We start from the raw sequence: 72,089 nt of genomic DNA, 5'->3' as shown, positions 1-72,089 counted from the left end.
TTGACATTGAACTCGTTAACGATGATGAACTTGACTATTATGAGCGAGAGTTTCGGAAGGGAAAGGAGGAAAGTGGTGACGTGGGACCAACGTCCGAAGATGGGAAGTGTGTATCTTTCAACGGACAACCACGGGGCATTCTACCTTTGGGGAAGATACCACGTGACATTGCATGGGATCCCGGAGGTCGTATGATATGTCTTCCTTATGATCGCTTGAGCTTTAAGGAAACGGATAAAGAGTACGTTGTGACGCCTCTAGGAAGGAATGAGATTCCTAGCATGTGCACATTAGGAATGAGCCGAGCCTCCCACTTGGTAAATTCGGAACTTGTTATTTTGTTCTTGATTGAGATGCATGTGTTGGGATATATGTTGTGTTTGTTGAGGGAACGACAACCCTATGAGGAGTCAATGAGGAGTGATTTGATGGTGAAGAGAGTGAGCTTCAAAGAGTATTTGGTGAATGGGAATGGCCGTCCGGGTGAGGTAGAGAGAATGGAAGAGATTCAAGAATGGCGGGATAGTGGCCAAGTTAGTGGAGAGGCGACTCGAGAAGCCGCGAGATTGTTAACCCAAGACAAAGGAGGGATCAATACAAGTGCTCTTGGGATCACTACGAAGTGGGTTGACAAGTGTCGTCGGGACATCCCATTTGATGTCGGCTGTGAGCGGAATAAAGTTGTGATCAATGTCCATGTTCGTGAAGTGGAGAAAGAGGAGATTCGAGGTTGGTCGGTTAGACATGTCGTGGGAGTGTGGAGGAGCTTCCAAGACATTGGGACAGATTGGTTTGATCAACTTCGTCGAGATATTCTGTTTGATGTCGGTCGGATATGGAGGCGAGTCTTATGGGGGATGTGCACCGGGAACAATACACGAGTTGAGGTGTGGGGAGAGTCCATAAAGATAAGGGGAAGCCGACAATATATGGAGTGGCTAATACCTACCGAGCACAATTCTTATTCTATAGTTGAGTTGGGGGCGAACTCTTTTGAAGAAGAGGAGAATGATGAGGACATCTTGTCCCTGGATGCGGGGCGTGAGAGAGGACACGCGGAGCGTGAATCCGGAGCCGAGAGAGAGGAAGAAACCACGCGAGAAGGGGGTCACTTGGGCAGTCCACGCGGGACGTGTTGTCTAGTACGCGGGGCGTGGATCAAACCTTCGGAGAGAACCAGTTCCAAGAGCTCATGTACGATGGGCATGCCTCCTAATACGCAGGGCGTGCCTCCTCATACGCGGGGCGTGTCTCCTCAGGCGCGGGGCGTACAAGACCACTCTTGGAGCATTCAAACTCAGAGACGCTTTCACGCGGGGCATAGTATGTGACACGCGGGGCGTGTTTCAGTGGAAGAATACTTCCTCCCCAAGTTCTCCATACTTGGGACCACTACCTATTTACAACTCTACCACTCCTTATTTACAAGCATGCCACCCCTTTACCATTAACCCTACTTTACCCTTTTATATTTGTATTGTAATTAGTAGATAGTTTACCCTTTTTGTAATTTGGCAATTAGGTTTTTGAGATGCTATAAATTCATCTCTTTCTCTTTGTAATAGGTTAACTTTTATGAAATCAAATATATATCTTCTTCCTTGTGAAGTTTGTTAAGGTTTTCACCTTCAACAATGGGGATTTCACTATTCCTATGGATTTAGTCCATGAATTAGGATCCACTCCTTCTAGTTTAGCTAGATAAGTTGTTAGCCTTTGTGAGTTTACGGTTTAAAACTCTCAATGGATTCCGCGCTGCATCACATAATTACATAAATGTCTTCATTTAGCTACATTAAGGATATGCTCATATTATTCAGACATAAATTGCATAAATAAGCATTTTGAATTCCATCAAATAATTTTTTACTGACAAGGGGAAGGCCAATGTTGTACCACGATCATACAATTTAGGAGTAAGGGGTGAAAGCTTTGCGATTGCGGGAGGAACCACCATTTAATTTCCAAATCATTTCCCATTTGCTCCATCCTCTGCACTTCACCAAACCTGTAGTTCTCATTCTCTGTTCCACGAAAAATCACAACAAATCAATACAGAAGGTTTTCAATCTAAATCAAACTAAAAGAAAACCCAAGATTATCATTTTTTTAATAGAAATTTGTCTCGGCCTAAATCAAACTTGAAAATGCTTACAAAGACATCAAAAACTAAAATTAGTAGTGAAGTTAGAAAACCTAATAAAAAACAAAGGAATCTGAAATAGAGAAAGATAAATAGAATCGATCAATCCACAATTCGATTTCTAGGAAACTAGAGGTCCACAACTAAGAAAGCAGAAAATTAAGAGAACGTACCTGGAACTGATGATGAAGGAACGGAGTGCGACAACAATAGAGGATAAAGCGAGAAGAACGAGCAGGTCATCAAATTAGATTTTCAGTTTTCTTCCCAAAGTTATAGATCTGGAATATATAGAAAGACTGAAAATTTCGCATATGGGAGTGCTGATGAAAGTAGTAACATTTGCATAAAGATTCACCATGTCCGGCGGTTACAATGGCAAAGAAGGTCGCCAGTCCAAAGGAGAACGGAGAGAGGCCAAACGACAACGGCAACGACAAGAAGAGAATGTTGAAACACATTTCCACATGATTTTGATTTGACAAAATTATTTAAGTAAATCACCATGATAAAAATATTCTAACACAATTAAATTTAAGTGCTTTGATTGTGCTAATGAGTTTGTTATAAGAACAGGAATTAAGTATCTATAAGAGAAAGTCAAGACAAAGTCAACAGATGCAAATCACACAGCCGGAGCTGAGTAAAATGCAACTCAGCTTGGAGAAATAAAATGTCTTCTTCAAAAAAGCTTGAAGGCGCAGCCGCTGTGTCAAGCTGAGTGGTCGTCAGGTCAGCATCAATGATCGTCAACTTGCAAGACAAAGTCTGTCCATTTCCTGAAGTATTCAGAAGTCACAGAAATCTGTCTGGAAGACTTTTCGAAAATGAGCATGGACCATCTGACATTAACAAGAAGACAAACCTAGCGTCTGACGAAGACAGAAGACATGATTGGCCTGCAGCACTGAGTGATGACCAAGTGATGATGAAAGATGAACGTTTCCCCACAATGGCTATGTCAGGATTCAAATTATTGGCACTTCAAACATCACTATAAAAGGCCACTTCATTATTGGAAATACACACAAGACAGACAAGCAAAATCTTCATCAAGTCAATTCATTTGCAAAATCCAAAATAGAAGCTGTCTGAAAAGAAAAAGCAAGCTCTTACCCCAAACTCCTATTTTTGTGTAAAAGTCTAGAGTGATTTATTCATCTAAAGTGTTCTTTGTTGTATTAAGAACAATTTCTTATCATTTGTAAAAGGTTGGAAAAGAGAGGCTGAGTACTCGGTTATAGTACTCAGTGGTAGAGAAAAGCTGAGTACCCGGTTATAGTGCTCAGTGGTAGAGATAGGATTGAGTAGATGAATAGAGGACGGTACTCTTGCATACTCAGTTGCTATTGTAAATGGTTTGTGCTCTACCTTTAAAGAGCTCAGTAGAGGATTCAAAAAGCTCGAAAGGATTTCCGGGGACTGGACGTAGGCGGAGAGGCCGAACTAGGATAAGTCTGCTGAGTAACTTCTAACTCTTTATCTCTTGATATATATGTATGTATTGCTTGCTAAATAATACTCAGTAAAACAACTTGTATACGTTGAGTTGAGTAGTCTGAGTGCTGAGTTAGAAACTGACTTAAGTGTTACTTCCTAACTCACAGTTGAAACAGCTCTAGTCAACTGTTGTCTAAAGCTGTCTCACACCATTCTCAGTGGTGCTGACCTAAAAACTGAGTTGAAATCTTAAACTCCAAAATAAGTCATCATTAAGTATTAAAAAGTTGAAATAGTTCCTAACCCCCCCTTGGAACTAATTCTATCACGTTACACGGGACCAACAAGTGGTATCAGAGCCTAACAGCTCACTAATCAAGATAAAACTATCTTTAGCTGATCCCTGTAATGGCTGAGAACAACACTCATTTCCTTCCAGGAAATCAAATGACTCAGATACTCCCTGAGGGATTATCTATCTCAAGGCCTCCACTGTTCTGCGGAGCTAACTATACCTTCTGGAAGAATATGATGAAAAACTTCATTCAGGCAACAAATATGAGTGCATGGATGGCTATAGTCCAAGGCCCTTTTGTTCCCTATGAAATCATTGACGGTGTAAAAACTGTCAAAAACAAGGCTAAATGGTCAGAGGATGACCTCAAGAAATTACAAAATAATGCTTCGGCTATAAACATGCTTCACTGTGCTTTAGATGCTGCAGAATACAATAAGATTTCAGGTTGTGAGTCAGTACAAGAAATCTGGAAGAAGCTGGAAGTGACATACGAAGGAACCAGCAAGGTTAAAGAGTCCAAAGTGAATCAACACATGCGCCTGCACGAGCTGTTCGAGATGATTGATGATGAAGGAATCTCAGATATGAATGCAAGATTCACAAACATTATCAACGAGCTTAAGAGACTCGGCAAGAATTTCACTGAGGAAGAACATGTGAAGAAAATCCTGAGGAGTCTCCCCAAAAGCTGGCAAGCAAAGAAAACAACTGTTGAAGAAGCTGAGGACCTGACCACCTATAAGTATGATGAAATCATTGGATGTAACGACCCGGTCCGGAGTGGGTGGCGCCAGGGTGAGAAGGGCTGAGCAAGGAGTGGCCCTAAGGGATGGCGATGGGGGCAGGAATGAGCTGAATCCCACATCGGAAATGGAGAGGGAGTGATTGGGGCTTATTAGTGAGATGTGAATCCAATACATGCAGACGCGTTTTAAAGCCGTGAGGCCCAATGTGTTGGAATTGGGCCAGAGCGGACAATGTCTACATGGTATTGGATCAGGGTGTTATAATTGGTATCAGAGTCGACTCTCCACGTACGATGTGTGGTTCGGGGACGAACCAGGCGGAAGCTGGTGGGCCTGTAATGACCCGGTCCGGAGTGGGTGGCACCGGGGTAAGAAGGCCTGAGCAAGGAGCGGTCCTAAGGGATGGCGATGGGGGCAGGAATGAACTGAATCCCACATCGAAAATGGAGAGGGAGTGATTGGGGCTTATTAGTGAGATGTGAATCCAATACATGCAGACGCGTTTTAAAGCCGTGAGGCCCAATGTGTTGGAATTGGGCCAGAGCGGACAATATCTACATGGTATTAGATCAGGGTGTTACATTGGATCTCTGCTGACCCATGAGATTTCAATGAAGAATTTTGAAGTGAAAGAAAAGTCAGAAAACAAAAAGCAAAAGTCTCTTGTCATGAAAGCTGACTCAACTGACACTGACTCATCAGATTATGAGGAAATGGCCATATTCACCAGAAAAATGAAAAACCTGTTTAGAAGAAATGAAAAATACAGCAAAAGTCCATTTAAAATGAGTGAAAAATATAAAGCTGAGTCAAGTGATAGCAGGCACAAGAAAGACAGCTCAAAGCCCGTTACTTGTTTTGAATGTCATCAAACTGGGCACATCAAGTCCAGCTGTCCTACCTTGAAGAAAGACAAGAAGGGTAGTAGAAAGGCAATGGTGGCAACGTGGAGTGATAGTGATGAGTCAACCTCGTCCGAAGCTGATGCCACTGAGTCAGCAAACATCTGTTTCATGGCTGACGAGTCTGCTGACCTCTGCCACTTTGAGCAAGTTCACCACTCAGGTCCATCTGACCTTGAGGAACACTCAACCGAGGTAATATCCCTACCTTTGCTCAGAAATGAAATGATTAATGCCCTGAGTGATCTCTATACACTTGTCAAAAAGTGTAACAAGAAAATATGAGCACTCAGCAGGCGATGTGATGAAATTGAGGAAGTCAAACTCAGTGACCTTCGACATCTTCTCCAGGACAATACCAGGCAAGATGAAAATTTAAAAATCATGCATAGGTTTGTCTCTGAAGTCCAATCACATTCTAAGAAACTGAGGAAGGACATCACATCCATATAGAACCAACTGAGTACATCAGCTAAGAAAAGGTTCTATTCAAATGCTGAGTACGCAGGTACTAGTCAGCGAAAATGGAATACTCAGTAAAAAGGTCAATGTGACTTCTGTGGAAAGAAAGGACACACCAAAAAGGTGTGTTGGCACGCTCAGTACCAACGTGCTGACCAAAAATGGAAATATCCCCAAAGGAAAGTTTTTTGTGACTTCTGTGGGAAAGATGGCCACACTTCCAATGTGTGTCGCCATAAAATTAAGAATGATGTATCATATGCTGACCCTAACAAACAAGGACCCAAAAAGACTTGGGTACCCAAAGATAACTAGTTATATTGCAGGTTGTCCTGAGGTGTGCTGAGAAGTCAAAGTTATGGTACATTGACAGCGCATGCTCAAGGCATATGACTGGTGATGAAACTCAGTTCATCACACTTGTGCATAAAAGAGGTGGAAATGTAAGTTTTCGAGACAACAAAAAGGGTAAGATAGTAGGGTCCGGAACTGTTGGTGGTAATCCTACTATTGAGTCAGTCTCCCTAGTCAGAGGACTTGAATATAACCTACTGAGTGTAGCTCAGCTGTGTGACAGTGGTAGAAAGGTTGTATTCGATGCCACTGAGTATAAAATACTCGAGTGTAAAACAAATGAGTTGATTTTAACTGCACCTCGTGTTGACAACGTTTTCATGCTGAACTTAGAAAAGAAGTTTTCAAAGAATATATGATTAGTGTCAAAGGAAGACAATTCCTGGCTATGGCATAGGAGACTTGGTCATGTAAGCATGGACCTCCTTGCCAAATTAGCAAGAAATCAATTAGTTGAGGGATTGCCCAAACTCAAGTTTGAGAAGAATCAATTATGCAATGCTTGTCAGCAAGGAAAACAAACTAAGAAATCTTTTCAAAGTAAAAATGTAGTCTCAACCAAGCGCCCATTAGAGTTACTACACTTGGATCTTTTCGGACCAGTCCAGCCGCTAAGCTTGTGTGGTAAGAAATTTTCCTTGGTCATTGTAGATGACTTTTCTCGGTACACTTGGGTCATCCTGCTGAGTATCAAGGATGAAGCTTTTGAGATGTTCTTAACATTGATTGGAAAACTTGAAAATGATAAAGACCTAAAGTTATCTCACATCCGAAGTGATAATGGTGGAGAATTCAAAAATCAACAATTTGATGAATTCTGTGAAGCCAGCGGCATTGACCACAATTTTTATGCTCCTAGAACTCTTCAACAAAATGGGGTAGTTGAGAGGAAGAACAAAACCTTGGCTGAAATAGCCAGGAAAATGCCGAGTGAGAATAGGCTTCCAAAGTATTTCTAGGGTAAAGCTGTCAACACAGCATGCTATATACTCAATAGGGCTTTAGTCAGACCTATACTTAAGAAAACCCCCTATGAACTTTGGAAAGGATGAAAACCCAACATTGGATATTTTCGTGCCTTTGGTTGCAAATATTTTATTCTAAATACTAAGGACAACCTTGCTAAGTTTGATTCAAAAGCTGATGAAGCTATCTTCTTAGGCTACTCAACAAATAGCAAAGCATATAGAGTTTTCGATAAACGAACTCAGGTCTTAGAAGAGTCTGTACATGTTGAGTTCGAAGAAACTGGCCCTGTAGGAAAGGTAACGAAATCAACTGAGGATGACCAATGCTCAGCATCTGCTGACCAAAATAAAGCTGCTGAGTCACTACCTCAAGGGCTGACCAAAGGTAAAAGCGAACCTCAAATCATTTTTACTGACCAACTTAAACCTGCAGAGATTGTTGAAACACCCACTCCTGAAGACACTACATTGCCAAAAGAAATCAAGGTTCCAAGAGGATACTCTGAAAGTAGAATTCTTGATGCCGCTGAGAACACCCTAATGACCAGAAATCAACTCAGGAGATATCTCAGCAACATAGCTTTCATGTCAGTTCTTGAACCAAGAAACTTCTTAGAAGCTGAGAACGATGAGTTCTGGATAAATGCAATGCAAGAGGAGCTTGATCAATTCAAAAGAAATGAAGTATCGGATTTGGTTCCCAATCCAAGAAGTCAGAAAGTCATAGGAATTAGATGGGTATTTCGAAATAAGCTAGATGAACAAGGAAATGTAGTCAGGAACAAAGCCAGACTTATAGCTCAAGGTTATAGTCAGCAGGAAGGTACTGACTATGGTGAGACTTTTGCCCCTGTGGCTAGATTAGAAGCTATAAGGATATTGTGTGCATATGCTAGCTTTATGAACTTTAAACCGTTTCAAATGGATGTCAAAAGTGCGTTTCTTAATGGAGTTATAAATGAAGAGGTTTATGTTAGTCAGCCTCCAGGGTTTGAGGATCCCAAGTTCCCAAACCATGTTTATAAACTCAAAAAGTCTTTGTATGGTCTGAAGCAAGCACCACGTGCTTGGTATGAAAGGCTGACCAGTTTCTTGCTGACTAGGAACTATGTCAGAGGAAAAGCTGACACAACCTTATTCATTAAGAGAAATGGTAAAGATACCCTGCTGGCACAAATATATGTTGATGATATTATTTTTGGTGCTACTAATGAGTCTATGTGCAAGGAATTTAGTAAGCAGATGCAAACTGAGTTTGAAATGTCAATGATGGGAGAACTCAGCTTCTTCCTTGGACTTCAAATCAAACAAGGCAAAAATGGTATTTTTATCAGCCAGACCAATTATGCCAAGGAGATATTAAAGAAATTTGAAATGGAAAATTGTAAGCCAACATCTACCCCAATGGGTACTGACACTGTACTCCGTGCTGACGAAAAAGGTAAGTCAGTAGACAGCAAGTTGTACCGAGGTATGATTGGCTCTCTACTCTATTTAACGGCAAGTAGGCCAGATATTCAGTACTCAGTATGCTACTGTGCAAGATATCAATCTAACCATAAGGAATCTCATTACATAGCTGTAAAAAGAATCCTTAGATATTTGCAAAGCTCAGTGAATGCATGTTTATGGTATCCTAACACGAATGATTTCACACTCATTGGATACACTGACGCTGACTATAGATGAGACAAGCTTGAGAGGAAAAGCACCTCAGGAGGATGTCACTTTCTTGGAAGCTGTCTCGTGTCTTGGTTCAGTAAGAAACAGTCATCAGTAGCCCTGTCAACAATTGAAGCTTAGTACATTGCTGCTGGAAGCTGTGTTGCCCAAGTGCTATGGATCAAGCAACAACTGGAAGATTATGGAGTTCAGACCAAAATGATTGAAGTCAAATGTGACAACAAAAGTTCCATTGACCTATCAAATAATCCAATCCAGCACAGCAGGATGAAGCATGTCAGCATTAGGCATCACTTCATCAGAGATCATGTACTCAAGGGTGAGATTAAGCTGACCTATGTTCTAACAGATGAACAGCTTGCAGATATCTTCACAAAGCCACTGGCTCGTGAACAGTTTAGCATATTGAGGGAAGCCATCGGTATGTTTAATCCTCTTCAATAATTTTTCCAAGTATGATAAATGATGAGTGATTATAACATACTGAGTAATTATCGCATATGCTGACTAAACATCTGTGCTGAGTAAATCACTATATGCTGAATTGCTAAGTACATTAAGTGATTATTAAATGCTGAGTTACTATACATGCTGAGTAAGTACTACACGCTGAGTCAATATGCATACTGAGTGATTCACTATGCAAATATGTAACTTTATTCTTGCATTCAGAACTTCAAATATTGAGTACCTCGGATACTGAGTAAAACAACTTGCGTAATAAATGCTTGCACGCGTATTCAAGTAGCTAACTAGGATGACGTAAGCGTAATCATTAGGAAAACCATGCGCCGAATGTGTTATTAATGTCAGAATTAAATGACTCCGAGTGCTTCAAATTCCCACCGTTATCCTGACTTATCAGATCAACACGCACCGCCTATAAATAGTGAATGATTTCTCACTATTCACCCTTACGCTTGATAATTTCGCACTTGACCTCTCTCTCTCAAATCCCTAATCTTTTGCATTTCTCAAGAACTCCTCAAGAACACCATGTCGAACGATTCCCAGAACAACTCCAATGACCAATACGCGGACAACAGATCTGATATTAATCCCCCTTCTCCAGCTGAGCAGGAGTATCAAGAAACTTCTTCCTCAGAGTCTCAGAAACAAACCCATGGTCAGCATGACCAACCCATGGGTGAGGTCAGCATCCTCGGAGAAAACTCACGAACTGAGCACTCAACTCCTTCGAAAACAAAGAAGCAGAAGAAGAACAAGAAATCTAGGGAAAGAACGTTCATTGCTGCCTTCAGCGGTGTTGAGAAACTCAACGTCTTCCACTTATGATAGTTCTCTAAGAGCTTCGTTGAAGCTGAAGAACCCTTCTGCGACTGGATCTCAAAGAACGGATGGACTACCCTTTTTTCACTCCCTGGAACGACCTACCCAAGGCTAGTAACCGAGTTTTATACTAACCTGACTATGGCTAAAGATGACGCTGACTATATGGTAACTTACATTAAAGAGAAGCAGATTACCATTACTCCCTCATATCTCTCTATACTGCTGGATCTCAAAGAAGAAGGAGCCGAACTGAGGAGAACAAATGACTACAAGTACGTTGAGTACAAGGCTGAGTTCTGTAAACCCAAGGATCACGTGGGAGAAGTTTCTAGCACATGTTTGGGTCAGCCTCAAAGACAATCACACTACATCCTGACCAACTACCTTTTCCCAAAGGTCAACGCCACCTCCTCCGCATCTAACTTCGAGCAATGCTTCATCTGGCATATGCTCAACTACCAACCACTCAACATGCATGTCTTTCTCATTGGGGCTTTCCAACAAAGAACCAGGATCCTCAGGATGGGCTCTCTCATCACCAAAATTCTTCAGGATCACAAGATCAGCTTCAAGGGGGAAGCAAGTGTAGTTGGCACTGAGATCACCTCGGGAATCCTGGTCGGCTTGGCACACAGCCTTATTTTCAAGAGCAAGTCCAAGAAAGGAAAGGAAGCCATGGAAGAGGAAGAACAAGCTGAGTTGCCCGTTAAAGGAAAGAAGAGAAAAGCTGACCCTGCTCCTAAAGCTAAACCTGCCATTCTGACAGCTAAAAGGATCAAGGTGGTGCTGACCAAACCTCCTCAAGCTGAGCCAGCCAAGAAAAAGGCTGAACGCGTTGAGACAAAGAAGAAAATAGCTGAGCCTGAAGAAGACAGTGAAAGTGAACCTGAGCAACCCCTAAAGAGGAAGAAATCCTCTGAGATGACACTATGCAACTCCACTTGACTTCATCGTTTCAAAGGATTCTCACTTCCTGCGAGCTTAGGGGATCGATCTGGAAAAGACTCCTCGTGGTCAGGAGGAAGAACAAATTTTTACTGAGGAACAGCCTGAAGCTGACAGAATGAAATCTGCTGAACCCAGTAACACAGCTGCTGCTGAGCATGCTTATGAACTAGAAGCTGAGTCTCCAGTGAAGAACAAGGTTATTGAGGACCTGTATACGGACTTTGGCCTCAACTCCTCTCCTGAGTCCCCTGAACAACCAACTACTGACTTCTCACCCAACTCAAAAAATCCCAAAGACAACAGTGGAAAGAGGTTCAAAAGGAAGTCCAAAAAGCCTTAGCTGATCGACATCTTGGATGACTCTCTGCTCAGGGACCCAATTACTGACTTGACTAGGTTGCAGTTCAATTTCTTCACCAACATAACTGAACCCACTCAAAGTCAGGATAAAGAAAATCAAGCCTCTGTTCCTAAGGCTCAGGAACATACCGAAACTACTTCTGCCGACACTGCTGCTCCACCTTCTACTGAGCAAGTGCTCAAAGTTCCTGCTGCTTAACTCAACGAGCAAGCAACGGAAAACACTCCTGCTAAAGACAAACTTGAGTTACCCTTAAATCCCAACTCAACTCCAGGTTGACACAAAGCAGGTGAATAATGTTGCTGAACAAATCCTTTTGATTCCAACTGAGCAGCAAGTACACCAGTCAGCTCCTGCTGCTGGCCTCAATAATAAGAATGCCGGTCCTGACCAAGCTGGCACTTCTACTTCTGGACAGCATCCAAATCCTTCAACACCTTCTGTCAACCAGAAAATGGCCCCTGAGACTTCACAGATCAATGCTGATAATGATCCCTACAACTTCCTGGATGCCTCTGAGTCAGGCCGTAGAATCATTTACTCAGCTCATGTGCTCATTCAAGAAATCAATCAGTCTCAAGCCGCTGCTGCTGGGTCCACTCCTGCTGAGTCAACTCAACTCTCCTCCATCACGCAACTTTTGACCGAACTCAAAGGTCTCAAGGAGCTGATGAATGTCATGACCTCCTTGGTCTTTCAACAGCCCAAGAAAGAATTCATGGTCAAGTTGGCGGATCTTCAGCTTATGATGGTTCACCATATGGACTCAATTGAGGGCAAAATTAATGCTCTATCTGCCGTGAACTCATCAATCGCCACTTCTGCTGAAGTAGCTCAGGGCTTCACTCAACTGACCACTGAGCTTACAAAAGCTCGAGACCTTGTTTCCTCTTCCTCTTAATGCACGATTGAACAAGTAGCTGAGGGTGTGCGCCTACTCAGCCTAACCAGAGAAGAGATGGAAACTGACCAAGTCAAGACCAACGACATCCTGCATTGCACCAGAACGACCCTTGAGCACGTACGTCATCTGAACGCTCAGTGTCATATCTACGATGCTTCCATGCTCAAGATGTTTCATCAGTCGTATGCACGAATGGCCGACTCAATCACCTGGATGGGGAAGTCACTTGAGTTCATACTCAGTGTCATCAGCGCCCATATGAAAATTCCCTCATCCAGCATGGTCGGTGGTCTCGCAGTCTTTAACGGTCTTAAAGAAAGTATGAGTCACATGCAACATTATTCGAACATATTGACTCGTGCTGTTCAAAAAGGGCAGTTTTATGCTTCTGCCCCTCAGCCTGGTGATGCTGGAAAAACGGGGGAGAAAGATAAGCACCCAGCTGACGGAACTCAAACTCAGCAGAAGCCTCCTGGCTCAACTTCTGCTAACCCGGGCAACCAAACTTAGCAACAAAGAACAGCCAAGCCTAGCCAGCAGACCAAACCCAAAGCTAACCAAGTTCAAGTTGACATCAAGAGATAGAACTAGAAATAGAATCTACTTGTAACTTGTGTTTTTTAGAAGGTTGTAATTGGCATGTCTATTTGATTGAGCTGAGTATTTATAAAAGCATCATTCCACACATTGTCTTTCATATAATGCTTTATATGCTGTGTTGATCTATGCGCTGACCTTTCTCATATAACTACTCATTGAACATAATAAACTAATACTTGTGAACAAATAAAATTATTTAAGTACTTGGCCACTGAGTAAAACTACTCAGCCCCAAAATTAGTATACTCAGCTGATCTTAACTCTAATACCTGAACTTAAGGTAGTTAACCTTCGAAATTGAGTAAAGACAACATGCACCAAGTACTGACCAAGCTGACCTTAGACTTACTTGATCAAATCTTAAAAAGTTTAGAGTAAAACTAAGTCAGTAGCGACAAAATGTTCCAAGTACTGACCTACTTCTGAAGCTAACCTTAGACTCATTTCGATTAAATCTTAAAAGGTTTAGAATTGAACTAAGTCAGTGGATTCCAACCTTAGACTCACTCGATTAAATCTTAAAAGGTTTAGAGTTGAGCTAAGTCAGTGGATTCAATCCTTACGGGGGAGTATTTTCAGAAGTTTATAAAAGGTCAACTATCATGGGGGAGCTCAACACTGAGTTCCTTGTTGAATATTTTTGCCAACATCAAAATGGGAAAGTTTGTTGAAACACCTTTCCACATGATTTTGATTTGACAAAATTATTTAAGTAAATCACCATGATAAAAATATTCTAACACAATTAAATTTAAGTGCTTTGATTGTGCTAATGAGTTTGTTCAATGTTGAGTAAGTTGATTAATAAGAACAGGAATTAAGTATCTATAAGAGAAAGTCAAGACAAAGTCAGCAGATGCAAATCACACAGCCGAAGCTGAGTAAAATGCAACTCAGTTTGGAGAAATAAAATGTCTTCTTCAGAAAAGCTTGAAGGCGAAGCCGCTGTGTCAAGCTGAGTGGTCGTCAGGTCAGCATCAATGATCACCAACTTGCAAGACAAAGTCTGTCCATTTCCTGAAGTATTCAGAAGTCATAGAAATCTGTCTGGAAGACTTTTCAAAAATGAGCATGGACCATCTGACATTAAGAAAAAGACAAACTTGGCGTCTGACGAAGACAAAAGACATGATTGGCCTGCAGCACTGAGTGCTGACCAAGTGATGACGAAAGATGAACGTTTCCCCACAACGGCTATGTCAGGATTCAAATTATTGGCACTTCAAACATCACTATAAAAAGGCCACTTCATTATTGGAAATACACACAAGATAGACAAGCAAAATCTTCATCAAGTCAATTCATTTGCAAAATCCAAAATAGAAGCTGTCTGAAAAGAAAAAGAAAGCTCTTACACCAAACTCCTATTTTTGTGTAAAAGTCTAGAGTGATTTATTCATCTAAAGTGTTCTTTGTTGTATTAAGAACAATTTCTTATCATTTGTAAAAGGTTAGAAAAGAGAGGCTGAGTACTTGGTTATAGTACTTAGTGGTAGAGAAAAGCTGAGTACACGGTTATAGTGCTCAGTGGTAGAGATAGGATTGATTAGACGGATAGAGGATGGTACTCTTGCATACTCAGTTGCTATTGTAAACGGTTTGTGCTCTATCTTTAAAGAGCTTAGTAGAGGATTCAAAAAGCTCGAAAGGATTTCCGGGGACTGGACGTAGGCGGAGAGGCCGAACCAGGATAAGTCTATACGCTGAGCTGAGTAGTCTGAGTGCTGAGTTAGAAACTGACTTAAGTGTTACTTCCTAACTCACAGTTGAAACAGCTCTAGTCAACCGTTGTCTAAAGCTATCTCACACCATACTCAATGGTGCTGACCTAAAAACTGAGTTGAAATCTTAAACTCCAAAATAAGTCAGCATTAAGTATTAAAAAGTTGAAATAGTTCCTACCCCCCCCCCCCCCCCTTGGAACTAATTCTATCACATTACACAGGACCAACACCCTGTTTTCAAGAAAGATCTCATAAAAACCCAAATGACCTTCATGCGCCTCAGTATTCACTTGGTTAGAGGAAAGAACCCTAGCTTCCAAGTGAGCAAACTGAAGGAACCTAGACACCAGCGTGGCTAGGGTAAGGTCATCAAAGGTGGATGGTTGCTCGTAATTCCTTAAATGGGGAATTTGTAGCTTCTTAGGCTCTTCAGCCTTTTCATTCTTATTTCTTCAAAGTTTACTTTTCTTGCTAACATGAGGTTTCTTACCCTTACCGTGAGATGAGCCCGCTCGAACCATTGAACGATGAAAATGAGGAAATAAAAAATAGAAGGAAAATGAACTTACTTTGGAAAAGCAACAACTTTCTGAAATCAAAAGCAGAAGAAAACGGACAAGAAACTTGAAACTCCAAAAATGAAAAGAAGTACCAAGCAGGAGGAAGTAAGAAATGCAGTGAATGGGTAGAGGCAAATAAAAGAGAGTGAGAAATTGAAAAAACTCTAAGGCAGCTGAAGGGTTTTTTTCATCATTACAGACGTACTCATAAATGAACTGCAAAACATGAAGTTCTAGGCAATGGCGGAGACAGGAATTGATAGTTTGGGGGGGGGGGGGGGGGGGGGGGCTAATTTTTATCCGACTATTTGGAGTAATTTTTCGAAGTCTAGCCCGTTAGGGCTGGATAATTTTTTTAAAGCTTCCAGCACACTGAAACTTTGTCGTTTTGGTATGTTGACTAAAAATTATAATATTTTCACACTTTTTTTATTTTTAGCTATAAAATTTTTATATTTTTCATAAAATTTAATTTAGAAATTAAGTTAATTGAGTCTCAAAAGTAAGAAATTGATTTTTTTTATAGATAATAAATTCTTAAAAAATAGATATAATAAAAAATAAGTTCAAATAAAACAACAAAGTGTCTAATTGAAAAAATAAAGTTCAAATAAAACAAAAAAAATGAACTTGGTGTGGTTTGAACCAATGATCTCTCACTTTAAAACAAGACTCTTAACCAAATTAACCATTTTAAACTATTGAAATAATACTACATAGGTTAAATATATACCAATATTAGGGGGCTACACGAGATAAAACTAACGATACTTAAGGGCGGAGCTGGTGGCCGGGGGGGCTTCCCCCCCCCCTGGGCTCTAGGCTGGCTCCGCCCCTGGTTCTAGGTCCACTCACAACCGGACACGTCAATAATTTCAAGAGCATAAAATAGACGGCATCATCAAAACTTCGAAATGATGGTTTTGGAAGTACAAAGGCACAAAAGGTCCTCCTAACAAGACAACTATTACAAAATAAACCCTGGAAGAAAGTCTAAAAATGCTAAAGAGGGGGGCATCTGATATCATGCAAAATGACATCACGTGGATGACGTCATTGCCACCCTCTTTGAGTTAAAAGGTCACATGCGAGAATAAGCGGCCCAAATCCAAACGACAACAGCCCAAGGTCAACGATAACGGTCCAGAGACATCTATGAAGGCTCAAATTCGGTAAGCGGGGCTTTAACCCGCAATCACAAGAGAATCCTATGGAATCCTACGAGATAAAGGATTCCTCCCAGAAATCAGACTCCTTAAGAGAAAAGAAATCCTAAACTCATAAGGATTTCTAAAGAGATGGCCACCTTAACCTAAACAAACACTAAAATGTCTTATGTATCGGAGCAGATTTGTCAGACTCCGGCCCGGTCTGACTTACGTTCTGTTTTACAGGTTCATTACGACGTCGGATTGATCATGCGGTCTGAATACGTAAGCAATATCAGGTATACATTTATCACATGGAATAACTAATTTTGAAATTTGGTGGAAAATATATAGAGGGAAAGAAAATATTTTAAATTAGATAATTTTGCATTATATTTATAATTTTGTATGCAATTTTTAAATTGAAAATTTTATTAGAAACACAAAACAAAACATGGAATATCAATATTATCATATAAATCTAAATAAGTTAAGATTGAATAGTAATATATAACATTAAACCTTTCAAACAAAATATAATATTAAAGAATCAGAACTTTATTTTATATAAGAAAAATTTCGAATATTAAAATAGAAATATAGCAGCAAATAATTATTATTATTAAAAAATAGTTATTCTATAAATTGAGCCATATATTCCAAATTGGGATAGAATCAATAGTCAAACAAATATTATATAGGGTATTGCAAGCGCGATTAAGTTTAATGCTAATCCATTTGTTTGGCATGAGGTGCCAGCGTTTTAGGAAAGTTTTTTAATAAGGTATTTTTTTTTATATAAAAATTGGGACGAGACAGAACTAGGGCGAGATGAGCTTGGCCCAAGAACAGTCAAACCCGTGATATATTAAAAAATAAAAAAGTGAATGTTTGAACAAAAAGAAAGGGAAAAGAATCTTTAATAAGGTATTAAAACATTTAAATTCCAATTTAAGGAATGTCACGTAAAAGAATCTTCGAATAAAACTATCAATGCATCATTAATTAAAATAAAATATTATTAGTGTCCTTATTAAATGCCAAGACATATTTTCTAATGTCACTAAATTTAAAAATGTGTCAACAAGCGTTCCTAAATAATAAAATAAATAAATATATGTTGATATATATATATATAGAGGGATTCCCTTACTTCTTATTCTAAGGGAAGAATAATCTTATTCCAATTACCAAACAATATCATCGTAATTTAATTAAACAAATTCAATTTAATTAAAATCCACACCACCTCTCTCTCTCCTCCCTTCTCCTAAATGATCCACGCGACTCTCTCTCTCTCTCTAATATCTCCCATTCACGACTCTCTCTTCTATCTTCCCTTGAACGATTCGCGATTCCGAAATTGATGATTCTTCATGAATAAAAGAAGGATTAGTGAACTCTAACAAGAGCATTTAAATCACACCTGAAGTGAGAATTCTAGTTATGATTTTGTAAAAAATAGTAAAACCAAGAACAGCAGAAAAAATAGGATTTTGGACTCTTTAATTCTGGATTCATTAATTCTGGATTTTGGACTCATTAATTCCACCTAAAAAATAGGATTTTGGACTCATTAATTCTGGATTCCACACCTATTAATCATCGATTCCACTACCCCTCTTCCTCCTGTTTTTACCACACAATTCTTAGATGAGACGAGCTAATTAACCAAGAACAAAACCAATTCATTTTTACCAAGCCAAACTTGTCATGTTTTAGCTCTTTCTAGAGAAATTGCGGAGAGATTATGCTTGAAGTCAGCAGGGTTCATATTACCCCCACCAGCAACAGCAGAAATCAATCGATTATTATGTGCTACATCAAAAACAAAATCGACAAAAAAAATGCAGAATCTACAATGAATCAAGATGATTAAATTTTGTTTCATTGATGAACATATCCACAAACATGTATTTTGATTATTATGTGTTACATTAAGAACAAAGCCGATATAAAAAAATACAGAATCTCTAGTCGGAGTCGTGAATGGTTTAAGGGAAGGAGGAGAGAGAGAGCCGTGAGGTTTAAGAGTAGAAGGAGAGAGAACTGTAAATCGTATTTAAGAGAAGAGGAGAGAGAGGTGTTTACCAAACAATATCATCCTAATTTAATTAAACAAATTTAATTTCGGAATCGCGAATCGTTCAAGGAAAGATAGAAGAGAGAGTCGTGAATGGGAGATATTAGAGAGAGAGAGAGTCGCGTGGATCGTTTAGGAGAAGGGAGGAGAGAGAGAGAGGTGGTGTGGATTTTAATTAAATTGAATTTGTTTAATTAAATTAAGATGATATTGTTTGGTAATTGGAATAAGATTATTCTTCCCTTAGAATAAGAAGTAAGAAAATCTCTCTCTATAGCCTCAATATATATATATATAGAAATTGGGACGAGACAGAACTTGGATGGGGTGAACATCCGTGGCCCAAAAACTCACATATATATTCATAGATTAAATAAATGCCGCACATATATACTAGATTAAAATATGTGTCAAAAAGCTAAATATCATCAAGTCAATATTTCGTGATGTAAATTTAAATAGCATCCCTAAATAAAAAATATATATATATTGACGTATATGTTAAAGCATTCCTTAACTAAAATAAATGTCAAAAACAATTTCCCTAATTATAAAGTATGACATAAATTTAAAGCATGGTAATTTTATTAAAAAAAATCGACTCATTTTTATAAGTATCACTAAATTAAAATAAATATCAATAAAAATAGAAAAGTGTTCCTAAATTTTAAAATTGTCTTTGAGTTTAAAAATATTGTCGCTTTTTTAAGGCATGCATAAATTTTGAAAAATGCCAACACAAATTGAAAATGGCATTAAATAGTAAAATATAACGACACAAATATTAAAATTTCATTAAATTAAAAACAATAGTATGGATTTTATTAATGTTGTTAAATTTTTTGTAACGATAGTTATTTGGATAGCCATAAGCAATTTGTTGTTAAATCCATAAGTGCAATCAACAGTAAAATTAATAATAAAAAGTAAAATTTAAAATATTTGGATAGCCATAAGCAAATGGGATATTTATTTTCAAATACAATATACTAGTAGGGTTTTTCTAAAATAGAAAATAATTTTAGGCAAAAAAAAAACATGATACTCTTGTAATTTTAATTTTAATAGATTGAGTCTGTGATCGTTTAATTCAACATGTCTAATTATTTATTGATTTTTTTATCACGTTAAATTTCTACTTGTCAAATTTTCTTTATTAATTTATCAAATTTATTAATTTTGAATATCTAATTCAGTTAAAAGATGAATGCTTATTTCATTTATGTCTATACAGTACATCACACATTATTATTACTATTGTTGTTGTTAAAAATGCAAAAATCGAAAAAAATGTAATGCTATATTAACATTAATTGGGTAGTTATTAACATCTTAGATTTAAAAAATTAAGAGATTAATATGTTGAAATAAAATATCACGAGCTCAATCCATCAAAATTGAAATCATCAAGAATTAAGGATTAAGGTTCATATGATGCTTTGTCTTAATTTGATGTCTAAGTAGTCATGTTCACCTAATTAGTTAGTCACTCGCCATTAATTTTTTTTAATATAATGATTAAAATCATTTTGAAATTTAAATATAATAAATTTAGATCTAATAGTACAAAAACATAACATGACTTGGATATATGCAAATCTAAAAGGTTAATAATACTTCAGAATTCACAGACATGGAATGCTTCAAATCCCTTTTAGTTTTCAAACCACTAGCCGATGCTCATAGATTTGTCCAAGACGCCTTACACTGGCTTTTGCTCCTCTTGATCTTGTTGTAGCTTCTGATGTTTCTTCATAATATTATTATTATTATTATTATTATTATGCATCCAAACTTTGAAAACTTGCCTTCTAACTCCAACATCAGCACAAAACCTGTCCACTTTTTCTTATCTTGCTTGTTGATTCTCCACCCAACTTTTTCAGCAAATTCCATCATTCTCTTCTTCTGTTCTTCACTGAATTTCATCCCGAAATGTTTCTTCGACATAATATAAGGCGGCGGGTGCGGGATTGCATCGGCATTAGAGTGAAAAACGTTCAGATCTTCACTAGAAGACTCAGTTCCGCTTGGCACCCTCTAGAGTAAACCACTACTCAACCGACAGATACAGAATTACTCTTTTGGGTGCCAATTTTCTACATGCCTTTTTGTGATTTCTTTGTTTTTGCTAGAAAGAAAATAAGTCTCTAAAGTTATTTCTGATGTACTTTTTCATTTTTGTTTTAGGATGTTTGGGTTTTGTTTGGTTTTGTTGCGATTTATGTGCCGCCAAAATCCATTACCATCAGGTGAACCATGTTTGTCGCAGTAGGACTAGTGTACAACCATGTTGAGTATCATGATGATGCAGCACCGTCGGAGACGAAAATGGCGATGGTAATTGACGACTATGAACCATCACTCTTCCTTTCAAATTAGGACTGAATTGAGTCTCTCTATCTACCTCCTTCCGGTGGAAATTTCGGTGACAGTCACATGCTGCTTTAAAGCTTCTAAGCTTCCTTCTTTGCCTGCCGGCATGAACTCACCGCATCCGTCGTAAGCATTCCAGTAGATGCTAGCCGCGTGGTTTCTGAGGCATTCGTTGTACCTAATTCTGGAGTTGGATCCTCTTCTAGAGGAAACAAATTAATTTTGATTTAGGGTTTGGCTGTAGGAAAGGATTGTGTTACCATTACTCTTTCTTCTCTGTAGGCCTGATGAGGATTGATGGGCTTCCATCATGATCTAACTAAAGGCGATGCATCTTCGATAGCCCTTAAAGAGCTATTGGAGTTCGTAGCGAAGGGTGAAAAAGGCAAACCATAAGGAAGACAAGCAGCCACATCACGAGCTGTTTCAGTTGCTGCCTTAGTACGTATTGTCGCAGCCTCTGCCTCCTCCTCAGCACGTCAATGTGCAGCCAATTAGCGACCTAGCAATTTGAGCCAGACATTACTCATGTTAGAGCCTGCACACACAAGAATCAAAAAATCAAAACAACTAAAAAAGGAAGTGTTAATTTCTAACCTGGAAAGATATGATTATACGTGGGGGCTCTTTCTAAATGGACTCTTTTATCCTCATCCACTATAAAAAAATGGCATATCCTCAGCCAAATGGCTCAACAGTTGATCCCTTAAAAAAGTAAGACAATATTTTTAAACAACATGTGATAACATATGATATCGTGCAAAACAGCATCATGTGGATGACGTCATTCCCACCCTCCTTGAGTTAAAAGTTCACGTATGAGAACAAGCGGCCCAAATCCAAATGACACCATCCAAGTTCAATGATAACGGTCCAGAGACATCCCAAGTTCGGTAAGTGGGGCTTTAACCCGCAATCATAAAAGAATCCTCCTGAATCCTACGAGATAAAGGATTCCTCCCAGGATTCTGACTTCTTAAGGGAAAAAGAATCCTAAACTCATAAGGATTCCTAAAAAGATGACCACCTTAATCTAAAAAACACTATAAATAAACAGGTATTGGCACAAGGTTCGGTATATTAAGTATTATCTCATAATTAGTCCATATCCTTTAATCTGATCCAATCATAAAATGACTTGGGCAGCGGGGATGGATTTGCTGGGCTCCAACCCTGTCTGACCTACGTTCTAAACGTCGGATTGATCATGCAATCTGGATACGTAAGCGATATTAGGGATACAGTTATCACATGGAATAGCTAATTTTGAAATTTGGTGGAAATATAGAGAGGGAAAGAAAATACTTTAAATTAGATAATTCTGCATTATATTTAAAATCAATTATGCAATTTTTAAATTGAAAATTTTATTAGAAACACAAAACATGGAATATCAAAATTACCATAAAAATCTAAATAAGTTAAGATCGAATAGTAATATATAATATTAAACCTTTCAAACAAAACATAACATGAAAGAATCAAACTTTATTTTATATAAAAAAATCAAATGTTAAAATAGAAATCTACCAACAAATAATTTTTATTAAAAATGGTTATTCCACAAATCGAGCCATATATTCCAAATTGGGATAGAATCAATAGTTATATTATATATGGTATTGCAAGAGCGACTAAGTTTAATGCTGGTCCATTTGTTTGGCTTGAGATGCCAACCAGGGCCGGTCCTGACAATTCATGAGCCCTAGGCAAATTAAGGAATAAAGGCCCCTATGAAAAAAATTTGTACGTCACAAAATTTTTCAAAAATCGTTTTTCAAATAACAATTTTTTTTCCATTCGAATCACTATTCTACTATTGCTATCGTCATCAATAAATATATCTTCTGAAAATCGCCTTTTACGAGTTCACTTTCAATACATGATAAATAGAAAAGTATTTTATTAGTAATTAGACGATATATTTTATTACGTTCACTAAATAGAATTGTTTACCCAAAATAAAAAAATATATATTTTATAATTTCTTTAAATTATGGATTAAACTCCTATTTCACCTATGTAGTATCCAAAATTTTATCATTTGGCTAATAAGATATTATTTGATAACATTTGCCCCTTGGAGTATTTTCATAAGCGACCTTTAACTCATTTTGGATAAAAAAAAACGAACCTATTTGTTAAAATTTTTGCTAATAATTTTTTTATTGCATGTTTCACAATTAAATCATATCATCAAAATTACTTTTCAATATGTCATCATTTTTCATATATAAGTAACAGAGTATGATTTTTTACTTTAAGTAAAAAAATTTAGATTTCAATTCATAAATTCTAAACTTTACTAAATATATTTTAGACTCTTAATTTATAAACCTTAATCTTGAAAACATATTAAAAATAATGATTTTATTTATTTAATATAACTCAAAGTATTATATTTAACATAACTTAAAGTATTATTTGATATGATTGTAAATGAGTGTAAATGAGGTTTTAAAAATGAATTTGTATAATTTCGGTTTTTGAAAAGAAAATTGGTTTTCCAGCTTTATATCTAAAAAAAATATGCTTTTGTGGGGATTCGAACACAAAAAGCTTTAGGATGGAAGTTGTAAGTCTTACCACTAAGACACTTATGCAAATTGGTTTTCCAGTTTTACCAATTATATACACAACGCAGACTAATAATTTTTTTGGGCGCCCTTACAACCTTGGGCCCTAGCCACGGCACTCCCGGCCTAGGCCCAGGGTCGGCCCTGATGCCAACGTTTTTAACTAATCTTTTGTATTACGATAACATTTCTGTTTTTATTCAACGCATTAGTTAGCGCTCTTTTTCCTTTCTCAGGTTCTAGGAAGGTTTTTTAATGAGGCTATTAAAACATTTGAATTCCACCTTAAAGAATGTCATATAAAAGAGTTTTCAAATAAAACTCTCAATGCATTAATTAAAATAAAATATTATTAGTGTTCCTATTAAATGCCAGGACTTATCTAATGGTATTTATGTGTCAATAAACTAAACAACTTCCTTAAGTTAATTTAATAGATTGAGTCTATGATCTTTTAATTCAACATGTCTAATTATTTATTGATTTTTTTATCACATTAAATTTCTACTTTGTCAACAAAAATTATTGGATTTGTCAAATTTATAAATTTTGAATATCTAATTTAGTTAAAAGAGGAATGTTCATTTCACTTATGTCTATACAGTACATCACACATTATTATTATTATTATTATTATTGTTAAAAATGCAAATTTTGAAAAAAGAAATGTAATGCTATATTAACATTAACTTGGTTTTATCTTCAAAATTAACTTTGTAGTTATTAGCAGCTTAGAGTTAAAAGATTAATATGTTGAAATAAAGAATCATGATCTCAATCCATCAAAATTGAAATCATCAAGAATTATGGATTAAGGGGCATATGATACTTTGTCTTAATTTGATGTCTAAGTAGTCACGTTCACCTAGTTAGTTAGTCGGTTACCATTAGATTTTTTCTAAAGCAGTCACCATTAGATTTAGATTTATTAAAATTCTAATATATTGATTAAAATCATTTTCAAATTTAAACCTAATAAATTTAGATCTAATAGTACAAAAGCAGAACATGATTAAGATACATGCAAATCCAAAAAGTTAATAATACTTCATAATTCACTGACACATAATACTTTAAATCTGTTTGAGTTTACAAACCATGAGCTGATGCTCAGAGATTTGTCTGACACGACTTACACAGGCTCTTGCTCTTAATCTTGTTGTAGTTGCCGATGTTTCTTCATCTTCTTATTATTATGCATCCAAACTTTAAAAACTTGCCTTCTAACTCCAACATCAGCACAATCTTGTCCACTTCTTCTTTATCTTGCTTTTTGATTCTCCACCCAACTTTTTCAGCAAATTCCATCATTCTCTCCTTCTGTTCTTCACTGAATTTCATCCTGAAACGTTTCTTCTACATAACATAAGGTGGCGGATGTGGGATTGCATCGGCAATAGAGTGAAAAAGGTTCAGATCTTCACTAGAAGACTCAGTTCCGCCGCCGCCAAAAGCCATTACCATCAAGTGAACCATGTTTGTCGCAGTAGGACTAATGTACAACCATGTTAAGTATCACTGATGATGCAGCACCGTCGGAGACGACAATGGCGATGGTAATTGACGATTATGGACCATCGCTCTTCCTTTCAAACTAGGACTGAATTGAGTCTCTCCATCTACCTCCTTCCGGTGGCGATTCCGGTGACAGTCACATGCTGCTTTAAAGCTTCTAAGCTTCCTTCTTTGCCTGCCAGCATGAACTCACCGCATCAGTCGTAAGCATTCCAGCAGATGCTAGCCACGTTGTTTCTGAGGCATTCGTTGTACCTAATTCTGGAGTTGGATCCTCTTCTAGAGGAAACAAATTAATTTTGATCTACAGTTTGGCTGTAGGAAAGAATTGTGTTACCATTACTCTTTCTTCTTTGTAGGCTTGATGAGGATTGATGGGCTTCCATCATGATCTAACTGAAGGTGATGCATCTTCGATAGCCCTTAAAGAGCTATTGGAGTTCGTAGCGGAGGGTGAAAAAGGCAGACCATAATAAAGACAAGCAGCCACATCACGAGTTGTTTCAGTTGCTGCCTTAGTACGTATTGTCGCAGCCTCTGCCTCCTCCTCAGCACGTCACTGTGCAGCCAATTAGCGACCTAGCAATTTGAGCCACACATTACTCATGTTAGAACCTGCACACACAAGAATCAAAAAATCAAAACAACTAAAAAATGAAGTGTTAACTTCTAACCTGGAAAGATATGATTATACGTGGGGGCTCTTTCTAAATGGACTCTTTTATCCTCATCCACTATAAAAAAAATGGCATATCCTCAGCCTAATGGCTCAACATTTGATCCCTTAAAAAAGTAAGACAAAGGTTGCTCAGACAATCATACATGTCTTTCTCATCATTAGTAAGGGAAGCCAAATCACAAAAGTTGTCCTTTTCCATAACAGCCCAGTTCTAAGAGCAAGGAAAGGGAAGGCCGAAGGGATAGAGTAAATCTCCCAAAATTTTACCACTCTCATTTTTAGGAAGACAAATCCAAACGAGGTTTAAAATTCTTATTATTGGAGGGTTTATCATTCACAAAAGATGACAAATTGGTTGGACGCTTAGAAATCCACAAAGAATCGTTAGTTTTTCTCCATTAAGGAATCCATATGTGATGAAGGAGAGGCCCCATCAGCAAGAATTCCAGATCCTCCCTTAACCAAACCTAAAAGGTCCAGCCACCCATTTGGAGACAGTTGGGCATGACATATCGCCAGCTCCCTCAAGACATTCAAAATGATGTCAGATAAGGGGAGATGAACCCCATTTTCAAGAAAGATCTCATAAAAACTTAAATGACCCTCAGGTGCCTCAGTTATCACTTAGTCAAAGGAAAAAAAAACCCTAGCTTCTAAGTGAGCAAACTCAGGGAACCTAGACACCAGTGTAACCAGCGTAAGGTCATCAAAGGTGGATCGTTGCTCGTAATTCCTCAAATGGGGAATCCATGCCTTCTTATGCTCTTCACCTTTTCTATTCTTATTGTTTCAAGGTTTACTTTTCTTGCTAACCTGAGGCTTCTTACCCTTACCATGAGATGAGCCCACTTGAACCATTGAACGATGAAAAGGAGGAAATGAAAAATAGAAGGAAAAGGAACTTACTTTGGAGAAACAACGACATTCCGAAATCAAAACCAGAAGAAAATGGACAAGAAACTTGAAACTCCAAAAAAGAAGAGAAGTATCGAGCATAAGGAAGTAAGAAATGCAGTGAACGAGAAAATGAAGATAAAAGAGAGTGAGAAATCGAAAAGACTCGAAGGCAACTGAAGGCTTTTTCTCATCATTATAGGCGTACTCATAAATGAGCCGCAAAACACAAAGTTCTAGGTCCAGTCAGAAGTGGACACGTCAATAATTTCAAGAGCCTAAAATAGGCTGCATCATCAAAACTTCGAAACCACGATTTTGGAAGTACAAAAGCACAAAAGGTCCTCACAACAAGATAACTATTACCAAATAAACCCTGAAAGAATGTCTAAAAATGCTAAAAAAAAGGGGGGATACATATGATATCATGCAAAACAACATCACGTGGATGACGTCATTCCCACCCTCCTTGAGTTAAAAGTTCACGTGTGAGAACAAGCGGCCCAAATCCAAATGACACCCATCCAAGTTCAATGATAACCGTCCAGAGACATCCCAAGTTCGGTAAGTGAGGCTTTAACCCGCAATCATAAAAGAATCCTCCTGAATCCTACGAGATAAAGGATTCCTCCCAGGATTCTGACTTCTTTAGGGAAAAAGAATTCTAAACTCATAAAGATTCCTAAAAAGATGACCACCTTAATCTAAAAAACACTATAAATAAACAGGTATGGCACAAGGTTCGGTATATTAATTATTATCTCATAATTAGTCCATACCCTTTAATCTGATCCAATCATAAAATGACTTAGGCATCAGGGGTGGATTTGCTGGGCTCCAACCCTGTCTGACCTACGTTCTAAACGTCGGATTGATCATGGAATCTGGATACATAAGCGATATCAGGGATACAATTATCACATGGAATAGCTAATTTTGAAATTTGGTGGAAAATATAGAGAGGGAAAGAAAATACTTTAAATTAGATAATTCTGCATTTTATTTAAAATCAATTATGCAATTTTTAAATTGGAAATTTTATTAGAAACACAAAACATGGAATATCAAAATTACCATAAAAATCTAAATAAGTTAAGATCGAATAGTAATATATAATATTAAACCTTTCAAACAAAATATAATATTAAAGAATCAAACTTTATTTTATATAAAAAATCGAATGTTAAAATAGAAATATACCAACAAATAATTTTTATTAAAAATGGTTATTCCACAAATCGAGCCATATATTCCAAATTGGGATAGAATCAATAGTCAAACATATATTATATATGGTATTGCAAGAGCGACTAAGTTTAATGCTGGTCCATTTGTTTGGCTTGAGATGCCAACGTTTTTAACTAATCTTTTGTATTATGAAAAAATTTCTGTTTTTATTCAATGCATTAGTTAGCGCTCTTTTTCCTTTCTCAGGTTCTAGGAAGGTTTTTTCATGAGGCTATTAAAACGTTTGAATTACACCTTAAAGAATGTCATATAAAAGAGTTTTCAAATAAAACTCTCAATGCATTAATTAAAATAAAATATTAATTGTGTCCCTATTAAATGTCAGGACTTATCTAATGCCATTTATGTATCAATAAACTAAACAACTTCCTTAAGTTAATTTAATAGATCGAGTCTATCATCTTTTAATTCAACATGTCTAATTATTTATTGATTTTTTATCACATTAAATTTCTACTTTGTCAACAAATATTTCATTTATGTCTATACAGTACATCACACATTATTATTATTATTACTGTTGTTGTTGTTGTTAAAAATGCAAATTTTGAAAAAAGAAATGTAATGCTATATTAACATTAACATGGTTTATCTTCAAAATTAACTTTGTAGTTATTAGCAGCTTAGAGTTAAAAGATTAAAAGATTAATATGTTGAAATAAAAAATCATGATCTCAATCCATCAAAATTGAAATCATCAAGAATTATGGATTAAGGGGCATATGATACTTTGTCTTAATTTGATATCTAAGTAGTCACGTTCACCTAGTTAGTTACTCGGTTACCATTAGATTTTTTCTAAAGCAGTCACCATTAGATTTAGATTTATTAAAATTCTAATATATTGATTAAAATCATTTTGAAATTTAAATCTAATAAATTTAGATCTAATAGTACAAAAGCATAACATGATTAAGATACATGCAAATCCAAAAATTTAATAATACTTCATAATTCACTAACACAGAATACTTTAAATCCGTTTGAGTTTACAAACCATGAGTTGATGCTCAGAGATTTGTCCGACACGACTTACACAGGCTCTTGCTCTTAATCTTGTTGTAGCTGCCGATGTTTCTTCATCTTCTTATTATTATGCATCCAAACTTTAAAAACTTTCCTTCTAACTCCAACATCAGCACAAAACTTGTCCACTTCTTCTTTATCGTGCTTGTTGATTCTCCACCCAACTTTTTTTAGCAAATTCCATCATTCTCTCCTTCTGTTCTTCACTGAATTTCATCCCGAAACGTTTCTTCTACATAACATAAGGTGGCGGATGCGGGATTGCATCGGCATTAGAGTGAAAAACGTTCAGATCTTCACTAAAAGACTCAGTTCTTCCACCGCCAAAAGCCATTACCATCAAGTGAACCATGTTTGTCGTAGTAGGACTAATGTACAACCATGTTAAGTAAAACTGATGATGCAGCACCGTCGGAGACGACAATGGCGATGGTAATTGACGATTATGGACCATCGCTCTTCCTTTCAAACTAGGACTGAATTGAGTCTCTCCATCTACCTCCTTTCGGTGGAAATTCTGGTGACAGTCACATGCTGCTTTAAAGCTTCTAAGCTTCCTTCTTTGCCTGCCGGTATGAACTCACCGCATCCGTCGTAAGCATTCCAGCAGATGCTAGCCGCGTTGTTTCTGAGGCATTCGTTGTACCTAATTCTGGAGTTGGATCCTCTTCTAGAGGAAATAAATTAATTTTGATCTAGGGTTTGGCTGTAGGAAAGGATTGTGTTACCATTACTCTTTCTTCTTTATAGGCCTGATGAGGATTGATGGGCTTCCATCATGATCTAACTAAAGGCGATGCATCTTCGATAGCCCTTAAAGAGCTATTGGAGTTCGTAGCGGAGGGTGAAAAAGGCAAACCATAAGGAAGACAAGCAGCCACATCACGAGCTGTTTCAGTTGCTGCCTTAGTACGTATTGTCGCAGCCTCTGCCTCCTCCTCAACACGTCACTGTGCAGCCAATTAGCGACCTAGAAATTTGAGCCAGACATTACTCATGTTAGAGCCTGCACACACAAGAATCAAAAAATCAAAACAACTAAAAAAGGAAGTGTTAATTTCTAACCTGGAAAGATACGATTATACGTGGGGGCGCTTTCTAAATGAACTCTTTTATCCTCATCCACTATAAAAAAAATGGCATATCCTCAGCCAAATGGCTCAACAGTTGATCCCTTAAAAAAGTAAGACAAAGGTTGGTCAGACAATCATATATGTCTTGCTCATCATTAGTAAGGGAAACCAAATCACAAAAGTTGTCCTTTTCCATAACAGCCCAGTTCTAAGAGCAAGGAAAGGGAAGGCTGAAGGGATAGAGTAAATCTCCCAAAATTTTACCACTCTCGTCTTTAGGAAGACAAATCCAAACGAGGTTTAAAATTCTTGTTGTTGGAGGGTTTATCATTCACAAAAGATGACAAATTGGTTGGACGCTTAGAAATACACAAAGAATCGTTAGTTTTTCTCCATTAAGGAATCCATATGTGCTGAAGGAGAGGCCCCATCAGCAAGAATTCTAGATCCTCCTTTAACCAAACCTAAAAGGACCATCCACCCATTTGGAGACAGTTGGGCATGACATATCTCCAGCTCCCTCAAGACATTCAAAATGATGTCAGATAAGGGGAGATGAACCCCATTTTCAAGAAAGATCTCATAAAAACTTAAATGACCCTCAGGTGCCTCAGTTGTCACTTAGTCAAAGGGAAAAAAACCATAGCTTCTAAGTGAGCAAACTCAGGGAACCTAGACACCAGCGTAAGGTCATCAAAGGTGGATGGTTGCTCGTAATTCCTCAAATGGGGAATCTGTGCCTTCTTATGCTCTTCACCTTTTTCATTCTTATTGTTTCAAGGTTTACTTTTCTTGCTAACCTGAGGGTTCTTACCCTTACCATGAGATGAGCCCACTTGAACCATTGAACAATGAAAATGAGGAAATGAAAAATAGAAGGAAAAGGAACTTACTTTGGAGAAACAACGACTTTCCGAAATCAAAACCAGAAGAAAACGGACAAGAAACTTGAAACTCCAAAAAAGAAGAGAAGTATCGAGCAGAAGGAAGTAAGAAATGCAGTGAACGGGAAAATGAAGATAAAAGAGAGTGAGAAATCGAAAAGACTCGAAGGCAACTGAAGGCTTTCTCTCATCATTACAGGCGTACTTATAAATGAGCCGCAAAACACAAAGTTCTAGGTCCAGTCAGAAGTGGACACGTCAATAATTTGAAGAGCCTAAAATAGGTTGCATCATCAAAACTTCGAAACAATGTTTTTGGAAGTACAAAAGCACAAAAGGTCCTCACAACAAGATAACTATTACAAAATAAACCCTGAAAGAATGTCTAAAAATGCTAAAAAAAAAGGGGGATGCATATGATATCATGCAAAACAACATCACGTGGATGATGTCATTCCCACCCTCCTTGAGTTAAAAGTTCACGTGTGAGAACAAGCGGCCCAAATCCAAATGACACCCATCCAAGTTCAATGATAACGGTCCAGAGACATCCCAAGTTCGGTAAGTGGGGCTTTAACCCGCAATCATAAAAGAATCCTCCTGAATCCTACGAGATAAAGGATTCCTCCCAGGATTCTGACTTCTTAAGGGAAAAAGAATCCTAAACTCATAAGGATTCCTAAAAAGATGACCACCTTAATCTAAAAAACACTATAAATAAACAGGTATTGGCAAGTATTATCTCATAATTAGTCCATACCCTTTAATCTGATCCAATCATAAAATGACTTAGGCATCGGGGGTGGATTTGCTGGGCTCCAACCCTGTCTGACCTACGTTCTAAACGTCGGATTGATCATGCAATCTGGATACGTAAGCGATATCAGGGATACAGTTATCACATGCAATAGCTAATTTTGAAATTTGGTGGAAAATATAAAGATGGAAAGAAAATACTTTAAATTAGATAATTCTGCATTATATTTAAAATCAATTATGCAATTTTTAAATTGAAAATTTTATTAGAAACACAAAACGTGGAATATCAAAATTACCATAAAAATCTAAATAAGTTAAGATCGAATAGTAATATATAATATTAAACCTTTCAAACAAAACATAATATGAAAGAATCAAACTTTATTTTATATAAAAAAAATCAAATGTTAAAATAGAAATCTACCAACAAATAATTTTTATTAAAAATGGTTATTCCACAAATCGAGCCATATATTCTAAATTGGGATAGAATCAATAGTTATATTATATATGGTATTGCAAGAGCGACTAAGTTTAATACTGGTTCATTTGTTTGGCTTGAGATGCCAACCAGGGCCGGTCCTGACAATTCATGAGCCCTAGGCAAATTAAGGAATAAAGGCCCCTATGAAAAAAATTTGTACGTCACAAAATTTTCCAAAAATCGTTTTTCAAATAACAATTTTTTTCCCATTCGAATCACTATTCTACTATTGCTATCGTCATCAATAAATATATCTTCTGAAAATCGCCTTTTACGAGTTCACTTTCAATACATGATAAATAGAAAACTATTTTATTAGTAATTAGACGATATGTTTTATTACGTTCACTAAATAGAATTGTTTACCCAAAATAAAAAAAATATATATATTTTATAATTTCTTTAAATTATGGATTAAACTCCTATTTGACCTATGTAGTATCCAAAATTTTATCATTTGGCTAATAAGATATTATTTGATAACATTTGCCCCTTGGAGTATTTTCATAAGGGACCTTTAACTCATTTTGGATAAAAAAAAAACTAACCTATTTGTTAAAAATTTTGCTAATAATTTTTTTATTGCATGTTTCACAATTAAATCATATCATCAAAATTACTTTTCAATATGTCATCATTTTTCATATATAAGTAACAGAGTATGATTTTTTACTTTAAGTAAAAAAATTTAGATTTCAATTCATAAATTCTAAACTTTACTAAATATATTTTAGACTCTTAATTTATAAACCTTAATCTTGAAAACATATTAAAAATAATGATTTTATTTATTTAATATAACTCAAAGTATTATATTTAACATAACTTAAAGTATTATTTGATATAATTGTAAATGAGTTTAAATGAGGTTTTAAAAATGAATTTGTATAATTTCGGTTTTTAAAAAGAAAATTGGTTTTCTAGCTTTATATCTAAAAAAATATGCTTTTGTGGGGATTCGAACACAAAAAGCTTTAGGATGGAAGTTGTAAGTCTTACCACTAAGACACTTATGCAAGTTGTTATAAATTGTTATTTACCAATTATATACACAACGCAGACTAATAATTTTTTTGGGCCCCCTTACAACCTTGGGCCCTAGGCCATGGCACTCCCGGCCTAGGCCCAGGGTCGGCCCTGATGCCAACGTTTTTAACTAATCTTTTGTATTATAATAACATTTCTGTTTTTATTCAACACATTAGTTAGCGCTCTTTTTCCTTTCTCAGGTTCTAGGAAGGTTTTTTAATGAGGCTATTAAAACATTTGAATTCCACCTTAAAGAATGTCATATAAAAGAGTTTTCAAATAAAACTCTCAATGCATTAATTAAAATAAAATATTATTAGTGTCCCTATTAAATGCCAGGACTTATCTAATGGCATTTATGTGTCAATAAACTAAACAACTTCCTTAAGTTAATTTAATAGATTGAGTCTATGATCTTTTTTTTTTTTTTTTGGTAAGAAAGGAAAGGAAAAAAACAAAACCAACAAAAAACCTACACCGGGATCAGTCTAGGAAGGCTGACTCCAATCATATCCTCTAGGAGAGAAGGCAAAAGAAAAGAAGGAGGAACAGATAGGGTAGAAACACCTAACATTCTCCCATGCCCAGCAGCTGCTAAGCGATCCGCCACGCGGTTTTGCTCCCTAAAAATATGGGAGAAATTAAGATACTCAAAGGCAGGACGAAGCCTCAAAATAGCTTTGATGAGATTCTGGCTCTTCAGACAAACAGCCTGGCTATCTGAAATCCTGTTAATAGCCTCCAGATTATCAGATTCCACCGAGAGCTTTTTAACACCCATGCGAATGACGAGTTTAATACCTGACAAGATACCCCAGAGCTCCGCAGAAAATGAGGAGCCCGTCCCCAAGTTATGGGTAAACCCCGCCATCCAATTGCCACCAGCATCCCGAAGAACTCCTCCAGCAGCAATTCTGCCATTGCTAAGGCAGGAGCCATCAGTATTCAACTTAGCAAACCCTTCTCTAGGCTTACTCCAGCCAACTAGCAGGATCTCTTTATCCGGGGAGGGGCGAACAAGGGAATCTCTTTCAAAGCTTTTAGTAATAACAAAGAGCTTCTTCGAGAAGAAAAACAGTAAATCAGGAATAAGGACAGCCTTACCCGCAAATAATTCTTCATTCCTCCACTTCCAGATTTGGTGACAAGTAATAGCAAAGAGGATGGCACCGTGCTCCATGTTGGCCAGCAAGTTCCCCTTGGCTCCTTGAGAGAACCAGTCCCCTTCAGAAAAGGCCATGAAGGAAAGGAGGATGTGATGAGGGAGGATCCCTTCCCAGATCTTCTTACTATTTGGTTACTATTTGAGTCTATGATCTTTTAATTCAACATGTCTAATTATTTATTGATTTTTTTATCACATTAAATTTCTACTTTGTCAACAAAAATTATTGGATTTGTCAAATTTATAAATTTTGAATATCTAATTTAGTTAAAAGAGGAATGTTCATTTCACTTATGTCTATACAGTATATCACACATTATTATTATTATTATTATTGTTAAAAATGCAAATTTTGAAAAAAGAAATGTAATGCTATATTAACATTAACTTGGTTTTATCTTCAAAATTAACTTTGTAGTTATTAGCAGCTTAGAGTTAAAAGATTAATATGTTGAAATAAAGAATCATGATCTCAATCCATCAAAATTGAAATCATCAAGAATTATGGATTAAGGGGCATATGATACTTTGTCTTAATTTGATGTCTAAGTAGTCACGTTCACCTAGTTAGTTAGTCGGTTACCATTAGATTTTTTCTAAAGCAGTCACCATTAGATTTAGATTTATTAAAATTCTAATATATTGATTAAAATCATTTTCAAATTTAAACCTAATAAATTTAGATCTAATAGTACAAAAGCAGAACATGATTAAGATACATGCAAATCCAAAAAGTTAATAATACTTCATAATTCACTGACACATAATACTTTAAATCTGTTTGAGTTTACAAACCATGAGCTGATGCTCAGAGATTTGTCTGACACGACTTACACATGCTCTTGCTCTTAATCTTGTTGTAGTTGCCGATGTTTCTTCATCTTCTTATTATTATGCATCCAAACTTTAAAAACTTGCCTTCTAACTCCAACATCAGCACAATCTTGTCCACTTCTTCTTTATCTTGCTTTTTGATTCTCCACCTAACTTTTTCAGCAAATTCCATCATTCTCTCCTTCTGTTCTTCACTGAATTTCATCCCGAAACGTTTCTTCTACATAACATAAGGTGGCGGATGTGGGATTGCATCGGCAATAGAGTGAAAAAGGTTCAGATCTTCACTAGAAGACTCAGTTCCGCCGCCGCCAAAAGCCATTACCATCAAGTGAACCATGTTTGTCGCAGTAGGACTAATGTACAACCATGTTAAGTATCACTGATGATGCAGCACCGTCGGAGACGACAATGGCGATGGTAATTGACGATTATGGACCATCGCTCTTCCTTTCAAACTAGGACTGAATTGAGTCTCTCCATCTACCTCCTTTCGGTGGAAATTCTGGTGACAGTCACATGCTGCTTTAAAGCTTCTAAGCTTCCTTCTTTGCCTGCCAGCATGAACTCACCGCATCAGTCGTAAGCATTCCAGCAGATGCTAGCCGCGTTGTTTCTGAGGCATTCGTTGTACCTGATTCTGGAGTTGGATCCTCTTCTAGAGGAAACAAATTAATTTTGATCTACGGTTTGGCTGTAGGAAAGGATTGTGTTACCATTACTCTTTCTTCTTTATAGGCCTGATGAGGATTGATGGGCTTCCATCATGATCTAACTAAAGGCGATGCATCTTCGATAGCCCTTAAAGAGCTATTGGAGTTCGTAGCGGAGGGTGAAAAAGGCAAACCATAAGGAAGACAAGCAGCCACATCACGAGCTGTTTCAGTTGCTGCCTTAGTACGTATTGTCGCAGCCTCTGCCTCCTCCTCAACACGTCACTGTGCAGCCAATTAGCGACCTAGAAATTTGAGCCAGACATTACTCATGTTAGAGCCTGCACACACAAGAATCAAAAAATCAAAACAACTAAAAAAGGAAGTGTTAATTTCTAACCTGGAAAGATACGATTATACGTGGGGGCGCTTTCTAAATGAACTCTTTTATCCTCATCCACTATAAAAAAAATGGCATATCCTCAGCCAAATGGCTCAACAGTTGATCCCTTAAAAAAGTAAGACAAAGGTTGGTCAGACAATCATATATGTCTTGCTCATCATTAGTAAGGGAAACCAAATCACAAAAGTTGTCCTTTTCCATAACAGCCCAGTTCTAAGAGCAAGGAAAGGGAAGGCTGAAGGGATAGAGTAAATCTCCCAAAATTTTACCACTCTCGTCTTTAGGAAGACAAATCCAAACGAGGTTTAAAATTCTTGTTGTTGGAGGGTTTATCATTCACAAAAGATGACAAATTGGTTGGACGCTTAGAAATACACAAAGAATCGTTAGTTTTTCTCCATTAAGGAATCCATATGTGCTGAAGGAGAGGCCCCATCAGCAAGAATTCTAGATCCTCCTTTAACCAAACCTAAAAGGACCATCCACCCATTTGGAGACAGTTGGGCATGACATATCTCCAGCTCCCTCAAGACATTCAAAATGATGTCAGATAAGGGGAGATGAACCCCATTTTCAAGAAAGATCTCATAAAAACTTAAATGACCCTCAGGTGCCTCAGTTGTCACTTAGTCAAAGGGAAAAAAACCATAGCTTCTAAGTGAGCAAACTCAGGGAACCTAGACACCAGCGTAAGGTCATCAAAGGTGGATGGTTGCTCGTAATTCCTCAAATGGGGAATCTGTGCCTTCTTATGCTCTTCACCTTTTTCATTCTTATTGTTTCAAGGTTTACTTTTCTTGCTAACCTGAGGGTTCTTACCCTTACCATGAGATGAGCCCACTTGAACCATTGAACGATGAAAAGGAGGAAATGAAAAATAGAAGGAAAAGGAACTTACTTTGGAGAAACAACGACATTCCGAAATCAAAACCAGAAGAAAATGGACAAGAAACTTGAAACTCCAAAAAAGAAGAGAAGTATCGAGCAGAAGGAAGTAAGAAATGCAGTGAACGGGAAAATGAAGATAAAAGAGAGTGAAAAATTAAAAAGACTCGAAGGCAACTGAAGGCTTTTTCTCATCATTACAGGCGTACTCATAAATGAGCCGCAAAACACAAAGTTCTAGGTCCAGTCAGAAGTGGACACGTCAATAATTTCAAGTGCCTAAAATAGGCTGCATCATCAAAACTTCGAAACAATGATTTTGGAAGTACAAAAGCACAAAAGGTCCTCACAACAAGATAACTATTACAAAATAAACCCTGAAAGAATGTCTAAAAATGCTAAAAAAAAGGGGGATACATATGATATCATGCAAAACAACATCACGTGGATGACGTCATTCCCACCCTCCTTGAGTTAAAAGTTCATGTGTGAGAACAAGCGGCCCAAATTCAAATGACACCCATCCAAGTTCAATGATAACAGTCCAGAGACATCCCAAGTTCGGTAAGTGAGGCTTTAACCTGCAATCATAAAAGAATCCTCCTGAATCCTACGAGATAAAGGATTCCTCCCAGGATTCAGACTTCTTATGGGAAAAAGAATTCTAAACTCATTAGGATTCCTAAAAAGATGACCACCTTAATCTAAAAAACACTATAAATAAACAGGTATGGCACAAGGTTCGGTATATTAATTATTATCTCATAATTAATCCATACCCTTTAATCTGATCCAATCATAAAATGACTTAGGCATCAGGGGTGGATTTGCTGGGCTCCAACCCTATCTGACCTACGTTCTAAACATCGGATTAATCATGCAATCTGGATACGTAAGCGATATCAGGGATACAGTTATCACATGGAATAGCTAATTTTGAAATTTGGTGGAAAATATAGAGAGGGAAAGAAAATACTTTAAATTAGATAATTCTGCATTATATTTAAAATCAATTATGCAATTTTTAAATTGGAAATTTTATTAGAAACACAAAACATGGAATATCAAAATTACCATAAAAATCTAAATAAGTTAAGATCGAATAGTAATATATAATATTAAACCTTTCAAACAAAATATAATATTAAAGAATCAAACTTTATTTTATATAAAAAAATCAAATGTTAAAATAGAAATATGTCAACAAATAATTTTTTTTAAAAATGGTTATTCCACAAATCGAGCCATATATTCCAAATTGGGATAGAATCAATAGTCAAACATATATTATATATGGTATTGCAAGAGCGACTAAGTTTAATGCTGGTCCATTTGTTTGGCTTGAGATGCCAACGTTTTTAACTAATCTTTTGTATTATAATAACATTTCTGTTTTTATTCAATGGATTAGTTAGCGCTCTTTTTCCTTTCTCAGGTTCTAGGAAGGTTTTTTAATGAGGCTATTAAAACATTTGAATTTCACCTTAAAGAATGTTATATAAAAGAGTTTTCAAATAAAACTCTCAATGCATTAATTAAAATAAAATATTATTAGTGTCCCTATTAAATGCCAGGACTTATCTAATGGCATTTATGTATCAATAAACTAAACAACTTCCTTAAGTTAATTTAATAGATCGAGTCTATAATCTTTTAATTCAACATGTCTAATTATTTATTGATTTTTTTTATCACATTAAATTTCTACTTTGTCAAAAAAAATTATTGGATTTGTCAAATTTATTAATTTTGAATATCTGATTTAGTTAAAAGAGGAATGTTCATTTCATTTATGTCTATATAGTACATCACACATTAGTATTATTATTACTATTGTTGTTGTTGTTGTTAAAAATGCAAATTTTGAAAAAAGAAATGTAATGCTATATTAACATTAACTGGGTTTATCTTCAAAATTAACTTTGTAGTTATTAGCAGCTTAGAGTTAAAAGATTAAAAGATTAATATGTTGAAATAAAAAATCATGATCTCAATCCATCAAAATTGAAATCATCAAGAATTATGGATTAAGGGGCATATGATACTTTGTCTTAATTTGATGTCTAAGTAGTCACGTTCACCTAGTTAGTTACTCGGTTACCATTAGATTTTTTCTAAAGCAGTCACCATTAGATTTATATTTATTAAAATGGTAATTAATTTATTAGTCCCTATATTTTGACAAAACACACTGTTTAGTCCCTGCATTTTTAAAAACACACGGTAAGATCCTTAACCTTTTTCTCGATGAACTGTTTAGTCCCTAACGTTTTTCTAGGTGAACTGTTTAGTCCATGTTGTTAGACTCTCATGAAGATTCTTTTATTCAATTTGGATTTCCACCTTCAATTCTAACAAGAAGAGTAAGCGAGAGAGATTTGAGTCGATTTTTACCTTCAATTCAAACATGAAGAGTATACATGAGTGATTCGACTATGAGTTAGAGACCATGCTTCAATTATGGGTTAGAGATTCAATCCTTTGTCCATTTTTTTTTGTAAGTGCAACTTGCGAGAGAAAGACATAGAGGTGTAAATTGCTTTTGACTGATAAATAGTAAAGGGTAATTTAGTCATTTCCGAATTCATAAATGGTAAAAAATCTAACAAACAGACGGAAGGACTAAACAGTTCACTGAGAAAAAGGTTAGGGACTTTACCGTGTGTTTTGTAAAATACAGGGACTAAATAGTGTGTTTTGTCAAAATATAGGGACTAATAAATTAATTACCCTTATTAAAATTCTAATATATTGATTAAAATCATTTTGAAATTTAAATCTAATAAATTTAGATCTAATAGTACAAAAGCATAACATGATTAAGATACATGCAAATCCAAAAATTTAATAATACTTCATAATTCACTAACACAGAATACTTTAAATCCGTTTGAGTTTACAAACCATGAGCTGATGCTCAGAGATTTGTCCGACACGACTTACACAGGCTCTTGCTCTTAATCTTGTTGTAGTTGCCGATGTTTCTTCATCTTCTTATTATTATGCATCCAAACTTTATAAACTTGCCTTCTAACTCCAACATCAGCACAAAACTTGTCCACTTCTTCTTTATCTTGCTTGTTGATTCTCCACCCAACTTTTTTAGCAAATTCCATCATTCTCTCCTTCTGTTCTTCACTGAATTTCATCCCGAAACGTTTCTTCTACATAACATAAGGTGGCGGATGCGGGATTGCATCGGCATTAGAGTGAAAAATGTTCAGATCTTCACTAGAAGACTCAGTTCCGCCGCCGCCAAAAGCCATTACCATCAAGTGAACCATGTTTGTCGCAGTAGGACTAATGTACAACCATGTTAAGTATCACTGATGATGCAGCACCGTCGGAGACGACAATGGCGATGGTAATTGACGATTATCGACCATCGCTCTTCCTTTCAAACTAGGACTGAATTGAGTCTCTCCATCTACCTACTTCCGGTGGAAATTCCGGTGACAGTCACATGCTGCTTTAAAGCTTCTAAGCTTCCTTCTTTGCCTGCCAGCATGAACTCACCGCATCCGTCGTAAGCATTCCAGCAGATGCTAGCCGCGTTGTTTCTGAGGCATTCGTTGTACCTAATTCTGGAGTTGGATTCTCTTCTAGAGGAAACAAATTAATTTTGATCTAGGGTTTGGCTGTAGGAAAGGATTGTGTTACCATTACTCTTTCTTCTTTGTAGGCCTGACGAGGATTGATGGGCTTCCATCATGATCTAACTAAAGGCGATGCATCTTCGATAGCCCTTAAAGAGCTATTGGAGTTCGTAGCGGAGGGTGAAAAAGGCAAACCATAAGGAAGACAAGCAGCCACATCACGAGCTGTTTCAGTTGCTGCCTTAGTACGTATTGTCACAGCCTCTGCCTCCTCCTCAGCACGTCACTGTGCAGCCAATTAGAGACCTAGCAATTTGAGCCACACATTACTCTTGTTAGAGCCTGCACACACAAGAATCAAAAAATCAAAACAACTAAAAAAGGAAGTGTTAACTTCTAACCTGGAAAGATATGATTATACGTGGGGGAACTTTCTAAATGAACTCTTTTATCCTCATCCACTATAAAAAAATGGCATATCCTCAGCCAAATGGCTCAGTAGTTGATCCCTTAAAAAAGTAAGACAAAGGTTGGTCAGACAATCATACATGTCTTGCTCATCATTAGCAAGGGAAGCCAAATCACAAAAGTTGTCCTTTTCCATAACAGCCCAGTTCTAAGAGCAAGGAAAGGGAAGGCCGAAGGGATAGAGTAAATCTCCAAAAAATTTACCACTATCGTCTTTAGGAAGACAAATCCAAACGAGGTTTAAAATTCTTTTTGTTGGAGGGTTTATCATTCACAAAAGAAGAGAAGTATCGAGCAGAAGGAAGTAAGAAATGCAGTGAACGGGAAAATGAAGATAAAAGAGACTGAGAAATCGAAAAGACTCGAAGGCAACTGAAGGCTTTTTCTCATCATTACAGGCGTACTCATAAATGAGCCGCAAAACATAAAGTTCTAGGTCAAGTCAGAAGTAGACACATCAATAATTTCAAGAGCCTAAAATAGGTTGCATCATCAAAACTTCGAAACAACGATTTTGGAAGTACAAAAGCACAAAAGGTCCTCACAATAAGATAACTATTACAAAATAAACCCTGAAAGAATGTCTAAAAATGCTAAAAAAAAGGGGGGATACATATGATATCATGCAAAACAACATCACGTGGATGACGTCATTCCCACCCTCCTTGAGTTAAAAGTTCACGTGTGAGAACAAGCGGCCCAAATCCAAATGACACCCATCCAAGTTCAATGATAACGGTGCAGAGACATCCCAAGTTTGGTAAGTGGGGCTTTAACCCGCAATCATAAAAGAATCCTCCTGAATCCTACGAGCTAAAGGATTCCTCCCAGGATTCTAACTTCTTAAGGGAAAAAGCATCCTAAACTCATAAGGATTCCTAAAAAGATGACCACCTAATCTAAAAAACACTATAAATAAACAGGCATTGGCACAAGGTTCGGTATATTAACTATTATCTCATAATTATTTCATACCGTTTAATCTGATCCAATCATAAAATGACTTAGGTATCAGGGGTGAATTTGCTGGGCTCCAACCCTGTCTGACCTACGTTCTAAACGTCGGATTGATCATGCAATCTGGATACGTAAGCGATATCATGGATACAGTTATCACATGGAATAGCTAATTTTGAAATTTGGTGGAAAATATAGAGAGGGAAAGAAAATACTTTAAATTAGACAATTCTGCATTATATTTAAAATCAATTATGCAATTTTTAAATTGGAAATTTTATTAGAAACACAAAACATGGAATATCAAAATTACCATATAAATCTAAATAAGTTAAGATCGAATAGTAATATATAATATTAAACCTTTCAAACAAAACATAATATTAAAGAATCAAACTTTATTTTATATAAAAAAAATCAAATGTTAAAATAGAAATATACCAACAAATAATTTTTATTAAAAATGGTTATTCCACAAATCGAGCCATATATTCCAAATTGGGATAGAATCAATAGTCAAACATATATTATATATGGTATTGCAAGAGCGACTAAGTTTAATGTTGGTCCATTTGTTTGGCTTAAGATGCCAACGTTTTTAACTAATCTTTTGTATTATGATAACATTTCTTTTTTTATTCAATGCATTAGTTAGCGCTTTTTTTTCCTTTCTCAGGTTCTAGGAAGGTTTTTTAATGAGCCTATTAAAATATTTGAATTCCACCTTAAAGAATGTCATATAAAAGAGTTTTCAAATAAAACTCTCAATGCATTAATTAAAATAAAATATTATTAGTGTCCCTATTAAATGCCAGGACTTATCTAATGGCATTTATGTGTCAATAAACTAAACAACTTCCTTAAGTTAATTTAATAGATAGAGTCTATGATCTTTTAATTCAACATGTCTAATTATTTATTGATTTTTTTATCACATTAAATTTCTACTTTGTCAAAAAAAAATTATTGGATTTGTCAAATTTATTAATTTTGAATATCTAATTTAGTTAAAAAAGGAATGTTCATTTCATTTATGTCTATATAGTACATCACACATTATTATTATTATTGTTATTGTTGGTTTTGTTAAAAATGCAAATTTTGAAAAAAGAAATGTAATGCTATATTAACATTAACTGGGTTTTATCTTCAAAATTAACTTTGTAGTTATTAGCAGCTTAGAGTTAAAAGATTAAAAGATTAATATGTTGAAATAAAAAATCACGAGCTCAATCCATCAAAATTGAAATCATCAAGAATTATGGATTAAGGGGCATATGATACTTTTTCCTTAATTTGATGTCTAAGTAGTCACGTTCACCTAGTTAGTTAGTCGGTTACCATTAGATTTTTTCTAAAGCAGTCACCATTAGATTTAGATTTATTAAAATTCTAATATATTGATTAAAATCATTTTGAAATTTAAATCTAATAAATTTAGATCTAATAGTACAAAAGCAGAACATGATTAAGATACATTCAAATCCAAAAAGTTAATAATAATTCATAATTCACTGACACGGAATACTTTAAATCCGTTTGAGTTTACAAACCATGAGTTGATGCTCAAAGATTTGTCCGACATGACTTACACAGGCGCTTGCTCTTAATCTTGCTATAGCTGCCGATGTTTCTTCATCTTCTTATTATTATGCATCCAAACTTAAAAAACTTGCCTTCTAACTCCAACATCAGCACAAAACTTGTTCACTTCTTCTTCATCTTGCTTGTTGATTCTCCTCCCAACTTTTCAGCAAATTCCATCATTCTCTCCTTTTATTCTTGACTGAATATCATCTTGAAATGTTTCTTCGACAAAGATCTTCACTAGAAGACCGAGCTCCATCGTTGCCGCCAAAAGCCACCGCCATCGACTGAACTATGAGTAGAACTAGTGTACAGCCATGTCGAGTATCTCTAATGATGCAGCACCGTCGGAGACAGGAATGGCAACGGTAATTGATGACTATGGACCATCGCTCATCTTCTCGAACTAGGACTAAATTGAGTCTCTCTATCTACCTCCTTCCGGTGGAAATTTCGGTGACAATCACATGGTGCACATATTAAAGCTTCATTACAAAAAAGATGGGCTTTAGCATCCTTTTTTATTGTGGCTGTAATACTGCCCCATGGACTTAACCATAAAAGGCTCATGTACAAAATGTGGAGTGGGCCTTTAATTCGCCCCAAACCTACACTATAGAACCCCTAACTATTCATCTCCCTACTTAACTCTCCTCTTTAATGCGATTGAATCCCCCTCTCCTCTCCCTCTTTCATCTCAGCCCCATAGTCCACTGTGCTGGCAGCCACTAAGACCGACGTCGTGCCTCCACCTCTTCCCCCCTTCTTTATCCTTACCCCCTCAAATCTGATTGAAATTTTCTCTTTATTCTCCAATTTCTCTGTGCTTCTAATGATTCACAGTGAGCCTCCATCTCTCCCTTCCCCTCCCGCAAGCCATTTTCTTTGTCTCCTATTCTCTCCATCGCTTTAATATTGGGCGATTCAGAGGAAACCTAAATTTCGTACCAGTCTTCTTAAAGGTATGATCTCCACCTTCAGTCTTGGGCATTTTCATTCAACTTTGCTTGCTATTATTATTATTGTAATTAGGTTTTCCTTTGAAGTAAATTTGTTTTGATTTTATTTTATTAATTGGTTTCTTTGTGGGTTTTGGGTCTGCGCATATTGTGTGGGTTTTGCAATAGCTTATACTCCGAAGTAAACTTCTTTAATATTATTTGGAGAAATTTCATGAAAAACTTTAATTTATATCTCCAACTCTTTTGGAGTAAATCACAATGAGCTGATATCACCAGCCACTTGATAAGTGGAACTGGAATGTATTTCATACCCTGATAAATAGTTTACTTATCTGATTCATCAGTTCACTTTTGATCAAGAAATATAATAAACCATATAGAGAATCACAATCACCATGTCTCTGGTTTATAATATCGATATGCAATTGGTAAGAGATACTAAGAGAACATCTACTGGATTTCATGTCTTCTTGAGATGGCTGAAATAATTCGTATCAGTTGGGGGTCGTAATGGTTTGCTAGAACCCACTTACGGTCATTGGGCTGGCTCATGGCTAACTGAGGACAGACCCTTAGGATCGTGCACACACAACTGTTGGGATGAAACTTAAGCAATAAATACATGTTATGTATTTAATCATAAAAGAACGGGTTAATTAATTATCAATTAATTAACTGTAAAGACTAATTGATTGTTTGTTAAATAAAAAGGTAATCAAGTTAGTAATGGAAATTTATTATAGTTAATTAATAAACTCCCTAATGTAATTAATTAGTCAATTGATTAATTAGATTACATCGGGTAATTTATTAATGGAACTGATAATTTAAGTAAGTTCTTTGGGGTCTTAATTATAATTGTTAGTTATTTTAATTGACCAATTAATGTCAATTGAATTAAATAAATTCTCTTGGGATTTATTTATGAGATTGAATTAATTAAGAGTCAATTTGCAATTAACTAAAATTATTAAAACCTAGTTAGGAAAGTATATTAAGGCTTGATTAAAAAGAACACAATTAACCTAGCCCTAATTGAGAATTTCGGCCAGCATTGAGCAGCCCCCTTTGCTCGCTTTCATTGAAATCGTTCTTGCTTCAGCTAGCACCGGTTTTTATCTCTATAGCATTGGTGCACATGACTACAGAGAAATCAAACGTGTAAATTTCTTCTACCATCTCTAGAAGAGATTTCTTTTAAAAAAAGTTGTGCACAATGTACTTACATTAAACAAAGGAAAATTACATCAAAGATAAAGGAAAACCACCAACCCACCCCACCCCAATGTGATTCGAACCCATGACCTCTACAGTCATAGATAAGCTCTCAACCAACATGCTAAGAGCTTCACGGTCAAACGGATTCTAGAAAATTTTAAACATTAGCATTCTGATGTGCTTCGTTTATTTTCCATGATGAATCCCCAACATCTTCTTCGCTAGCGGAGTAATTTCAGTGCAGCCATCACTTTCTTTTTATCTCGGTGGAACCAGTGTCCTACCCATCAACCTATTGCTTCTACTTCCCTCAGCTCGACAACTTGCTGGTTCTCCTTTGTCTCTGGTTCGCTTATTTGTAATGTTGATGTTGTTGTGTTTCCATTGTCTCAACGTGTTGGATATGGTTTCATTTTGAGGAACTCTGCTGGTTTTGTGTTTGCTGAAAATGGTAGGCTTCCTTACACTTTTGATGTGTTGATTGTCGAAGGTCTTAGTGCTAGGTTAAGCTGGCTGAAGGCAAATGGGTTTCAAAATATCACACTTTAATCGGATTCTTAACTTTTAGTTGAAGCTATTAATGATCAGGATGATTTGATCTCTATGTTTGGCTTAATTGTTAAGGATTGTAAAGCTCTTGTAAGGGTTATCCATAATTGAAATGTTCAATTTGTTAGTCAATCTGCGAATCCTATAGCTCATACTTTAGCTAGGACGACTGATTTTGAGTCAGATTATGGAGTTTGGAGTGTCGTCCCTTCTCATTTTCCTTTTTCTATTTGGAGAATTGGATATCTTTTTCTCTTTTCTAAAAAAAATTGACAAAAGGTAAAATAAAATATTATTGTTAGAATAAATTAATTATAAAACACAAAAAGAATATCATTAATGGTAAAAATAAGTTGATATATGATTTTCCATGTCCTCTTTCATTTAAATAAAATAACACTTTTCTTATTTTTTAATATTTATTATTCATATACTTAAAATAAAGATTTCATTTTCAGTACTAGATAAAAAGGGAGGCATGGACATAGAGATAAAGAATGGAACATGCTGATTTTGTTGTTTTCTAGCATCTCACTTAGTATTACTTTTTCTTAAATAATTATTTGCTTTCTCACATATAAAAAAAATACACTAATATTAGTCCCTATATATTTTTTTATAAAATAGAGTATGAAATTTTCGATTGACTAGTTTTCTCTAACTTTCCCATTAAATTGACGATAATATACATTATATTTTAATTCAAACGTATCACAAATTTATTGTTACTTCTAATCCAATTTAAAAAAAAGTATTATTCGCTTCAAAAAAAAAATATTATTCATTTCATTTTGTCTAAAATTATATTTTTTACAATTGGAAATAATATTTTCACGTTTCTATATATACTCACACCACATATAATTGTTTTTTTAAGCACATATAATTTTTTTTTGTTAAAAGTGCAAATTAAAAAAAAAATATAATGCTCTATTAACCGTGTTTTATATGTCTATGGAGATCCCAATTAGAGTATGGACGAGATCAATTTTATCCCTATTTTCTTACATTTTTGTTTGGATATAAGATAAAGTAAGTAATTGTTTAATAATGTAGTTGTATTTGGTATGAAGGGAAAGAAATATAAGGTTATATATAAAATTAATTTATCCTTACAAACAACAACAACAACAACAAAGCCTTAGTCCCGAAATGATTCGGGGTCGGCTAAATTGATACTAACCAACACTTCTCGAAATAAAATACAACGGTAAGGATAAATTTGGAAAATAAAAATATCTTACCATAAGAACTCCCTAAATTAGAATGTTTAAAAACTTCCTATTTATCTCATCACTTACCAATTACCATATCTCTTATTTACAGTTTAAAAGAAACACTTATCTTATTTTACCTTAAGAAATCTCAAAATAAATATAGGGCGGGATGAGGAATCTCCATTATAGATAACTTTGTTTGGGAAGAAATATATCAGAGAACTTCTTTTGTTTTTGGAAAATTCATATAAATTTATCTCTATCGCTATTGGAAAACACGGATTGCCATGTCGGATCAAGCACATTCAATCTTGATTTTGCGCCTTGAATTGCGAACAACATTTACGGTTGGTTCAACTGTTTCAGGTTGACAACAGATCTCGTCCAATTTGAAGCTAGCTCGTGGATTCAAGCTCCTCGAGGGTGTACACCCTGTCACTCTAGAAAGGTGCATGATGCAGAAATATGTAACATTCTCTTTATATAGTCAATTAATACTCTTTAATATAATTTTCTCGTTTAGCTTTACTAACTTAAACATCAGAGCAAGAAAGCAAGTCTCCGACTTCTATTTGTTCATTTTTCCGTCTTATCTCATGTACTAGAAGGACTTAAGAAAGCTCATTTGAGATTAACCCACATCACAGTCAATGTTATCAATAATCTCACTAGGAATGTAAACTGGGCGGGGTGGGGAATGCATTTCCTATCCACGTTCTCTATCCTCGCAAGTTAGACGGGGACAAATTGTTCCCCATCCCCGTCATGTGGGGAATTCCCGTCCTCATGGGGATCCTCATTCCCCGTTTACAGATATTTTAGAAACCTCATTCCCCATTTTGTCATTCCCCATTCACCATGCGGAATTATCGCTTATGTATGTTTCGGAAAAAAATCAGTAAAGCCTAAAACTTTTAAGAAGTAGTAGTTAATAATACCAAACATCAACAATCATTCTGAAAATTTTCAAACCATAAAAAAACTAAAAATTTAAAACAACCAATCACCTAATTAAAATGTATTTAAATCATCTTAAAAAATCAATTATCATAGGGAATAGTCGGAGATCCCCGTTACGGGAACAAAATTATCTCTATCCCCATCTTATTGGAATTCTTATCGGGGATTCCTCGTTCCTATTGGGCAGGCCATCCATACGGATGGGAATTCCCACCCCATTTACATCTCTAAACCCCACTACAAAATTTTCTTACTTTTATGAGATTGATGAGTATTGTATCATCATCTTAAAAGATTTAGTAGGGGTAAATTATGCACATGATCATTAAACTTTACTCATTTTTACGGTATAACAAATAAACTTCGTTACATTTTGAAATTTAATTAATAGAGTAAACTTCAATAAAAATGAGTAAAATTCAATAAACATGATGTAATTTACCCGATTTAGTATCTTGTTCAGTTCTTTTATGTGCATGCATGGGCTCAAACAATCATTTTATAGGGAATTAGCACCTACCCCATTTTTGTTTTTATTTTCTTTTCCTTCTTCGTATCAATGGGAAAAAAAAAGTTATTTAAACCGAAAAATTTACTCTAATGATAAAATTGAACAAGATTAATTTTAGATATGTGCTATCAAAAATTTAAAAAGAATAGATTGATTGTTATTTAATTATCAAATTAAATTTTCCAAACAAATTTATCGATCAATCGAAGCAGTTTCATACATTTTTTTTGTAACTATATTAATAATATAGTAAATAATTTAGATAATTTGATAAAAAAAACCGTGATGGACTTATATATTAGATTTAATTTTTAGCTTTTTAACAAAAAATTATAATTTTTTTTAATAATATACTAGATATTTTAAATATAATTTATATTTGTAAAATCTGAAATAATATTTAAATACTAATAAAAACAATTTTTTCCAATTTTAATAGTACAGAACTAAATTAATCTTACAAGTAGAGGTTATGCTTACTTTGGTTGATGGATGCATTTTACACTCCATCAATCAATGGTGAAAAAAACAAAATAAATTTTACTTTGTCAAAAACAAATTAGGCAAAGACATTTTAGTTTATATACCTGATCTATCCAAAATTTTGTCAGTTGGTCTCTGACCTATTATTTGGTCATATTTTGCCCTTGATCTATCTCAATTGGTGAAATTTCACCCATTTAAATTCAAACTTTAACTGAATTGTTATCTCATTGATAAGTAACGATATTTTAACACGTGGATTTAATAGATATTAGTTTAGTATTTGTTTTTCCTTTTTTTCTTTTTTAATCTAATTAATTATTTCACATAATATGGCAAAAAAAAAAAAAAACTTTAAGAAATATCATGTTTCAAGTTCAAGTGTCAAAATATCGTTATTTATCAATGAGATAACGATTCGGTAAAGTTTGAATATAAATTGGGTAAAATTTTACGAAATGAGATAAAGCATGAACCAAATATGATCAAATAATAGATCAGAAATCAAATGACAAAATTTTAGATAGATCAGAAACAAAATAATACTTTAAACCTAAAAATTATATCAGTTCATTGAATTTCATCTTTTATCTCATACAAAATAAAATAAGAAAAGGTAAAATCAAGTTTGAGGGGTATTTTCGTGATGCAGGAGAAGTACGGAGTCACGCACTATGCATGAAAGCATAACCTCTTCCACGCCGAATTCAGAGAATCGATTCATTACAGTCCTATCAAATTACTCGCCAAGACTACATCCAATTCATCGCCGATTCGAGCGTATGTGTACCTTCCCCTCGTGACTTTCAAACTTTTCAAACTTCCATTCTTTTTATTAAAAAATTAAAAACTAAATAGTATAAATTTAAGAAATTAGTAGAAAGTACAGAATATTTCCATGTCTCTACAGATATTCGTACGCAAAGCGTCGGAATATCTACCAGATACGGTGTGACTTGGACACTCAACCATCCACGCTGGCATTAACGTTCCTACGTGGACGCCACGTGTAACTAGATAAACCAAACGGTTATTGGGCAAGGTATGATGAAAGAAAGAAACTGTGCTGGTATAAATGGGGGAATTGGCCGTTTTGGGATGCATTTAAAGAGGATTTTTACAATGCGAAAGTTTCGGATTTTCCGTCTGTCTTTTATGAGTTTTCACTTTTTAGAGATACAATTATGGAAGTACAGCTGCAGATTTTGATTTTGATTTGAATTCGGCAGTTTTTCAACACATTTCTCTTTCGTTTCTCAGCTCTGATTCAGTATTTCAATGGCGGGTTTCGGTCTGAAAACAATACACAGTAAGATCTAACAGAGTGAGTATGGAGAGTGAGTGAGAGAGCTTTTTTCTTTTGTGTTCTTCTCTGCTTTTATTATGTGTGTGCGCTCTTAGATGCATTTTTGCGTGCATTTGTTTGGCTCCTCCAAGCTTTTTCTCTCTCGGTGCTTTATTTCACGAAGAACCTGATTCTCTAATCACGAGAAACGAATTACTTTTCTACTTTATATTTCACTTTCTTTTTGATTTATTTCCTTCACTCGAATTTCTTTGCTTTTCTTCTTTCCTTTAGCTTTTATATCTCTTCATCTTCACCTCTCTTTCTTTGCTTTCCACTCCCTGAACTCGGACACACACCAAAATAGATTTCTGCAACTGCAGAGATACCTAACTACTAAATCGATTTTCTCTTTCTTTCAACCAAATATCCAAACCAAACGGCACTTTTCGGTTTTCCACTGATAATAACTAAACCGAAATAGAAACTTATTAATTGTTTATATAACTCTGATTGTTTGTTTTATTTCTCTGTTAATTTTCGAAGTTCAGTGAAATTTCGGAGGAGGAAGAGAGAAGAGAAAGATCTGGATTTGGATTTGGCTTATATGAAGCGGTTTTGGGCCGCGGAAGCTGCTAGCAGCAAGTGGATGTTGTTGATTTTGTGATGAGTAAGATGATAGAAACGGACAATAATGGAGACGTGAGGCTTGGAACGAAACAAATTAAGCAATCTGGACACAAGTTCATCTCTGGTAAATTTATTTCCCTCTCCTTTTTTTTCTGGTCCAAAAAATTTACGTTTTTATGCTAAACTAAGATACAAAATCCAAAATCGTGGCTACAGTTGTCGTTTTCTGTATATTCTTTTAAAATTTTGTGATAGGAGCTTAACAGATAAGGAGTGTTCTTTGTTTCGCCTCTTTGCTCTGTTTGTTGTTCTCGGTACCGTTTATTTTTCTTTATTTTTTGATGTGCTTTCAACGGTGTTGTTGCTGGTGACTTTGTATCTTCAGATAAATCTTGCAAGGAGAGAATTAAGAAATTGAGTGCTGTGAACAGAGCAAGTAAGAGAAACGAGGAGAACTATGAAATGGGCTGTGTAGTAGCGGATAGAGAAGAAACCTTTCATTCACCTCCTCCTTCCATAAGTGGTCCTCCCAGTAAGAAATTCAAGCTGCCTAGAAAGGTATGGCTAGAACAGGTATCTTGACTAATTTCCATTTCTGGTTAGTTGTTAATCTGTTGTTTTCATTTCTCCTGTATTTTACTTGAATTTTTCAGCAATTTTTCGATGACTGCGATGGTGTTGATCATGTTTCTGTTCCACGAAAGCTACGGTCAGGTGCGTGGTTTGTCAGTTAGAAGAAAAGAACATTTGTCGCTTTTATCTTTTTTCGTATTCTTTCTTATTTTTTATGAAATAGAAAGAGGAAGGGAGGAATTTGTTATATGATTTTCCGCTTAATATTTTGGAGGTCTCTGGTTTTCAAATCATGGTTTATTGGGTGGTGGGTCTTTCATGGAAATTTCGCTTTTTATTTTTATTTTAATTTTTATGGTTTTCATTTTTGGTTTTTAAGCTTTGTAATTTTTTGATTAGTATTGAAGCAAAACTAGAACTTTTTACTTTTTCTTTATTTTTATAGACGCAAGATTCCATCTGGTTTCTTTTCTAATCCCAACTTATTATGCTAATAATGGAACTTCAGTGCTGCATTTGTTCTTTTCTAAAATAACTGTTCTGTTGAAATTTCCTTTTGGCTCTTTTCTATTCTTATTAGCTTGCTTTTCTAAGGGAGATACTTCTGCTTTTATGAATCTCAAAGTTTCTTAGTTTTTCTTTTGAAAAAGAGAGATGAAGATCAAGACTTCCACTTCATGACTTCTGTTGGCAACTTGCATTAATGCTTTCAAATTTAATTTTTTATTTACAGCCATGAAGAAACGTAATGGAGAATCTATATCTCCACCTTTTCCTGATTCAAAGAAGCCCAACTATTCTGGTGGAGGTGTCAAATCGCACAAAAAGGTCGGCATAAAGAGATCAAAACTAAATCTGGTTAGTTAGTTATATAGAATCTACTCTAATTTCTTATTCAACTTGGATTGCGCACTTCCATTCATATAAATATGAATTTATTTTGTAGAAACAAGGTGGCCCAAACTGGTCCCTGCAGCAGAGTAATGGACCAATTACCAAAGATGAGGAAGAAGTGGTAGAGACCTTGTATGCTTTGGCGGGAATGTTCCCTGACAATAATAAAATTGATAGTAAGAGTATAACTGGTAGTGAATCTATAGATGCAAGTGCGTCGGCATTAACAGGTCCTTCTGATAGTCATGCACACGAACTCGAAGGTAACTCTTTGTTAATTTTCGAACTTACCCTATATATTTGAAGTGTATGGTAATTATCTTGTTTTTTGAATTGTGTAGCTCTGAAAGAAGACCTAAATGCAAATTGCCTATTAAAAACTGATGAAGCTGTTAATATTGCTTCTGATGTTGAAAGATTGCCTGAAGAAACTACTAAAGCTTGTTCTTTAAATGGACCAAGCATTCAAGAAGTATCTGATTTCTCCAGCAGCGGAAAACTCCATCAATTAGACAGTTCCATTGCTCAAGTGAAATCGAACAAAATGTTTGATATACACGAGGAACAAAAGTCACCAGGCAACTCAGTCAACTTTTGCTTTCCAACTGAGCCACATCAGGATAATGGGTTTGTGATAAATATCTTTGGTTTCTTGTGGTTAATTCTATGCTTTCAGTGTTGCTTTCATTTCCTTGTCTTGTAGTAACTTATCGTTATTTCTTCATCATGCAGCAAAGTAAAGCAGCCTGTTAAACTTGAAACTTCACTACTTGAAACGAAGCCAGAGATTGCATTGGGTCTGGTAAGCATAATATAAAAATCTAAATTAAATTGTTCTGAAATGAAAAATGCTAATTCCATTTTTGGCACTTTTTTTCTGCCTTTTAGACTACAGTATTTGGTCAACTGGATCAAAAGCAAATCATCAATGAGCCTAAGAACAATGGTATGAACGTACATGTTTGAAAATTTATATTATGGTCTCTGGAAACGGTCATAATACTATATGATTTCTGGAACTGGCAGTGGCTTATTCTTTTTGTGAAAATCCAGCATCATGGCCAAGCTCTTCAACTTTGTCGAGTACTTCGTCTCATGGTCCTCTGTCACAGTAATTTTCTTGCATTCTTCTTATTTCTTATGTATCACGTTTCCTCTTCGTTCTTATATTAAGTGATTTTTTCTGTCACAGATCCTGTGCTGCTAAAGTACCTGCTTGGTTTGGTACCAGGCCTGGTTCATTTCAAAATCACTCTTCTACTGGAAATGTAAGCACTCCGTTTAGTTTTTATTTCTGGTGCCCTCTCTTGAATGGTTGTGCAGACTTCTGAAACTAGCCTGCATGCCTGATTAGTACTGTCTTTTAACATCTCTAATAGAGAATATGTGGTGGACCATGAATAATGCAGGTTTCTAAAGTTTCAACTGATCAAAGGTCATGGAAGAAGTGTGCAACTCATGTTCACATAAGCCGGCTAATTAAGACCTTACAAATGCCTGGGACTAATGAAAGCTTGGAACTGCTGCCAAATAAGCTGGAACCACAAGATATATTAAAGCAAGGCGTACTTATGACAATAAATGACTTCAGTAGCATAAAAAATGATTTAAATGGAGTTACATCTCCTAGCAGCATAATTAAGACAACCAAGACGAACCTAAACGATACTAAAAATGGTAATCTACAACACCTACGAGTGCAGCAAGATCATTCACAGGCTGATCTAGCATCAGGTGTATACACTTCACAGAAACAGGTGAGTTTCTTGTTCAAATTAATTTGTTATCCTAATGTTTGGATTTGACCATGCCTAAGAAATGGTTCTGATATTTTCCGCTTTTGATTTCTTATAGAGTTTCAATTTCTTGTCTCTATCGGCTGGAGGTGGTGGGATGGAATCTAATATTAGTAATAATAGAGCTGCAAATTGTTCAGAATCATTGGCAAAATTGCAGATTCCTTATCACACACAAAATCCCACACTTGTTCCTTTCTCCATGTACCAAACACGTGGTGCATCTGCTTACCCTGTTCATCCTTCAGCAGCAGCAGTGCAACAGGTTATATCTGTTGCTTTTTTTATTGGCATTTCAATCTGTGAATTGTTGACTTCATAACTGATCAAAGAAATGAGTTTACAGTCTTTTTACTTTTTAGCCATTTGTTTTGTCCTGAGGTTGCAGTCCATTAATGAGACAAATACTTCACTGCTTACCTAATGTTGCACGGAAACTGATGGAATACGTCAGTTACCTATTGGCTATTGTTGACTTGGCATGATGTGGAAGATTTGCATGACCACGATTTTTAAATATGATTGGCTGGTTTAGAAGTTTCTGATTTGTTGTATGAATGTTTGGTTGTAGGCACAACTTCAGTTACCTTCCCATTTCAGCAGCACATACTGTGGACCGCAAGCAAATCCCAAAGGCTTGACAAAGCAGCAACAGCTTTGGGCAGCCCAGTTAACTCAGTATAGAAACACTGGAACATCCACAGCCATAATGCATTTCCCAAGCTGGAAAAATGGAATGCAAGACTCATCACCGGCTATGATACCGTGCATCGCACCCTCACCCCCAACTGTGGAAGTGCTTGGTCCCAAATACCCCTATACCACTCATCACCAGCAGAATCAGAATCAGCATCAGCATCATCAACAGCACCAGTTTGTGGGGTTCAGTTTGCAGCATGGTAGAATTAAAAGGCAAGATCACCATCCATCTTCAGTTTATGAAGAAACTGAAGTTGGGTTTAGAGCCAGTAGCAGTAGTGCACTACCAATTCAATTACTCTGCAACGAGCACCTATGAAAAGGAGTAAAAATCGGCTCCAATCCTATCCCATGGACATAGATCATTATTTCATTCTTTATTTGTCTTATTTCGCGACTTGGCGCCCGATTTTGGCATGATTGAAAGATGAAAAACAAAAGCTCATCAGCTGCTGCTTTTGCAATGGGTGATTTGTGGTGCCATCTATCTAAGTACAGTTTTACCAATTTATGAAGAAAACTTATCTAGAGAAGAAAAATGTCTTATGTCCATACCTGTCTTCTAGAGTATGAAACCTTCTACTTCTTTATTCCTTGTCAGCGTATTTGTTATGTACTTATTCTGAACATACTTAGCACTTGGAAAGCAGTTGCCATTTAATATAAAGTAATTACAATAAAAAAAAATAAATTGTTTGAATGAGGTTTTATAAAGCAAGGTAATACAAAAATTGTTGCCTTCCAAATAAGTGGGAAAAAAATATTAATAGATTTTGAGAATTTGAAGATTTTAGTTTTTTGAACAAAAATGGGTTAGCATTTCTTTGTTTGGCTTTTGAGAATACAAAAATTGTTGCCTTCCAAATAAGTGGGAAAAAAATATTAATAGATTTTGAGAATTTGAAGATTTTAGGTTTTTGAACAAAAATGGGTTAGCATTTCTTTGTTTGGCTTTTGAGAGAATAAAATAAAAAATTGAAGCTGAATTCTGAAATATTAAAACATCAATGTCCAATTTAGGAATGTTAAAAAGATCTTGGCACGTATTTATCAGCCATTCTTGCCCTGATGCCAGGAGCAGAATAAATTTACCATTAGCTAAAGCACAAATAGTTCAGAAATTATATGAACCAAATTGGTTAATGATGGAATTGAGTTTTCATTGGTAACAAATAATTGGGCACAAGAATCCGAACAAAGAAAAAGCAAATTCTCAATTTTCAATATTACAAAAGAACTAGCAGTGCCATAAACATAACTGCAGAAGAAATTGGGGCAAAAGATGAGGAAAACATTTAACAAAAATGAAAACTTCACTACAGGATAGATATCTACTCGAGCTTCTCCAACTCTCCCATTCTTTCTATGATTGCCTGTAGTTGCAACAAATCATAGTATTAAAGGAACGTAATCTCATGTCACAGACACCAGAAAAGTACTTACAACAAATCATAGTATTAAAGGAACGTAATCTCATGTCACAGACACCAGAAAAGCAGAAACACTACTAAGGAGGAGTTTTCGTGCAACATAGCACAGACATAATGGAAGGATTGAATTAATTGGGGTATCATTTCAATTTAACAAATGCTCACCTTCTTGCTTGTTTCTTGTAACTCCCCAGCAAGAATGAATTCATCAAGTATCAGATAAACCTGTTAGGAGATAAGATTTTGAGAACAAATGGCAACAACAATACTTCTTTTAACGGTTCATGGCAAACAGGAACTAATTGATCTGTGATAAAAGTTCCGACATGAAGTGAACCAGGAAGGACATTACATAAAGATGGCATTTAAGAATGATGAAATTTTAGGTATGAACAGTCCTCAACGGAGGGAATTGCCAGCAATGCTAAAGCTTTGATGAAAGGATTGAAGAGTACGTGGAGAAAGAGCAAGTGGCAGAGACGAACCTTGTGAAAGTTGAATACCAAATCTAGTTCACATACATTGCTGAAGAAATGATCCAATATCTCCACAAACAAATGGATGCATTCCAAATATGCCAACTCATTATCCGTTATATCAACACACAGTGAGAAAAACAATCCTGCGTATCTCCTGTAAATGACCTTGTGCGTTCGGAACTGCAAGATTATATTTGTCATGTCAACATGGAAAAGCTTATGATGCAAAAGCCATGAGAGTACAGGTAAGTGTAATTGGTCAAGCCATGTATCAAAGTCCACGAACAAGGAACAAGGAAACAGTTATTTAGTCAGACTTAGGAACAATGCAGGCCAGAGGAAACATTATATCATAACGAAGGTTAGAGTCGGATCCAGGATTCACTGACACGGGGTGCTTGGGTACTCTGCTCTCTGATGATCTATTGAGTTCTCAATTGATATTATTTGGGTGCTTTCGTAGAAAAATTGAAGGCTCGTACACAGCTTCCATGAAGTTTTCCAGCATTTTCTCATGGTCAATGAGTGCTCAAGCCCCCCACCCCCTAGATCCTTCCCGGAGTATTTGAGATCAAGATATTTGTGGCTGAAATAGACAGACAGATGAAGCGACTCTAGTATAACAAAAGTTACAAGAAAATTACTTCAGCCCCAAAGCCTGGGGGTTTCGAAGATGTCTCAACTTAGGTTGGACTAAATAATCTCTTTGAACAACAAATTCACAGTGCATAAAACCCCATCTAATTCTTGCACACGATGAAGTGATCGAACTTCTAATTGCATTTATGTGAGGAATGACCTCAAAATAATTGCAAATGAGAGAATGGTCATACCTCTAGATAACAGGAGGTGTGAATCAAAAACTCATTGTATAAGAACACAGGTAACCCAAAAGCAATTCATGGCCTTAACAGGGCATCTAATTCACTCCCAACCGGTAAACTAATTTGATGACATTAACGAATCCAGATTCTTAATGTATTCGATCAACAAATTAAAACAAAATTATTATGATAATCATCCATTTTTTTTATAAAGAGGATTATAAAAGCACCAACCTCAACGAAATTCGTGAACTTGGGATCTCTATTAACCACCAAACGATGAACCTAAAAAAAAAGTTAATAACAATATTAATGAAGCCCAAAAACCCTTGCATAATTCCGGTAAAATGAAAAGCAATTAGGAAAGGCGAGAGCATAAAAAGATGGCAGACCTCGTATTCAACTTTGTGCTTCTCAGAATCCTCGAGAGGAACGTAGTATTTGGCGAGACGAGTCTTGCCTTGCCTGTTCTGCAGAAGTATGAACCGGATCTGGAAAACACCCAAAATTGGTATAAAAAAAAGTAGAAAGATCAAAATCACGGTTTTCAATTAGAGAAGAAAAAGTATAATCATACGCAGATAATCGAAAGAGTACCATTGTTGTGTAATCAAATGAGAAATAATGGAAGAACGGTTAAGAATTAGGAGCAGCAACCGCAAAATTCAGGATATAAACCAATTGCAATTCTTTCTCCTTCCTTCTTTTCTCAGTCAAATTTCTTCGTCCTGACTGACACACAGAGGAGAAGAGGTGAATGTTGAAACTTGGAAAGGGAAAAGGAAAGTGAAATGTCAAAAATGACGTCAACTCTCTCATATGTTTTACTTTTTATCTACGGTAAAGACTTGAACCAGCTCTTGAATTAATGCAGCTGATCGAATGCTAATGTATAAAATTGTGTAAATTTAACTCCTTTTCTAATTGGCAGAGTGAACATGGATCCAATAAACACATTCATAACTCATCTAGATACATATTTTAACCCATCATTTCTCAAATCCTCCCCGAGAACCTAGAACTCCTATAGATGCCAGCGACAATCCTCTCGATAATTGGCATCATCTCTAAGAAGGAACAGTGGTGTGTTGAAGGGATGTTTGTGGTAGATTCCACAATTTAAGAAATGAAGTTAATTTTTTTTATAATGCGTCTAGACTCCTCACATACCACATGGAAGGAATCAGGTGCTACCAGAGCTGATCCTGATATTTTAAGGACATAGGGGCAAATTACCAAATAAGGGTCTTAATAAATAAAATACAAGCAAAAAATAAATTATGAAAGTCAATTGTATAAAAAGAAATTTCTTTCAAAATAATACTTTTTCTTATTACATTTAACAAACGATCTAATAAATTTTTTCGGATGTGAGTTAGTGAGAGAAACTCTAACTTCTCTATCTATTCCTCTTTTTTATTCTTCAAAGTTCCATTTCTTCAACTCTTCATCACCATCATTATCTTTCAACTTTTCCAATTTTGTGTCTGATCTGATTTTTCTAAAGGAAAAAGAAGGAAGTTTGTCTTCATTCTTCCTCGTCCCATTTATGTTTAGTTTTAGTTTTAGTTTTTAGTTTTTAGTTTTAAATCCACTTTTTCGGGTTAGTTTGAAATCTATATTCCTTATTCAACTTCTTTTCCGTCAAATCTACACATATGAGCTATATTTCTTTCATTCATTTAATCTTTTTTCGGTCTTAGCAAGAACGGAAAAAGTTCATCTTGTCCGTAGATCTATAGATCTACGTGGTTGCAAAAACTGAAAGGACTCAGATCCGAATGTCCGTAAGAGCCTAAATAGTGAAGCATGGATTACAGATGTTTTTCAACGGGATTCGACGTACGAGAAGGATATGATTTCTTTGTTTGTTTTATTTGTACTTTTTATGGTTGTTATTGCTCTTTGTAGTCCTTGTATTGCTCTTTATAGTCTATTTTCTTCCCTTTGTGGATGTAGCTTATATGGGTTGGAGGCTTTATTCCTCTTTATTCTGGTGATGTATCTGTACTTTTTAAATTAATGGAATGATATGGTTTTTTATCAAAAAAAAAAAAAAAAACAAACAATCTAATAAAAAAAATATTTTATATGAAAAAACATTTTATATCACTTTAATTATCTAGTTTCTCGTACAAAACAATGTCTACAAGCATTTTTAGATACAAAATCACTAATAATATTGTATACATTAATATGTTCTAATATACTTCTCTCAATAGATAAAAAAAGTTAGAAAAAGCAATTGAAATATTTTGATAGCAATCTACTGCTATGAAAAACTTAAGAATTTCAAATTCTTAACATATTTGGTAAAGTCATTTGAAACACTGTTATTTTTGGAAAAAAAAAATTCATATGCACCAATATTTGAAAAATTATTTAAAAAATGTAGTCACAAAATTTGTGGAAGATTTCTTAATTCATCATTGAAGATAACGGTTAAAGAAAATATTACTGTTTAATCGTTGGAATCGATGATGTGTGATTAAAAAAAATGAGAGATAGTATGGATTTTATTGAGATTGATGGGTGATTGAAGAAGAGAATAATTTGAGAATTTTGCAAGACACAAATTAGGAATTGGTACATTACACATTGTTTATGCCTTAATAATTATGCATATTTCTTTTAATCTAAGTAAAATTAAAAATCTACTACTATGTTTAGGCCTTCCCTCATCCTTGAACCCTGGACAGGTGCCCCTCCTGCCCAGGCTCAGGGACAGCCCTGGGTGCTACGCAAGTCCGGACATCATATTTGATCATTAAAGAATTTAACTTCAGCTATTAGTTTTTACTCTAGAATTCCGGAATCGTCATACTGTCTCTCATCGACTATTAAGTCAGGAGCTTCATAACTAAACGAAGCCTTAAAGAACTTCAAAAATCGAAGGGTGGGACATCTTATGATTGAAAAATATACGAAGCTAGGCAAGTTTTTCCATTAGAGGAAGTAAAGACACGCGTCACAAGAAGAGCCACTGAATCAAACTGGATGATGACATATAACTGCTAAGCCACATAGATCGATAGAAGAAGAGTTTTGAAATTACACCAATATGTGTCCCTGATTTCGCGCTTGGAATCACGGGATGGTAGTTTTGGCAAATGTAGAATGTTACTAACTGCCAACAGACATTCCTCACTCAAAGAACGATGCGTGTCTGTGAGTTAGATTATGGCGTACAATCTGCCAAACTATCAAATTTACTCCTAACACCTTATAAATAGAACAAATTGCTATGCATCGAAAGGTACACATACATTCTCTAAGCTACACCTCTAATTGCATATTTTACAGTATCCACATTTTTCAATTCTGCTAACTTTAGCATCAGAATAGAATTGTCCACCCCTCCTTTGATTTGATTTTGTGTCTTATTTCAAGCATCAATAGAACCTTTCTCACAGACACTTTTTTATGAATAACTCGAAGTTTTTTTTTTAAAGAACCTTTGGGTTTTTTTCGGTATCTCATTAAGTTGCAAAATAAATTATATTGCAGGTTATATTTGTTAGACTGAGAACAATTTTCCATAGAATAATTAAGAAAAAAAATCATTCCATAAAAAATATTCTTTACGATGAGAGTTATTTTTCCATCCTTAAATCCAAAGCAATAAAATAAAACATACTCAACTTAGAGTTAATTTCATATTCATTTACTATACTACAAGTAATAGATTTGTTTTTTACAAAATAAGCGTTACTTTATGTGTTTTTACTAATAATAACATATAAAATGCTTTTTCTAGAATATATGTTCTTACAATAATAATATGTTTTTAAGCGAAAATGTGTTAAATGAAACAAACATAGCCATCCCCAATAAAATTTCAAATTGTGTGTAGGAAAATGAAAACAAAAAATAATAATAAGCGAACGAAGCTATTGTCAGGAGGTGGACATCCCAACTAAATTAGCGTCTCCACTTTCGAAAAAAGCAAAATCCAAATATTATTAAAAAAGAGAAAATAGCAAATAAAGAAGAGAAGTCAAGAAAAGCGTAAATATTCTAAATTACAAAGATCATAAAAAATGAAAGAACGACAAAATTGAAGAACCGAGCTCCACCATATTATTTCATCACAAGTAATATCGAAAAGAATCAAGAGCCCGATTGTCTTCCCTATAAATATGGGAAACCACTATCTCCATAACCGACCACTGTGTTAAATATCATAGCCAAGCCGACGTAGCAACCAAGGAACTTCCACGGAATGACGCGTAAGCAAATGAACTACGTACTTTAAATCTGACTCTATCCATAATTTATTCCAATTCTTTTCTCAGGCTACGTCCACCGCAAAGATTACCGCTTTCAGCAATAGGAATATCAAAATTAATTATTCCTTCACAATCATATGATTTATATATTCAACATGATTATATATGGTATAAATGTAATAAAATTGTTAATTGGATCAAACAGGTTGTATCCGACAACTCATTCATAAATAGTTTTATTCCGGGAAGCACCGATATGTCTAGGAGGTTAACGTACGATCCGACACTCCAAGAACATTTTGGGACACAAAATCCACACTCCAAAAAACGTAAGACAATAAAGACATTCTGCAACTTATTTATTCTATACTTGTTAAATTACAATTCTGCAACTTAATTCCTAAACCAACATTATCTTCTTGTTTCAAATTCAACTACACAACATAAATCCAAAGCTGCTACACAGAAACAAGAACCTAATAATCATGATCATACTTTGAATTTGTAGCAGCCAGAAGAGCAGCTCCAATTCCAGATCCATCTTTCGAGTGTTCTATCACTATATTCTTCGACATTTCTAATCCCAAAAGCTCACTTACCGCGTCTTTCAAGTATTTTCTATACTGCGGATAGTGCTCGTAGAGGCCGCCATCCATAGCTACCACTGTTCTTTTTCCAAATATAAGACCTTTTGAATCTTCCTCCATCTTCTGCAGAATTCCGACTATTCCAGCACCAGCTAACCGTCCGCCTCTTTCAACAATGGCATCACAAACCTCTACCACTATCTTCCTCGAGCTTAGGCTCGACTCGGCCTATAAACAAACTTGGATTATCTCATGACATCAATGAACTCTATATAAGTCATCAAGTCATCAAGAGAGAAAGAGTAGAATTACCCCAACAACGTCGTACAAGACTGATCCAACAGTTTGAAGATCAGCAGAGTTGTCCTGTTGCATTGCACATAGGTCCGGGGTACTGCAATAGCGCGATACAATCATAACATGATCCTCATTAATGTATTAATGTTCGACTCTTACACGAGAAAAGAATAGATAAGCAAGTACCGGAGTGTGAAGGGTACAGATAACTTTTGTGGCACGGAACTGCCAAATAAAGCACCTTCTTCGGCCATCTTTAACAATGCTCTTCGTGCGATTTCTCCTAAATACATTCCGGAGATTGTCTTCTCATATATCTGCTCATGATGACAATGCAAATGATAAACAGTAAGTTGAGAGCAGTGCTATTATAAAAGGGCGGCTCGGTGCACTACGCGTCCCCGCTAAGCGAGGGTTCGGGGAGGGGTCCCACCACAAGGGTGTATTGGGAGCAAGCCTTTCCCCTGCCAATTTTTTTGGCAAGAGGCCGCTCCTAAGACTCGAACCCATGACCTCTCAGTCATACGACAACAACGTCTACCTTTGCGCCAAGGCTCGCCCTCAGAGCAGTGCTATGATTATAATTGACAAAAAAGCAACTGCAACCAAGATTTACCTGCTCACCCGGATTAATACTCGCAGCATCCATATCTCTATCAAACACGGTCAAAGGAATGCCATTTGAGAATGCGCCCCATTCGGTATTGATGATCTGAAGCAAGGGAATTTCGAAAAGTTTATGGTATAAATCAAGATTTATAAACACTATCTATAGCAGAAGCAGAGTTGGCATTCCTCCATACTGTTCGTCCAGAAGATGACTTCTGCCCGTGCAACTTTGGAATAGCGTCTGCTCGTTCTACGTAGCAAGCATTAGTTCCAGTACCCAAAATGACAGCAGCCATAACATCGTCGTCCCAGTATCTCGCTCCAGCTAGAGTTCCGACAGTATCATTAACCTATTCTTGATCAATGCACAAGGTGGTTACTTAGTTTATCAGAACTTTGGTGGAAAAAGATACTAGAACAAAAACAACATACCAAGGCGGACACTCGCATATCTAAACTTCGACGTTCCATAGCTTCATTTAGACAAGCAACGACATCTCGTCCTGCCTGCACGAAGTGTGAAGTTCACTCGAAACATTGAACTTGCAGCTTACACATTGCAACAACACAATAATGAATGAATTGGGGATATAAACAGACCGTCCTGGAGACTGCAAAACCTTTGGTCCACTTGATGAGTAAGCCAGAATCAATTGATGTTTGCTTCACAGGGAAAGAAAAAGTGAATCCAATCTCTCTTTTTCTTCCATGTGGTAAGTGAAATTTCCCACCCTCTTTTTGTGCAAATTTTGCCAGTCCGGACGCAATAAAATCGAAAAGTTCCTGCGTTATGCAATACAACTTGGGATTAGAAGTGTTCTAAGAAGCAACATTTTGGAAAATTGAAAGAAAACACATAACACAGACCTCAGAGGTACCAAACATGAGGTCTTGAGGGATGGAAACTTGCTCAAATTCAGTGGCTACAGCTCTCTCTTCTTTCCCTCCTAATTGCACCCTCAGCACCCGAAAATTCGTACCGCCGAGATCCAATGCATAAAACAGTCCTTTCTCATTCCTTTCAAAACAATTGTGTGTTTTTTTCAAAAACAGAACAAAGAAAAAAGTATCCATGTATACAAAGAATTATAATAAATTGTGGGAAGCACCATTCTAGTTTCTAGCTAGGTGAATAGATTATGTTGAGAATGACTCGACAATTCTAAAGTAATTACTATTAGAAGTTTTGGATAAGACCACTGCGTCAGAGACACAAAATAGTTCGAGTTTGGGAAACACTCAGTGGTTAGAAGAAACTCAACGGGATCAAAACGGATGAAGAAGGAACAATTCCAGCGATGTTAATAGGGCCAGCACACCGAGAGGCTGAACAAGCTCAAAATGCTAGCAAGACAGTGCCTTGCAGCCGCCAGCACACCAAGCAACTTGGTGGCCACGAGCACACCAAGCAACTTCGCGAGCTGGAGTTACAGGCAGATTCAGGTTTTTTTCTTCTTTTGTCTAAAGTTTTTTTCTATTCCTATTGTGATTATAACTCTAATTATAAAACTGAGTTTAGCTCAATGGTGTAAACATATAAAAAGAGCTTCTAAACTGTGTTCAAGGTGATACCACACAATTAATCATATTACAGTTGGCCTAATGAGGTATTCCCTCTTCAACAGCAACCACGATCAAGAGACCTCAAGTTCATGCATATTCACACCCGAATTGGGTGCCTTGATTCACAGAATCACAGTTGCAGCCATTACAACATTTCAGGTTAACAGCAGGCTCACGCCATTAATTAATCACCACGTGGACTTCATCTCTCGTTTAGGACACACAACCTAATCCTCTTGTGTATAAAAGGTACATAATACACTAAAAGCTACTAAATTCATTCTTATTGCTCATCTAAACTAAGTACTTTTCAGTATCTTTTTACTCGATGACTTAAGTATCAGAGCAGGTCGTCAGTCCTAGTGGTCCCTAGCGCCTCTTTGATCATTTTTCTATCTTATTCAGTCCCCTAAAGGTCCTAGCAAGCTCAACTCAAATTGTTCAATATCCAATCCAAATTCTAACAGATTAGAATATGTTTTCAATCAAAATCTTAAGCTAACCAAATTACATTTTCTACATCTTTTCTACCTTCTAATTAGCATTTGTTTTTTTGTTGGACATGATTGAAAATGAAATAGATGCATTAACAGACAATAAAAAGGACAAATACAAGAAAAAGGCAAGCTTGATCAGTATTTGAAAACACCTACCCGCTAGGCAAGCTATCAACATAACTGAGAATCATCTTCAAATCGCTACCACCGTCAGAAGCAAGTCCAGCTCGCATATCAGCAGTCATGGAATCAGCCACGTGGCGCAGAACTGGTAAAGGAGTTGCACAGTCCATTTGTAAGTTGGTCAAGATCGGAGTCACCGAGACTACGTTGGATCGGACGGCCATCCTTATCGGAGTTACATTACTCCTCCGGGATCGAGAAAGATAGAATGAAGCAACCGCCGGAGAAGTAACAGACATTGTGTCAGACGGTGGTGCGATCAAAGTGAGTAAAAGGAAGAGGGAAAAAGAAAATTGTGAGGCTGAGACAAGGACTGAGAAAACATAGTTAAGAGTAGACTAGACTAGTGTCTTTTTTAGATAGTTAGGTTCCAAGATTTATGATTATATTAATTAAATTATGAAATTCAACTGTTTGATGATTTCTTTTTGTAGTTAATTAATGGATCAACTACCAAAGTGATACCTTCCAGTTGTGTTGTGTTGAAATAATAAATGTTTATTTTTGAGGGAAGAAAGGGTAGCGTTCGGACAAAGCAGGGGGGGTTTGGTCAGGGACGGACAAAGCAAAGACATCTGTTCTTGTTGGATTTCCTAATCAGACCAGGTGTTTTTTGCTTTGTTCAATCCACTGGATACGCATACTCTACCTTTTTCTCTTTGAAACTACTTGCACATCTCCTACTGAGGTTTCTTTACGGGTATAGATTTCGGTAAACACTCGTATAATAAGATATACCACAACTACTTACAAACAGAAATAAAAACAATTATAAATAAAGAATAAACAGCTAAATCTACTATAATAGATCAATAAAAAAATTTATTCAATAAAAAAATAGCAAAACAAATTAAAGAAATGACTTATCTTTTAGTTAAAGCGGAACGAAAATCTCAAAATCCTAAGTGAAGAAGAAAAATGTTCAAAACATTTTCAAGCTTTTTTTTTTTTTTGGTATTATTAGTTGCATATTTTATCACCCTGAAATTCAATATAAAATTCGGAAGTTACAATATAAAGTTGAAAGACTTGTTTTTTTTTTTTTAACCTAAGTTGAAAGACATTTGACTGGAAGACCTCAGGCCTATTAGCAATGAGCACCCATCCACTTTATCCAAATGAAGGTGGTGCGACATGCAAGGACGAATCCAGAATTTTAAACTAGTGGGAGCAAACTTAACATGTAAAAATTTACAAGAAACCAATAACAATATGAATAAACCATTTTGAAGAAATTTGTAATTGTGTTTTACAAATGGAACAAACATAAAACTATTAGTGTGTTGGGATTATTAATTCAGAGTATTGGAATGATTGAATGTATTGACTTGATTAGGGTTTACTGCAAAGGTATATTTATACATAAGGAGGTATAAACCTATACTAAGTCTAATTGACGTAAACCCAAGATATGAGATAAACATACAGGACATACAGGATAAATATTGAGAAGAGTAATTGTAGTAGAACTCTATGTACTAACAGCCCCCCTCAAGCCGATAGCGGAGGACCCAAGCACAAGCGGTCCCGAAGAAGAAGAAATCGAGTGCTCGATAGAGGCTTGGTTAAAATATCTGCAATCTGATCATCAGTCGGTATGAAACGAATTGAGAGAAAACCACTTGCCACTTGTTCACGAACAAAATGATAGTCTAACTCGATATGTTTCGTGCGTGCATGAAAACCCGGATTACCAGTAAGATAAATAGCACCAACATTATCGCACCACAACTGAATAGGTCGAGGAATTTGAAACCGTAACTCCTTGAGAAGCGATTGAATCCATAAGAGTTCAGCTGTGGCATTTGCAACCGCCTTGTATTCACTCTCTGTTGAAGAACGAGCAATCGTGGGTTGTTTCCGAGTGTGCCAAGAGACAAGACTGTATCCAAACAGAGATAACCATTATGATTCGGTGAATCTCCCATATAAACACACAATCGTGAACGGAAGTCAAATTTATGACGATTATAGGGACGAAGGAGCGGAAAGACACCACAACCAAACACACAGAGTTGCTGAAAATCTGGATTTTTATGAAATGCTTTAAAATAAGGGGAGACAGATTTAAGCACACGAGTCGAAAGATAATTAATTAAACGAACACTGTGACTCATTGCATAATTCCAGTATTGTAGTGGGATAGATGCATGTGCAAGGAGTGTGAGACTCGTGTCTACAACATGTCTAATTTTGCGTTCAGAAATGCCATTTTGTTCATGAGTGTGAGGACACGCAAGTTTGTGAAGTATGCCATGTTGTGCTAGAAAAGAACGTAATTTCTGAAATTCACCCCCAAAATCCGAATAAAAATTCTTGACCTTAGCAGAAAACTGACGAACAATCATGGCATGAAATTGAAAAAATATAGAGGCAACATCACTTTTATTTTTGAGAAAGAATATCCAACTGAATCTAGTAAATTCATCGATAAAAATAACAAAGTAACGATGTCCTAAAAAAGAATTAATCGGGGCAGGACCCCAAACATCAGAATGAATAGATTCAAACATATAAGTACTTTTACGAATAACAGAAGGTAAATTAAATTTAGATAGCTTGCCCTGAGGGCATGAACCACACACTGACATAGTCTTGGAGGTAGGAAGCTTGTGCTGATTGATAACCTGATTGACAATACGAGAGTGACAATGACCAAGACGAGCATGCCACTGTGAATGCGGAGTCTTCTCACCTACCAATGCTTGCTTCAATGTACGGGGAAGGGTGTACAATCCATCCTTACTCGGGCCTTGCAAGAGGATTTCCTTGCTGACCTGATCCTTGATCAAAAAATAAGAGGGCCAAAATTCAAAATAACATGAGTTATCACGAGTGAATTTTTGTACAGAAAGCAAAGATTTAGTGAGTTTAGGGACCAACAAGACATCATTTAGTTTAAATTTATGGACTGTAGACGTCCCTGAGTGAGAAATTGGCAAACCTTGACCATTACCAAACTGAATGCTATCAGAGCCCCGATATGGAACTAATTGATGCAGATTCTGAGAATTATTTGTCATGTGGTGCGTAGCCCCTGTATCCGGATACCAGGGCTGATCAGTTCCATCAAACTCTATTAATTCTGGATGCTCATACTGATCTTGGGTCCAAGTGATGTTTGCTTGTGGACGGCGAGGTCTCGGAGGTCGATGCCACCCGTTAGAAGACCGAGTGACAGCAAAGTATTGAGATGTTTGACCTTGATTCTGGCGTTTGGAGGTGCAGCGGTCCGCCCAGTGCCGTGTATCTCCACACAGATAGCAGCTACCACGTTTCTTCTTGCCCTTGTGAGAAGAAGAAGGATCATCAACCCTTTTTGTTGAAAAATTTGCCATAGGAATGGGATCATCAGCACTCTTGAGAAGCAGTTCATGACGAATCAGCTCATCATAAACCTCATACCATTCAACCGGGCAGCTGCGTCTGACATTGAGAGCCGTAAGGACACCATGATATTCAGACCCAAGATTTTTAAACATGGTGGCAATAATTTGAGTGATACTAGGAGGAGTGCCAGCAGCAGTCAGATCATCAGACAGAATTTTTATTTTTTGGAGATAGGCAGCCATGGTTAAATCATTCTTTTTTAGATCATTAAGTTCAATTGTCAATTGAACCCTTCTGTTTTCAGACACAGTTCCATAGGTGCGTTCTAAAGCAAACCACACAGAGCGAGCAGATCCAAGATTTGTAACCGTGGGAATTACCTCTTCAGATAAGGACATAAGGATTGTAGCCCGAGTGAGATAATCACGTTGCTCCCACTGATGATATATAGGATTAAAAGAAAAGTTATCAGGGACATTGGGATCAAGACCCATAGCACGGGGTACAAATTTGGCAGGTGGTGGGGATTGGCCCAAGCAGTGTGCATCAAAAACTCCCATTGCCTGAAGAGTGGCAATGACATATTCTTTCCACAAACGATAATTTGTAGCATTGAGTTTCACAGAAAATTGGGGAATGTTGGGAGAAGTAGATGAGACAGAATATGGTGTTGGTAAGGAGTCTGTATACTGAGCAGTGGGAGAGACAAATAAATTAGGACGAGGATGAGTCGGAATAAAATTGGTTGAAAAATTGCCGTTACCGGCAGAGCTGGTAGGGGGCAGCGAGTTTGCTGACCCAGAAAAGTTGAACATGGAGTTCAATTGGTTGGACATGAGTGGAACAGACCCGATGGGCGGCTGCGGTGGAAACCAACCTGCAGACAATGGGTTATGAATGGGATTTGGATTAATGGGAGAGAAGAAAGACAAATCAGCATTTGTTTGGGGAAGGGTGAAAACAGACGGAAGAGTGGTTTGGGTACGAACCATGGTGGGCATGGTACTGTGTAGTGGGGAGGAAGTGTTTTGAGAATCAGTTACCATGGTATATAAGGATTCACGAAAATTGGAACCGGAATTTTCAATAGAATGTTGGAGAATTAAGAAAAATGGAACTTGATGAAGAGTAAAAGAAATATTGAGGGATTCGGATGCTGTTTGAGTAGCAGCAGGTTAGGGAAAGAGCAAAGATTTTGAGGGATTGGTTATGGTGTTTGTGTTAGGCTCTGATACCATATTAATTCAGAGTATTGGAATGATTGAATGTATTGACTTGATTAGGGTTTACAGCAAAGGTATATTTATACATAAGGAGGTATAAACCTATACTAAGTCTAATTGACGTAAACCCAAGATATGAGATAAACATACAGGACATACAGGATAAATATTGAGAAGAGTAATTATAGTAGAACTCTATGTACTAACAGGGATAAGGCGTAAAAATACCCCCTAACGTTTGCTCTCTGGAGCAATTTTATCTCTAACATTTAAAATGATGCAATTTTACCATTAATGTTGACCGTCAAGAGCAATTTTACCCATAACACTGACAAATTGGGTAAATTTTAGACATTATTATAAAACACAAACATTTTGTTTTTTTTATTTTCTGTGATTTAATAATAAAATTGGAGATTAATATTTATAAATTCGGTGAAAGATTTTAATTTTTTTTGTCAAACTCGTACAATAGACAGTATATATTTTAATTTTTTTTTGAATTTTTTTTTTCACGTCTAATCATATGTTTATGATATATTACTAATGATCGATAAAATGACTCACATGTGAGGTATAGATGACAAGATTCATGATTGGGAAGACAGTTTGATGAATTATTTTTTAAATTGATCCAACTTGACAACGTTAGAGGTAAAATTATTCTTAGTTTTAATCAAAATAGTTTTAATTAATTTTATGTAGTATATATACGTATATCAATTATAAAATAAATTATATTTCTTATTATAAGCAAATTCATAGAGTTAACAAGTCATTTTAAACAAATTAAGATTGTTAAAACTTTTTTTTTGGAAGAAGATTGTTAAAAGATCAGTTTAAATAAATTCAAAAAGCTAACGGAACACTTTATAAGTTCAACGTATTTTATAAATTGAGAGGGTCAATCAATTTTTTAAATCAAGCTAAATGGTTACTAATGTATTAAGTCTTAATAAATAATATAAATGTAATTTTAAATAAAAATCATATATTAATATATGCATCAAAATATTATTAAAAGATTGAAGTGTATATGATTTTCTAATAAAAAAATTGGAAGTATTTGAACAGCAGGTGGCATTCTCAGTTCTGAATTTCATTTTTGTTTTTCAAATGAAATTCAATTAAAGCCACCAAGCATCGCATGTCAGACCAACATATGCATACCATAGTATTTGAGGTTTTTGTTTTCTATTTTTCATTTAACAAAAACGAGGTCGTCCCAACTTAAATGGAACGGCACCGTTTCATTTGAGAAAAATTAAACCTAAAAAACATCATTTCTTCTTCAACTTTGGGCGCATCTACGCATCAGCAGAATAGTTCATCGCCGTTAATGGATGGCAAACC

At 36.0% G+C, this 72,089-nt stretch overlaps 3 protein-coding genes and 6 pseudogenes across 7 annotated transcripts; 1 reads left to right on the top strand and 8 right to left on the bottom strand.

Moving 5' to 3' along the window:
• Window positions 1-20,319: 20,319 nt before the first annotated feature.
• LOC136200435 (zinc-finger homeodomain protein 5-like) lies at window positions 20,320-21,302 on the bottom strand (annotated as a pseudogene).
• A 3,399-nt stretch (window positions 21,303-24,701) lies between these two features.
• Window positions 24,702-25,470, bottom strand: LOC136200434 (zinc-finger homeodomain protein 5-like; annotated as a pseudogene).
• A 3,467-nt stretch (window positions 25,471-28,937) lies between these two features.
• Window positions 28,938-29,708, bottom strand: LOC136200433 (zinc-finger homeodomain protein 5-like; annotated as a pseudogene).
• A 5,447-nt stretch (window positions 29,709-35,155) lies between these two features.
• LOC136200432 (zinc-finger homeodomain protein 5-like) lies at window positions 35,156-35,924 on the bottom strand (annotated as a pseudogene).
• A 4,115-nt stretch (window positions 35,925-40,039) lies between these two features.
• On the bottom strand, window positions 40,040-40,809 carry LOC136200431 (zinc-finger homeodomain protein 5-like; annotated as a pseudogene).
• A 2,900-nt stretch (window positions 40,810-43,709) lies between these two features.
• Window positions 43,710-44,613, bottom strand: LOC136200430 (zinc-finger homeodomain protein 5-like; annotated as a pseudogene).
• Window positions 44,614-50,715: 6,102 nt separating this feature from the next.
• On the top strand, window positions 50,716-56,085 carry LOC136200604 (uncharacterized). Of its 5 annotated transcripts, none has more exons than XM_065990994.1 (14): window positions 50,716-50,917; window positions 51,440-51,647; window positions 51,909-52,081; window positions 52,177-52,237; window positions 52,830-52,954; window positions 53,043-53,253; window positions 53,332-53,617; window positions 53,723-53,792; window positions 53,879-53,936; window positions 54,017-54,101; window positions 54,183-54,258; window positions 54,400-54,747; window positions 54,845-55,051; window positions 55,358-56,085. In XM_065990994.1, the coding sequence occupies exons 2-14, from the start codon at window positions 51,560-51,562 to the stop codon at window positions 55,802-55,804; spliced, it is 2,235 nt and encodes a 744-aa protein (XP_065847066.1). In that variant the 5' UTR covers window positions 50,716-50,917; window positions 51,440-51,559; the 3' UTR covers window positions 55,805-56,085. The 5 variants fall into 5 exon arrangements, with proteins under 5 accessions (XP_065847066.1, XP_065847068.1, XP_065847069.1 ...); XM_065990996.1 differs by having other exon boundaries at window positions 50,716-50,932; window positions 51,445-51,647; XM_065990997.1 differs by having other exon boundaries at window positions 50,716-50,932; window positions 54,044-54,101.
• Window positions 56,086-56,606: 521 nt separating this feature from the next.
• LOC136234802 (AP-2 complex subunit sigma) lies at window positions 56,607-59,009 on the bottom strand. The gene is made up of 6 exons (XM_066024282.1): window positions 58,816-59,009; window positions 58,611-58,709; window positions 58,453-58,503; window positions 57,401-57,574; window positions 57,081-57,140; window positions 56,607-56,858 (listed from the first exon to the last, which is right to left on the bottom strand). Exons 1-6 carry the CDS (start codon window positions 58,816-58,818, stop codon window positions 56,817-56,819), a joined length of 429 nt encoding a protein of 142 aa, XP_065880354.1. The 5' UTR covers window positions 58,819-59,009; the 3' UTR covers window positions 56,607-56,816.
• A 3,648-nt stretch (window positions 59,010-62,657) lies between these two features.
• LOC136201311 (hexokinase-2, chloroplastic) lies at window positions 62,658-66,707 on the bottom strand. Its single transcript, XM_065991956.1, has 9 exons — window positions 66,157-66,707; window positions 64,808-64,958; window positions 64,541-64,723; window positions 64,373-64,447; window positions 64,135-64,290; window positions 63,948-64,043; window positions 63,518-63,648; window positions 63,347-63,428; window positions 62,658-63,262 (listed from the first exon to the last, which is right to left on the bottom strand). Exons 1-9 carry the CDS (start codon window positions 66,420-66,422, stop codon window positions 62,924-62,926), a joined length of 1,479 nt encoding a protein of 492 aa, XP_065848028.1. The 5' UTR covers window positions 66,423-66,707; the 3' UTR covers window positions 62,658-62,923.
• Window positions 66,708-72,089: the final 5,382 nt, after the last annotated feature.

The sequence above is a fragment of the Euphorbia lathyris genome, chromosome 7 (assembly GCF_963576675.1).
Source record: "Euphorbia lathyris chromosome 7, ddEupLath1.1, whole genome shotgun sequence".
In the NCBI taxonomy this organism is placed as follows: domain Eukaryota; kingdom Viridiplantae; phylum Streptophyta; class Magnoliopsida; order Malpighiales; family Euphorbiaceae; genus Euphorbia; species Euphorbia lathyris.
The sequence above is the reverse complement of the archived record's forward strand: the minus strand, read 5'-3'. Positions and strand labels throughout refer to the sequence as shown.

Excerpts from the sequence above, each read along its gene's own strand:
- LOC136200604 (XM_065990994.1), top strand. The coding sequence starts at position 51,560 with ATGAGTAAGATGATAGAAACGGACAATAATGGAGACGTGAGGCTTGGA. Across the intron at positions 51,648-51,908 it reads TGGACACAAGTTCATCTCTG|ATAAATCTTGCAAGGAGAGA; the intron begins GTAAATTTATTT and ends TTGTATCTTCAG. Across the intron at positions 53,937-54,016 it reads CAATGAGCCTAAGAACAATG|TGGCTTATTCTTTTTGTGAA; the intron begins GTATGAACGTAC and ends TGGAACTGGCAG.
- LOC136234802 (XM_066024282.1), bottom strand. Across the intron at positions 57,141-57,400 it reads TGGTATTCAACTTTCACAAG|GTTTATCTGATACTTGATGA; the intron begins GTTCGTCTCTGC and ends ATCTCCTAACAG. Across the intron at positions 56,859-57,080 it reads TACAAGAAACAAGCAAGAAG|GCAATCATAGAAAGAATGGG; the intron begins GTGAGCATTTGT and ends TTGCAACTACAG.
- LOC136201311 (XM_065991956.1), bottom strand. The coding sequence starts at position 66,422 with ATGTCTGTTACTTCTCCGGCGGTTGCTTCATTCTATCTTTCTCGATCC. Across the intron at positions 64,448-64,540 it reads GTTTTGCAGTCTCCAGGACG|GCAGGACGAGATGTCGTTGC; the intron begins GTCTGTTTATAT and ends CACTTCGTGCAG. Across the intron at positions 63,263-63,346 it reads TCTTGTACGACGTTGTTGGG|GCCGAGTCGAGCCTAAGCTC; the intron begins GTAATTCTACTC and ends GTTTGTTTATAG.